General features: G+C 44.9%; 2 protein-coding genes and 1 long non-coding RNA gene across 5 annotated transcripts in view; all 3 read right to left on the minus strand.

Annotated features, from left to right (window-relative positions):
- Positions 1 to 18,633: 18,633 nt before the first annotated feature.
- LOC125759131 (luciferin 4-monooxygenase-like) lies at positions 18,634 to 25,493 on the minus strand. The gene is made up of 3 exons (XM_049417447.1): positions 25,301 to 25,493; positions 20,751 to 21,014; positions 18,634 to 20,018 (listed from the first exon to the last, which is right to left on the minus strand). Exons 1-3 carry the CDS (start codon positions 25,491 to 25,493, stop codon positions 19,879 to 19,881), a joined length of 597 nt encoding a protein of 198 aa, XP_049273404.1. The 3' UTR covers positions 18,634 to 19,878.
- A 316-nt stretch (positions 25,494 to 25,809) lies between these two features.
- Positions 25,810 to 55,519, minus strand: LOC119399608 (uncharacterized). Its single transcript, XM_049417448.1, has 10 exons — positions 55,400 to 55,519; positions 48,699 to 48,829; positions 46,241 to 46,369; positions 44,687 to 44,888; positions 42,142 to 42,245; positions 37,951 to 38,147; positions 33,325 to 33,493; positions 31,959 to 32,231; positions 30,498 to 30,642; positions 25,810 to 25,832 (listed from the first exon to the last, which is right to left on the minus strand). The coding sequence occupies exons 2-10, from the start codon at positions 48,816 to 48,818 to the stop codon at positions 25,810 to 25,812; spliced, it is 1,362 nt and encodes a 453-aa protein (XP_049273405.1). The 5' UTR covers positions 48,819 to 48,829; positions 55,400 to 55,519.
- Positions 55,520 to 67,733: 12,214 nt separating this feature from the next.
- LOC119400794 (uncharacterized) overlaps positions 67,734 to 72,089 on the minus strand; it is a 25,451-nt gene continuing 21,095 nt past the window's right edge. For 2 of the 3 annotated variants that reach the window (XR_005185231.2, XR_005185232.2), the window contains exons 4-5: positions 69,053 to 69,205; positions 67,734 to 67,927 (exon numbers count right to left, since the gene is read on the minus strand). This is a non-coding gene — a long non-coding RNA (uncharacterized LOC119400794). The remainder of the gene's footprint in view (positions 67,928 to 69,052; positions 69,206 to 72,089) is intronic. The other variant, XR_005185233.2, reaches the window with a different exon arrangement.

Genomic DNA, 72,089 nt, shown 5'->3' on the forward strand with positions numbered 1-72,089 from the left:
GCAAGCACGCGTTAGAACGCACGTCGACTAGGACCTTGTTGCATCATTTGCGAGCACGCCAGTTTGGAAGCGCGTGGCTGTCAAGTGAACAACTAGGACGACAAGTAGTTATCTTGAATAGTAGAACATGCAGTGGTAAAGAAAAAAATGAATGGGTGGTTGTTGCGACACACAATAGTCATATTCTCTCCGTACTGCGTACTATATACCAAATGACGACAATGTGCTTGCCGTTACGGTAGTCGTTCCGCAGCAGATTAGCGTTCTAAAGAGAACACAGAAAAAGTCGCCATATTTTTACTGCACATGTCTGAGATTACTCCATTCACAGCCATGGAGTGCATCTGTATAATAACAATAGAGAGTTCATAACATAGGGCGTTTGTGTCTAGAAAGTTAACAATGCCTTATCCACGAAAAAAAGCACGCAAAATAAAATGAACAGAATTATTTTCTTTTCCATTTCGCGTTTTGGCTATATAGCGAGCCGGTCCTGACTGCACATATAGGATCTAATTATTATAACAGTGATCGTCCGCATGCTGTTCGGAAATGCGATCCTAAGATAAAGTTCAGTGCTGTACAGAAATGAAAAGAAGCTGCGATAATCATAATATGAGGATCCTGCTTTGTCTGCTCCTTGGTATTATCTTTCTTGAAACTGTTTTCGCATGTGAGTACGTTCTTGCACTAGCACGCTTGGAAATGTTTTTGCTTGCATAGGAAGCCGCGTTTGCAGAACTGGCACATTCAAGACCTATTAGCCATAGAAGGCTAAGAAACAGCGACCGACAAAACTACGGCTTAAGTAAAGCAGGACGTGCTTTGTACTTGTTTTTCAACTCTATTTCTAGATGGTGAACACATATAAGAGTTGTTCAATACGGCTTCCTATATCTTATAGTGCTCAACTCTTTTACCAGTACAGTGTAAAGCAGCGGTGGTTACGGCGCATGCTACATTTCCTTTCGGAATTCTGACATGCATTTTATGAAAATAATTTTGTTGCCACTTGCAAAGGATACTCCGAATGTTGTAACCTTAGGCTAACGAATGAATTTGGTGAATTCCTGTTATCCCAGCATGGACAGGAATATCAATGTTTAAAAGAGTAACAAGGGCAGGAAAGATAATTTATTGCGTTCGTGACACCAGACTAACTCTTCTGTGATTTAACCGTTGGTGTGTGAGGGATAGCAGCTGGATCATGCGTTCAGTAGCATAATGCAAGGCTTCCCTACTGATAATAACAAAAACAAAAAATAAAAAAAAATAGGGGGGAGGGAGGCAGGGGCAAGAAGGAATATATTGTGCACAGTCAAGTTGAAGTTCAAGATTTATTTAACTGGAAATATCTGCATAGCGTTCAGGATTTAGAACTGTTCCCAGTGGCTTGACTGAACCCTGAACGCAGTCAACATTCCTGGAGCAAATATACAAAAATATAAGGCCGTAATTAGAGTTGATGTGATTAATTCTTGTAAGGACAAAATATCAGTAAGAACCGGAATGTTGGAAATAGGTTCGGTTTGGTTTCAGATAGAACACGCTCTGTTTCTTTGCGGTTCATTTCCAGAATAAGTTAAACATTCATTCGGGAACCGGTTCGGTGTTGCGAGCAGGTTGCCGAACTTATTCGCGACAGGAAATTTTATCTTCAATACATCCCTCAATGCTCCTGACTTAAATGGGCTAAGCTGAAAGATTAGAGACAACCCTTGAAGTGACTGCGCTCATAAGTGCACTAGTTCTTGTGTATGGTGATTTTTTTATTTTAATTTTCTTTTTTATTTCTAGCCACACGCTTTTCTGAGCGCATGTGACGTCGGCAGATTCTATGAGGACGAGTGGGAAATCAGCCCTTTGGCAGAGCGAAAACAGCAGTAGATGTTTTACAAGTATATCAGTGAGATTTATAGCGAGGATAGCAACAGCATACCAGCAATAGCATACTCCTAAATACGGCCATCTTAGTAGCACTGCCTCGCTTGACAAGCGTCTGCGGCCCGTCAATACGTCCACCACTGAACTCTTTCTTTCCCACGCGTTTCTTTCACTTACTAATCATTGCAAGAACGAATAAAACAGTTGCAATTTGCACGGATTTTCGAAAAGGGAAATTTTCGAGACGAGTAGAATGGCAGTGTTACAGAAGATTGACCGCCGAATATTGATTGAAATGAAGTAAAAGGCGAAGCTTAGAATAAGATCGGCAAAACTGCCTACATAATTTAATACGTGCACACCGCAAGTCATACGGCAGGATTACATCTGCTCACGATTATTTTGGAATTAATTACAAAAAGGAGAGCAATACATCACAGATGCATCTAGTGTACAATGCGGTGCTCGCTGAGTTAAAGATGTCAGCATCGTGCATTATTTTGCAGGAACTCAAACTTGATAAAAAATAAATGCTTTGAAAAAATAGAGACGGCGAAATTACACGCTACACAAGGACGACAGATGCTTACCCAACAGCGGGTAACTATTCTGCATAAGTGACCTCATTTATTTCGTCGGCCAAGAACCAAATTATCCGTTCAACAACAGCAATACACATAAGAATTGTTTAGATGGGCATCCATTTGAAGCAGTCTCTCTATGTAGATTGCAACAATTATTTTCGCTTACAACACCAGTCTAATAAGGTTTAGGTTCACGTTAGAGGACACCAGATGGTCGAAATATCCGAAACGTCACCCACAGTGAGCGCAGCTTCACCGAATGTGTCTACACAAGCGCCGTTATATCCGTCCGCAGTTGTTTCGTGACGCCACGTACCAGATGCGTCACCCATGGGTCGCCTGTCGTGCAAGCTCTAAAAAATGCTATTCGCATCTAAAAAATATCAGAAGTTTTCGTTCTAAAATCACAGCACATGGGTGCTATGCAGGATGGCCCGAGTTTGGCGAAACTCGGGATCTTTCAGAACTCTGGCGACACCCCCTTATGAACGAGCTAACAGTACGAGAAAGTGAAATCCATCCCTCAGCGCGCGCTCCGTTCCATTGGTTTCGATGGAACGCGGTGTCACGTCAATGGCGGTCGAGAAGGTTGGGTGGTGTCATCAAACTAGAGGCACCTTCTTTCATTTGTTTGTCGTTCCACTGAGTGCAGAAGTGCACCCATGCAAGAAAAGTGGCAGAAAGCTCTACTAACTATATTTTTTATGTGTTCGCGGGCCGTTTGAATCCATTTTCAAGCGTTTAATGTCTGCACTAAGTATCCTTTAGAATAATCAGCACCGTGGCCGCCGAGATTAGTTCCGACCGAGCGCCTTACAACACCGCGGCTATAGCGAATCGCCGAGCCACGTGTATAATCACCATGGTCGGCCTCTAGATTCTAGCGCGTTGCTCGCCCGGTGGCGTATTTGACAACTGCATGCTACAGAACGCAGGAGAGAGAGGGAGACCATGGGGACACGCCCATGTCGTCTGCTCTGGCGTTCATTGGCTGCCGGTGCCGCGAACGCCATTTCCGCTTTGGCTGAAATTTTTCGCACGGTTGCCACGGCAACGGCTGACGCCTCGCAGTAAATGGCGGGTGAGGAGCAACTGAGAGCCGCTGTTAAAGTGAGCTAGAATAGGGTAGTGGGCTCACTCGCCGGCCGGCGCTATGCATTGCGGTGACGCCGCCAATGTCACAAAAACGTGCTTCGGCGCGCCTCCGCGGCGCGGCGCCACCGTCGCACCAAATGTAGAGAGCGTTGGCGCTGGGGCAGTTGCTGGCTGTTTGGAGTGGCGGTCGGTGTGTGCGAGTTTTGTTTTTTTGAGAACTCTTCGCCCTTTGCATCCTCAATCTGCTAGGTCCTTCTGCGAACAGCGATGTGGCCTGACAAGCAGTGACCGTCTCACGAGGTTAAAATGCTTCCGCGGCGGCAAAACCACTGTTTTGCGGCAGGCTGTCGGACAGGTTACGTCCACGTTAAGGGCAGCACGAAGCCGTCTTTGTTAGGCGTTCCGAAGGATGCAGCCCTGAGGAAGCAATTGGGAAGCCCTGGGAAAGGAATTTTCATCGAGCGGACAAAGCACTGGACGACACATCTGCCGTGTGTCAACTTCATTTTGAGCCGAAGTATGTGCTACGGTACTACGTGCATATATAATTGAAGGGAACGAAGTACGCACACCGCGTGGAAAACCTTGCCTACGAGAAGACGCTGTGCCTACAATCCTGCCTAACTTGGCGTCGTATTTGACAAAGAAGACACCACGAGAAAGACCGACCCGAAAGAGAATTGGGAAGCATTCAAGGCGAGAAGAAGGTACGTTCTCGTGCCATTGGCGATACTGTTCAAGCAAGCAACTGTGCCCAATATATGATGAATAAATGTTCATGTACTTGTACCCCAGTACCTGAGGAGAGTGGCTTCCTGTTTTTCTTATCTGTGGATTTTTACAGTGTTTGCATAGGAATATTCAGTGCAGAAATGGCCAAATACAAAGCCAAGGTACTGGAGATCTGCAGAAAGAATGAGCAGCTCCAAGTTTTTAAATGCTGTGAAATGTATAACATTAAGAGCTCGTGGTAAACTCCCGAGTGTGTGTCAAGGTCAGCATCGGCAGTAATTTCACACGCTCGTAAAAGGCGTGCGTGACGAAAGTAGTGCCCAAGAAATGCAAAGAATCCAGTTTACAATTGATAGCCGCAAAACGCGTAAGCTTTGAAAAGTTCGCCATCGCTGCTTATCACTCGTAAGAGCAATTTATTGCATCTCAAATTTGCGCAGCATCCCTTTCATGCAGTTTAATCGCGCATTCGCGCGAGTTGCGGCGACAGAGTTTCAGAAAAGAATGTTTTCTGCAGCTTTACTCGCACGAGTACTAACGGTCTTCCGTGTGCTTCATTTAACATCAGATAAGTAGCTAACAGCAGAGCTGCATACACCATGCTACAGTGTTCTAGATGGTTACCATGCCTTACGCGCGCATGTAGGCCAACGCACCTAGCTCGCGCTAGTTTTTTTATTTTTTATTGTCTCAGCGACATCAGCATCACCGTTTACACTGCCGAAATTCGCGTACGTTTCCGTCCAGTGCATATGATAACAGCGCACAAAAAAGCATGGCATCAGTTGCGCACAAACGCCTCCGTCAGGCAGTGCCCTACATTTAAGTCGCTGGTGGCGCCACCACACATGTGACATACCCTGCGTCAAGCAGGGGACCCCAGCAAGCCCACTACCCTCTTCTAGCTCACTTTACCGCTGTTACAGCTGTTAGGGTAGCCACGCTACCGCTGTGTGTGGTGTTTTGTGAATACGCCGTTGATCAGATTGCGGTTCGAGCTGTTTCCAAACTACTGAAGCCGTAAGTAAACCGTGCGTAGATAGACGGCAGCTGCGCACGGATCGCGTAACGACGAGTAAGTAGATGTCCAAGACTTACGCGTTGGAGCGAGACGTACGGCCGAGGCCGAACATTTGTTTGCCTCTAGGGTTCCATAACGTCGCTAATGTCAGAGCTCGCTTTTTCCCGTAGTCTCCGCCGCATGTACTTCACGCGTGTTCAACGCATGTCAAGTTTTAATTCTCATAGTAGTATTCTGCTCTTGGCGAAACGATTCGTTCGGCTTATTTACCTATGTACGGCCGTACGTTGCCGTTCATCGAGACTAACAGACTGCTTGCTCATAAGATGCCGCCTGCGCGTTCGAAACGCTTATACTTGCGAGTTTAAACTATCATTACTGACTCGCCTTAATCCATACGCGAAGTGGGGGTCGGTACGATCGAGGCTCGAGTACGCGTACCGCTGCACGCTTGCTTGAAAAATGAAATACTCGATATGAGTTTCATATCAGCACTTTCGACGTCATCAAGCTGCGATAGTTATTAAATTTCACTATCCTGTATGGCCCCCTTCCGCATCTTGCGCAAAACACTCCAATCGCGATTAAGAAACGTGATTGAAAATTCATCCTGTGATATCCGTATAAAACTTCCAGGGCTAGCATAAATCATGCTGTGTAAAAATGTCCACGGGAGACGTACGTAACTCAATGTCGCGTTTGTCTCTTCATCATCGTCCCATTTTGAGCACTGCTTTCTTCACTTTCAGTAATGTACCATCCAGCCCAATTCAATGCGCTACTGTACTCTGTAATCATATTCCGTTTCTCAAGACACTATTTTTGCACTCAATCACAACGTACGTTATCAAGTCTAATATGTCAAGTTTATTGAAACTGTCATGGTGGAACTACATGATAAAAATGTCACAGTAGCAGGTTCCAGAATTTAGAAAAACTGCCAGGATGAACTGTTACGATTACATAAATACATGGTTACTGTGCAAAAATGTCAAATAAGTGTAGACATGTGAACAGCGAAAATGAAAATTAAGTAAGATGATTATATATATAAGAAGGAATTTGTACTAAATTTAACAGAAATACTGATTTAAACAAAAAACGTAAAATAATCAAAAGTGTTTCAACAAGCAAAAATACAAGAGAAAGTAACAAAAAAAATCAACCTGACATAACACTCCATTGCATTGTCAATATAAATTATACAAAACCAAAAGGTATACAGCAAAATGACATATAAATATTGTTACATGAAAAGAGAGGCATGGGAAAGACTATACACAGCTGTATTTACAAGTGCGTTTGCATGTACTACTGCACAAGACAAACAGCTTGCTCCAGTATTTCTCGTTCTGATCGTCTTTGTAATCATGAACGAAGTGTCTTCTATAACTGCTGCTATTAGGTAGCAATACTGAAAGTTAATTAGAAGATTTAAATGAGTTGGTTAATTTCTGGACTTAATATTTATTGCTTCATGTAGAGAAAGTGTGAACATTCTGTGATGATTCTATTTTGAGAGGTAATGAATGCCGTATTGCTATGCTAGAGAAGAGGATTGCGAATTTGCTGTAATTCCTCCCAACGGCAGGCATAAGACGATTATTGTGCTAGGAAAAACCAGGTACTGTTGTTATAAGTAATGTTCAGGATCAGTACTATGACAGTGAGTCAAAGCTAGTGAAGCAGTGGCAGCAATAACAACATAAACAGCAATGTACTGACGAGAACCAAGACATGCAGTACCGGCACACACTTGCCACCCGGCCCCTTCAAATAAACAATTTTTGGACGCCCTGTACCAGTACGTTCAATGCAAACGCCATCTGGGATGAGCCTATATGCAATGATGCACGAAACAAGCACTACGAGGTTTCGGGAATGATATCTCAACAATGCACATCGAATTAATATTTGCCTTTACTGGCTCTTTAAGGTTACACTAGAGCGTGGCTGCTGGATATCCTGGGTGTAACGATGGTTGTGTCGTCGGCATAATTATGCACTTGGTTGTAGCAAAATAGTAGATAGGTCACTAATATGCATCAAAAATAAAGGAAGGCCTGAAATTAAGCCCTGTGAGACTCCCACATGATTAGTTTGCAAAGATAGCTGTTAAGCTGCGTCATTTGAGACCGGTTAATTAATTTCTAATCAAGTTTTGTGGAGGACCAGAAACCTGGAGAATAAAAAATAAACGAAGACATTAAGGAGGTGCAGCTTGCAATGGAACGAAAAGTGATAGGTGTAATTCTGAGAAATAGGAAGATAGCAGACTGGATCAGAGAACAAACGTGGGTAGCCTTTACCCTAGGAGATATTAAGAGAAAAAAAAATGAACCTGAACTGGTTACTTCATGAGAAGCACAGATAATTGATGGTCAGCTAGAGCATCGAAATGGATATTGAGATGAGAAGAGCGACCGAGGGTGGTAGAGGGTTAGGTGGAGCGAAAATATGAACCGTTGCTCTATGTGGGCAGGACTTCTTAAAAGCATTCAGCAAGCACGTATTGGCGATGCTACGTTTTGACGAGCTTAGAGTGGGACGAGCTAAAAGGTAGCAGTGCTTTGTTTGCACGAGGCTCGTACTGTCAACATACATGGTCAGCTGCAAACAAAGCACTGTGCCTGCTCTGTTGTCGCGTGGAGCCACGATAAATGGGTAAGATTAATGACTGAGGTCAAGACAGCCATCGAAAGAGTAATAATATCTGGGGTTTAACGTCCCAAAACCACCATATGATTATGAGAGACGCCGTAGTGGAGGGCTCCGGAAATTTCGACCACCTGGGGTTGTTTAACGTGCACCTAAATCTAAGTACACGGGCCTCGAACATTTTCGCCTACATCGAAAATGCAGCCGCCGTGGCCGGGATTCGATCCCGCGACCTTCGGGTCAGCAGTCGAGTGCCATAACCACTAGACCACCGTGGCGGGGCCATCGAAACAGGCAATAAGTGTGTTAGCGGGGCTTCAATTTCACTATCACCAAAAGAGTTGTTTTACTTTAATGCAACTGCACATTGATGATTTGTGACAGCACGTGCTGTATATATACCCTGTGTTCATTTCGTAATAAACATTGCTGGAATTGGCGCTCCGTGCGTGTGTGTACTCTCCCGTTTGTCCGTTGTCGTCGACGCACCTTACATATCCAACATTGCAAGCAATACCAAAATAGCTGACGCCGTTTTGCACTCACTTTCATTATCATTCACAATGGAACTTCTTGAGAACTAGTGAGACAAGAAATTGCTTCCTTATGGCTCTAATCAACTTCAACCTAACCATGCAGACAAAAGATCAATGATAATTTCAACCTAGAGGTTTCACAACCTACAGCCTAGGGATTCCCTTCAAGTTTGCTTGTTGCTGTGGGCTCAACCCTTACAAGCCCACTGTAATGCCTATGACCCACTGTAATTCCTGTGAAGGTTCTGTGTGCACTTTGGTAAATAAATAAATTGCCAACAGCAACAGCTAGCTCAGCATACACAGACTCTGAAAACAGGCTTAGCCATAGGGGCCCAGGATGGCCAGGACTGAGGGCCCAACCTCTCCAGCAGGCATGAGCCAGAGATGATGGTTGCAGCTGATGTTCTTTTTTAATTAATTTTATTTGTCATGTTAACAATGTCTCTGTGATAACAGGACTTATTAACTTGTTATAGTGTGCACTGTACTTGCAGAGTGTTAGGCAAGAGTAATATTGGACAGTTTGTGTTCTTCAATAGACAACTGGTGGATAATTGTGTATGCAACTACCTGACTCACTACCACAAGACAGCAGCCCTAACCTCTGACACCTCAGCACAAGTTTATGCTGCATTCAGTAAACCTTCGACATGGGCTGCCTCTCATGATAAGTGACTGTGGTCACCAATTTCCAGCTGTTGTTGTGGAAGGAAGTATTGCCTTGTTTCTGTGGGTCAACTTCCAGCACTCAATGCCTTATCATCCACAAAGGAATGGCCTGATCGACCGCATAAACCAAACATTGATCAACATGTTATAAAACGGCACTTCATATCGCAAGAGCTGGCGATAAAGCATCATTTAATGTGGTGTACACTTTCAACACTGCAAATCACAAAACAACTAGCTATAGCTTTTTCTTTCTCCTTTTAGTTCACCCACCTCATTGGATACTATCTTTCACCATCCATGACAATTCGTCCATAGCGGAGACTTCGCGTTATGCAGAGGATGCCCTCCGAATTGCTCATGCTCATGTATGTGGGCTTCATGAGAAAGCTCCGAAACATGCCATGATAATTAGCTCAAATACATTACCTATGTTTTTGGTGACCTCGTGTGTCTGTGAACACCAATATGTAAATGTGGCTTGTGTCAAAAGCTACTTGCGGACGATGCCAGACTGCTGTTCATCCCTGATCGTCTTAGCTAAGTTAACTACAAATTTGCACTCCTTACTTAGAGTGGCCAGTGCCCATCAAAGACTGAGGTGATGCATGTTGCCTGTCTGAAGCCCTTCACACGAAGGCATTAAGAGTGACTCACCAGGAGGGCTTCGTGTGGGAGAGTAGAAATATTAAAGCATGTTGATCACAATAGAAAGCAAAAGAAGTGCTGAGACAGGAGGAAGGCAACGGCGTTGTTCCCATGATTGGTAGTCTTTGTATTTTAGTACTTGCTTACTTATTCTAAACACCTGAACCTCTCAGAAACATGTAACAATATACATAACGCTGTATAACCAGAAATTACTAATGCTTACTTTATTTGTGTGCTTTGAATTTTCTACTCCCTTCTGCGATGCCCTCGAGCCGTGAAGGTAATACGAATAAAACATTTGGCATAAATATACTCTTGCAGATATTTACTGTGACTAAAGTCACCCTTAACAGCATTTAGTCTTCTTTTTTTCTACCATCTGCTTGTGATATAATTTTTATCTTATTGATCATTCTTGTCACCTCACAAATGTGCCAAAACTAAGGTTACTGTATATGCAAGAGACTCATAGTCTTTATCACAACAACCCGGCCTGTGTGATAAAGACTAAACACACACACACACACACACACACACACACACACACACACACACACACACACACACACACACACACACACACACAAATATATATATATATATATATATATATATATATATATATATATATATATATATATATATATATATATATATATATATATATATATATATATATATATATATATATATATATATATATATATATACAGGGTGTTTCAAGAAATGTGTCCAACCTTCTCAAAAAATCAGGAAAATGCGATATTTGATTGCTGCCTTCAGAATTGGTTTTTCTGTAGTGGCCGGGATTTTAAGATGGTTAAATAAATTAGTTGGGGCTGTAATTAAGAAAGGTAAATTAATTAACTTTTTAATTAGTGGAGTTAGGTGGTTGTGTCAAATGGGGGAATTGAAGTTCTTCATGCCAGAATCTCAACCCAACTTTGGATATTTCAAAAAAGTGGCATCTTTTAATAATTACGAAGTAATGAAATTCAACCAAATTCAATGGCGAAACCTAAACAGAAACATCGAAGAACGCAGCTGCCATATTCTTCTGAGACCTCCAAAATGAGTGAATGAATTGTTATGTAGCGCTAGGCATCTTAAGATGGTTAGAGACATGACTTCAAACAGTAATTACGAAAGTTAGATTAATTAACTTTTTAATTAGTGGAGTTAGATGACTATGTCAAATTGGAGAATTGAAGTTCTTCGTGCCAGAAACTCATCCCAACATTGAGATTTCGAAAAAGCGGCCTCTAGTAATAATTACGAAGTAACGAAATTCAACCGAATTCGATGGCTTTCGCTGTTGAAAGCCATTGCATTTCGTTGAATTTCGTTACGCCACAACAATTACTAGAGGACACTTTTTCGAAATCTGAAAGCTCAGATGGGTTCCTCGCATGAAGGACTCCAATTCTCCCATTTGACACAATCATCTAACTCTACTAATTAAAAAGTTAATTAATGTAACTTTCTGAATTACCGTCCTAAATGATGTCCATAACTACCTTAAGATTCCTGCCGCTATAGAAAAAGCAATTCTGAAAGCCCCGAGCAACAATCGCATTTTCTTGATTTTTTGACAAGGTTGGACACATTTCTTGAAACACCCTGTATATATATATATATATATATATATATATATGTGTGTGTGTATGTATTTAGTCTTTATCACACAGGCCGGGTTGTTGTGATAAAGACTATGAGTCTCTTGCAAATACAGTAACCTTAGTTTTGGCACACTTGTGAGGTGACAAGATTGATCAATAAAATAAAAATTATATCACAAGCAGATGGTAGAAAAAAAGAAGACTAAATGCTGTTAAGGGTGACTTTAGTCACAGTAAATATCTGCAAGAGTATATTTATGCCAAATGTTTTATTCGTATTACCTCCACGGCGTGTGATAAAGACTAAATATACGTACACAGACACACACACACACAAACACACACACACACACACACACACACACACACACACACACACACACACACACACACACACACACACACACACATATATATATATATATATATATATATATATATATATATATATATATATATATATATATATATAGCATTAGTGTTTTCTCTTCGGTGTTTAGTCTATTTGGTGCTACAGTGCCTGCAAACAAATTGACTGATTGACTGTTTTTGTATCCCATGGTGCAACAGAAACTTTTGTTAACATTGTCAGCCGCTAGGTTGGTGGCTGATAATCTCTGCTCATCACGAACAATACTGCTTTTCATGCACTCTTCAGCTGTCATATAGTCTTAATCATGGTCCATCAGTGAGCTCTCACTTAATGTTCGTCATAATTTCGTATCTGATGCTGTATCGTCACACCGTGTTTAGTTGGAAGCCACTGTGTTCACAGCAGAGTACCATCACTTCAGCGATGCAGCTGTGTGAAAAGAGTCACCCACATGTTATCCCCTGTGTCTCGTATGTTGTCAAAACTAGCTTTTTATCCCTGGCTCAGATAACAACTACCTCATTTCTTATGTTACTTATGTTACCACGGTCACCTGCAAGTTATACAATCGCCGTATTACGTAGAATGATTGCTTCACAAAGTTAGCAAAACTACGGGAGATATCACGAATGGTCACAGCAATGCCAAGTTGCAAGGCAGTTTATTTAAAAACATGAAATACACAGTGACTGAACAACATTGTACGTTTTCGAACCGGTCTCGCTGCAGCTAAAAAGCTGAATTGGTGTTCCAATGAGCACCTAATTGTTAAAAAATATCAGGTGCAATCGCTATGCATCGAACGCGTAGCCGTCGGTAGCCTCGAAACTGCTCAAAACATGAACGGAAACGTAGGGCCGTACCTGCAACAGGTAAATAATAAGACGAACTAGCTAAAATTTGACATGCTTTAAACACGCGTGACGTATACATGCTGCGGAGGTTACGGGAAAAAGCGAGCTTTGATATTAGCGAAGCTGTGGAGCCCTATACGGCATATACATAGCGGCAAACAAACGTTCAGCCTCGGCGTACGTCTCGCTCCAACGCGCAAGTCTTGGACGTCTACTACTCGTCGTTACTCGATGCGTGCGCAGCTGCCGTCTATCTACGCAGTCAGCCCGACACTGTTTACTTACGGCTTCAGTAGTTTGGAAACAACTCAAACGCAATCTGATCATCGGCGTATTCACAAAAACACCACACAACAGCAGCTCTTCTACCACCAACGTCGGCATGCCCGCAATGCCCGCCGCCTCGGCCCTTGGCTGCTCGCAAAGCGGAAATGGCGGTCGCGGCACCGGCAGCCAATAAACGCCAGAGCAGACGACATGGGCGTCTCCCTCGGTCTCCCCTCTCTCTCCTGCGTTGCGTAGCATACGGTTGTCAAATACGCCGCCCGGTGCGCGCCCTCTTCGTCCTCTTATTAATCGTCTGCTCGCTCTCCGAGCAGGTGCGGCCGGCTGATTAGCTAATTGGCTGGGCGGTATACCTAGCTAAGTCGGGACATGCTATGACGAAGCTGATGAAGCCAAATCATGCTAAGGCCGAGCTAATTAGGCCACGCCTTACTAAAACCATACTAATGAACCGTGTAAAGCTAAGAACAAACTAATTAAGACCATGCTAATAACACGACGCTAATTAGGAGCGTGTAATTAAAACCAAGATAATCAAGACTTTACTCACCGAGATCATGTTAATTATTATAGTGCTAATTAGGATAATGCTAATTACATCTGTACCTTTCGGGGCCTTGTGAATTAAACCGTGGTAATTAAAACATCAACAATCAAGACAGGACTATTCAATATTATGTTAGTTGAGACCTAGCTAATTAGAGTCATGCTAATTAACGCGACGCTAATTAGGAGCACGCGAATTCAAACCAAGCTAATTAGGCACTTCCTCACCAAGTACGTGGTAAATATGCTCGCTCTAATTAGCATTATGTTCAGTACATTCGTGCTAATGAGGACCTTGGTAATGAAATGTGAGTAATTAATGTGAGTAGTCTTAATTGGTAATTAACATTACCAATTAAGACATAACTATTCACTGACATGTTAATTAGGCCTAGCTAATCAATAGCACGAATATTGATACCGAACTGACACGGTCATTACTCTGAAGCAGGCCAAGCATACTGGGTAGACGAGCCACGTAATAAGCTCGAAGAAGCTAGGTGACCACAAGATTCTCCTATGGCCCCAGCCTTGCACAAGTAGTGCAAGCTGACCAAATTATTTTATATGCAGAGAAGCTGCTGAGTAGCGTCCACTGCATGAAGCACTTGACAGGCACACCGGCACTATGACAGCCCCCAGTTGAACTGGGGCCTTTTCAGAATAAACGAGTTTGTGGCCGAGTTCGCACGTCAATCAATTTGACAGACGCCCGCGGGGAAGATCGGGTCCGCCCACCGCGTTTGCTCCTTGCGGAGGAGCGAGCAGCACGATTAATCTATCAGCTTAATCGCACAGACTATGCACACACACTCGAAGAACTAAAGGTTATATCATCACGTGGCTACGATGTCTCGCATTCAACTTCACCGCGCTCACGATGTACCACTCACAGCCACGAAGCAAGCGCCCCTTGTGGGATTTGTGGGGAGAAATGCTATTATTTACTTGTTTGTGTAGACATTGTTTCTAACGATTCGTTACTACAGAAAAATCTTCAGACGTGTAATGTAAGTATAGCAGTAACCTGTCCATTTATTTATCTGTAATATTCCAGAGAGGCAAAACGAGCTGCACCAGAGTGCTGCGTGTGCGCCCTTGTTGCCTTCGAGTGTGGAAATTTCCATGCTGCAGGTGGAACGAAAGAGTTCTCCGAAAGAGGACAGACGCCCACGAACACGCCCATGGGAGGCGCGATGATGAATTGGCAAAAAGATAGCGTGACAATCACGCTGACGTCGCTAGACTGTCAAAATGGTGTCTGAGTGGCGGCGCTGACGCGTTCGCACGCGTCGTTTTTTTGAAAACCGCCGCAGAAGCCGCACATGCGTATGTGACTCCATGCTCGTTCTTGTAGCCGTTTTTATGAACGCTACTATCGCGTGCTGCGCACTGCCTTCCTGTCATGACCGCCGTAATGCGAGCTCGGAGCAAACTCGTGTGCCCGAGAAGCTCGGGCCATCCTGCATAGCACCCTAGACAGCGCTGTAGCACAGATTGTTGTTTTGACATGCGTGACCTTGAAATGGGTCAGTAATCTCGACAGTTCACACTTTAGCCACGCCACAGTGTCGTACGATGCGCCCTGTACCAGAACTGCAAGCAGTGTCTGTGCTTGGATGAGAGCTGACGTCGTACTTTAAACCGAACGTGTTGGCAAGGAAGTATGTGGATTTCTGCTCAACGTGTACGCCGTAGTCGCCCACTGGGAGAAATGTTTATATTTTTACACAGCACCCTCTTATGCCACGCAATATATTTTGCAGACGCACAGCGGTGGGCTTTTCCGGACGACATTCATACGAGATAGGCGACGCTTATATCACCCGTTATTCTTCGTACTTTACAGTACCACGAATAGAGTCCTACTGGGTTTCGTCACCGATCCTAACACACTTTACGTTGCGCGTGGCACATGCCTCAGCCGCGCATCGTTCGTGCCTACGACATTTCTGCAGTGCAGACTGAGACGCGAAATTTGGCAGATAATGCCCTCGACTAAACTTGGACTATGCATAGCATGCAGAAGCGCTGTTTGACAAGTTGAGATCAGTGTATCCAGTGAAGTCGAGTTTTCATGCAATGACATGGAATATGAGAAATGTTTTATGCAACTTTGCGTAATGCAGATCATAAACCGCCGTGCCAACCACATGAGTTTTTCAAGACGGCCGCGAGCAGCAACTGCGGTGAGAACCGTTGTAATCGAAAGCCAAGAGACTGCAGAAGAGACTCAAGAAGTGGATGCTTCTGTATCTACCGTTACTACCGAGAGGGAGGGCCAAGCAGTCCGTGTGTAACTGAAGGACAGTGCAAGCCTAAAAAAAACAATGACGATGTCTAAGGAGCCACATTACTGTTTAATGAGGTAAGTTTGCACGTGTCTTAAGTTTATACTGTCATTGTGAAAACTCTTGCTTTGCGCGAAAGCAAGTTTGTTGCCACATGGACATAGGGGTGCGCACGGAGGGGGGGGGGGGTGCAAGGGGGGGCGCCCCGCCCCTAGTCACCCAAGAAGAGGGAGGTGCAAAGTCTGCCCCATGCACTGACTTAATAGGGGGGGGGGGGGCGCTGCGATGACCCTTCGCCTCCCCTGTAGGGAAACCCTGCGCACGCTTATGCACATGGATATGTAAAAAGCGGGAGTTTCTCGCTGGATTTCGTGGTAAACGGACGCCCGCGACGCCTTATGGACATTTCCTCGTGCCTCTCGCTGACCGGCGCGCCGTGACGGCTGCCTCGACCGCCATGCCGTGCGCCTCTCATCGGCGGGGCCTTCGCCGCCTCGTCACCGACGTGCATCGTGCCGCTGGCTGAATCGTGGTCCCGTCTCTCGAACTCCTGTGACCGGCTCCATCTTTCCTGTCTTCTTTTCTCTTCGTCGCGCCTGCCGACCCCCTATCACTTCTTTCTCTACTTCTTTCTACTTTTCTTTTATTCCCTCCTTACCCCCACCCCTATAAGGCGCTGAGCCGTGCTCCCTCAGGGCTGCAGAAAATAGTGCCTTCTTCCTTTCCTTCAACCACACATTCATGTAAAAAGCGCCTATACCCAGTGATTTCGTATTGTGTAGTGGCTGAAATAAGGGCGAGTTCGGACATATCCATTCTTGGGGAGCGCACAAGTCAACACACGAGAGAGAACACTGGCCCCAGCGCTTGTCCAGTGTTCTCTCTCGTGCGATGATGTGCGCTGCCCAAGAATGGATTCGCATTCCGATAGTTTTCCTGGAGTGACACTAACTGAGGCGTTGATCTTTGATAACTGGCTGGGGTTAGTCGTCTAGTTCGATCTCATCTAGCAGGGCTTTTAACAAGCGCTCCACGAACAAGGTGGAATTTAGACAACTACACTGCTGTTACATCATTGCGGTCACTTGTATGGAAAGCTGGCTCAGGAACCTCACAAGTACTCTTAAAAGACTTCAGTTCGGTATCGAATTTCTATTTTTTTAATTGTTCAAATACTGGCTAAGGACATATTAGTGTTTAGGTTTTTCTTCTGTCTACTTCTTCTTCGAGAAGAGGTTATTACCGTTCAGGTGTACAAGCCAGTGACGGCATCCCTAGAAGGAAGCCTACTGAATCTGAATATATGCGAAAGTAAGAAACACTTTTGCAAAGCATAACGCTGGCATCTTCGGATAGGTGAAGCCAGAGCAACTTCAGGTTAAACATAAATACACATTTTATAAAAGTGTATGCTAACACAGGTTAAATATGTATGTACAACAAGAAACTGAATTTGATAGAGAGACACGATCCCCGCGGAGAGGATAGTGTCTAGCTCTTCAAGCCTGAATAATGACTCTAGGTTGGGGCCCCGGGGCGGTGTTTTGTAGCCATTGATTCGCGGCGTTAAACACTTCCGGTCCACTCACTATGCGAGGAAACCGTTCGAGCACCAATATTAAAATTGGTGCCAGAGCCTTCGTGTCAGTGGCCCACTGGCCATTTAAACATGAAACGTAGTTTACGACCACTCTTTCGCAGCACAGCTAAAAGATCTGTATCGCTTCGTACTCACGGTTTCGCAGAGATGGCTTCTTTTGAAGGCGTTCGAGTCGACGCCGGCTTTTTGCTCAGGTCCACCTTTGCATGAGACACATAAGACTTTCGCCTTAAAAAAATACACTGGCACACAACAAAGGGGTGCCGGTTAGTTCGGAAAGTCCAACGTGTCACTAAAAACGCAGCCAGTGCTTGGACGGCTTTCTTCTGCGAATTTAAGGGCTGTTGAAATCGCGAGATTCTTTCTTCCTACAGAGCTCAACCAACTTGTTGAGCGCTTTTCAAAGTGATTGTCTTGGTGCACTGTACCGTATATAGTGTCACAGATTATGTCGAGTAGTTTCTCAATTTTCGGAGTAGTCACAAGCTGCGGTGTCAGCCATCCTAAGGCGGAACGCATATGTCTTGGTAAATGCGGTGTACATTCGTTCCCGACTGAGGTCCCGTACGGTCGCTTCTTTTAATCAAATAGCATCCTAGCAAAAATGATATAAGTAGCTCGAGGGCGATGCGTGATCGACTTCATAAGAATATTCAGCAACCTACTGGTGTTACAGAAAGGCATGCTTTTTGCATGTACAGCTCATCAATGGACATCGCAAGTTAAAAAGACTAATGATGAGAGCTGCTGGCGGTCAAGGCGTGTAGGTGGTTTTACCATGGCTATGTCTCATACACAAATCTACATTACTTCATGTGTTTAAGTAAATATTTGTGCACGAACTTCGAACCTTCAGTTTAGAAATGCATGTTGTCCATTATCGGTGAGACGAAATGACTCGGTAAAGGAACTTTATTAACGTAGAATTCGTTAAGTTACTTTCATGATAGGGATAAACAGAAAACTTTTTTTGGTGACAAATATGATGGCCATGGCCAACCAAATTATGTTTTTATTGGTGATATGCTTGCATGGAGAGAAGCTGCATATAATAAAAAGCCCGAACATTCTCAAGTGGCTCCATGTAAACATGTCGGCTATGGTTTAGGTTGGAGAAAGTTAATAAACTACACTTTAGTTGAGACCACGCTATTGTTATGAGCTGCGCACTTCACTGTAATTGTCTGCTTCTGTATGCTCTAATCCAAATTCGTTTTCTCTCTTTCAGTGCACTTCATTTGGTGAACGGACCGTGACGTTGTCAGTATATACGTAGTTTTCAAAAATGAAAAGTGGGCTTTTACACATGAATACCTCATTGTACGCTCGCTATATGTACACACGATTGTGATGCTTTCGTAAAAGCCCTTACTCTTACAACCTAGCTATCTATTTGTCGGCCAGCCACCACCACTTATCATGCGACAAGCATGGTGCAAATTTGTCTACTTCTTAAAATGTACTTTTCTTTGCGGAAAATCATCAATAACGGGATCACCAGCCTGCAGTTCGCAGCACCTAACGCACATTTATCACCTGGTGAAGCAAAGCGCGAGGTACTTATGACAGGGCGCCGGGCAGCTGCCAAGTGGAACGTCCGCACCTTCTGCACTTGCACTCATTCCTTGTGTCAGATGCATACGTTCACCTTTTGTCAAAAGAATGGGGGCAGCGCGACCCAGCATGCACGAACAGGGGTACGGTGACGAGAAGGAGGATTCAAACCGGACTAACTGTACATTGAGTGTCGTAAAAAAAATAAACCTATGACTGTCGTGATCAAATTCTTTTTTACGCAAGGTTCATTCCAGCTGTATACTACGTGTCTAGGACGAAATTTAGCTGCTAATTAGGACTGCTAAGGCAGTCTGGATGTGGCGAAGAGGGGGACGAGCTCGGGGTTGTGGGACAACGCAATCTTGTCCCTTTACGCCGCAACTCACGCCTCTGCCTTGAGGGCTAATAAACAGAAAGCTCCATTACCTCATCAGAAAGTACGTTTCCCACCAACGCCCATTTTAAAGATAGTATACATTGGATAACAGGGCACAACTGTGCCCCTTTTAGTGACAAACCGTGCCTCTTTATTTAGTGACACATAATAAAGTCTACAATAACACGACGAACGCTCATCCCCCGACATCTTCTGTGCCTGACTCGTGTCACTTGGTGGCTACAACTGCACTTTTTTTTAGTTCAGGTTTGGTTCACGTTGAGGCACGTTCCGAAAAATTCGCGTCGGTTGCAAGTTATGTTCTGACCAGAAAAGCTATTGAAATACGCTTACCGTTTCAGCTACGGGTTCCTTTCAACAACATGCTAGTTCCCGGTATATGTTTAACATAAATTATTTCAACGAACCTCTCAAATAAATACTCATAACATTTAATGAAGTTGCGATACTTCTGTGTTACATTAAGTCACCCTAGTAAGTACAGTTTATGAGAACAATCATCTTTGCATGCCTTCTACCGCGTTCAATAAAACGTTCCTGTTTTCTTAAGCTTTAAAAACTCATCCATCAGATAGCACTTCAGAACTTTGCCTCTTCTGTTCTTGGGCAGCTCTTCAGCGAAGACAATCCCACCATGTAGTCCCTTGTAAACAGCCAGCCTCTCTGCGAAGCAAACATGGAAGCATGCAAAGCACGATTTTATCTTGACTTCAATAATGTCAGTGGAAGAATGTCAACTTCAGTTTATTCGCACAGCGGAGATAAAATGAAATGTGACAAAATAATGAGTTTCTTATACAAATGTGGCTTATTTTACGAAGAGCATTCAATGGTACGACCAAGCGCAACGAAGATGCCTTTTTCGTTGTCGAAGAGTTACAGAAGCATTGCTCTATCAACCCTTACCGCCTAGTAGAGCAATGAGCGATAAAGCCACTTGTACGAATTCAGTGTTCACTGCAGACCTCTGATATTTCAAGGGACGCAAAAACCCTTATGCTTTCTTAGAAATGCTATTTCATTTACATTCTTTGTGGGCTAGGGAGGAAGAAAGCAAGGAAACCGAAAGACAGAAGGTAGGCGGGCTAATCAGAAAAGCATCTTGTTGGCAACCCTACGTTGAGGGAATGGGAAAAGGGAATAAAAACATGAGAGAGAAAGGAAGGAGGGGGGGGGGAGGAAATGAGCAGTGAACTCGCTGACGCGTGTGGGACTGCACCACTATGGCCAGAATTCGCACAAGCCCGTCGGGCTACATTTTAGGGGAAACCAATGTCCATTTCGCGGTGAGATTGGTTGACATTCTATGCTCAGACTGCGCACATATCGCTCTATAGCAATACACCGCGACTACAGGTAGCCTGTTATACTTCAGCACTGCTTGCTGAGCCGTACCTGCCACGTGGTCTTTGATTCGCTGTGCGATGTGGTCGTTCTTGTCCAGCTTCCATCCCTTTCTCAGGACAACAATGGCGGCTGGTGCCTCTCCGAGGACCGAGTGAGGCACTCCTAGAACGGCGACTTCGGCAACAAAGCGCAGCTCGAGAACGCATTGCTCCACCTCGAAGGGTTCCACCTTGGTGTCCAGACACTTGATGACGCTCTTCAGCCGCTCAGTAACAAAGAGTCGGCCCGAGGTATCATAGTAACCAACGTCCCCTGCATGCGCACGTAACCCCCCTCAGTGACCCCATTCCTACATTCAACAATAATAGATAATGGTAGTCAAAATTCACTGCGCACACACGCTCAGAAAGTGACGTAGCTTCAGACGCCAATAACAAGAACATTGATTGCTTTACTTTGATAGCGGATGTTGCAAAGGAAAAAGGGGGTTGCAAGAGGAAGATTATATTAGTAGAATTCTGATTTGTTTAAACCCGTAATGGTCAGAGGCTTACGCAGGAGCAGGAAAAAAAATCAGCTGCTGTGGCGCCAATACACAGGTTTCAACCTCAACATGCTGCTACATTTGTCCGCAACTAAATCAGCAGAAATTGAAAATACGTTAATAGGAGTACCGAAATGCTAATGACAAAAATACTTTCTCAGTTGCCCTTTTATTACAATGAGGCGGCGTCATTGCGCGCACGAAAGAAAAATAGATGCGGACAGCTTTCACTAGTGGTGCAAGGCTGGACTAACAGCGGTGCTTGTGGACGACTTAGGCTCTGTCGACTTCTACAAGCTCGACTAAGTCATTGCTAGGTTTGGTTAGGCATTGTAAGGCTTGGCTATGTGGAACGTCGATCTATATTGCTTGGCGAAGGGTCGTCGTGGATACGTGAAGTGAACAATTAATTAATATGTCCTCAGTTATCTCGGTCTTACTTAGCAAGGTATTAATGCGCAAGGTATTCATAAGAGGAGGAAGAGGACAAAGAGTGCGCGCGCCGGCTGAGCAACACGCGACAAGGCAGATGCCAATCAGGATAATGCGCTGCTAAAGAATGTGCCGACGTGGGAGATTCTTCTGGTGGTGATCTCAGATATGAGCACACGCTCAAAAAATACACCGATGCCTTCTAAAATGTTATCTGATATTTGCAAAACACAAAACGACATATTCGTCCACTTTAAGGAGTGGAGAGGGGTAGTGGAGAGGAGGTGTGTGGAGAGGGTTTGCTCATGCGCAGTAAGGGTGGTCACGCCGCACACCACCGGTTTGAACTCCGCCATAAGATGCTTTGCGTCTAAAAAACCGACAAAGGGAAACACACTTCGAATAAACGTTGGAATTACAACTAGGCGCGTGAAACACTGCAACATTAGGCACCTGAAACATAAACAAGACAGCATACAGAAACACCATGCAAGGTTTTACTGTATCCCCATTTCCATAAGTGATATAATAACCACACTTATTCTCGTATGTTTCTTGGCGGATGCTAAACGCCTCAAGAGATCACTCTTTCATATTCGATGTTGTGCGTATTTTTGTAGAACACGTGTAGCTCTAAGCTCCGGAGCGCACATTCGTCTTCGAAAACGATCGCCTCGGTATGCAATAACCACTACTGTGCGTTCGCAAATGAACAGTTATCGCTAAGCCTTCTAATGAGGTAGCGTGAAAGCCAGTCAGCTTTAAGCCATTGATCACAATAGCGGTGCCTACACATAGTGCTTCCATAAAAACAGGGACTTCATAGTAGACATTTTCTCGCAAAACTGTTATCTTTCTACGTTATTTATTTTCGGGTACATTTCGGCCAGCATGCGAACGGTGCAACACGTGGTACGCACACTGCATTTGGCTGTCTTTTTCAGTCGATGATGCACGTGCTGTTCATATAAAGAAAAAAAAAAACAAGTGACTTGTCTTTCCTGTCCCTTCTTTTTTTGTTTAGTTTTCTGCGCAGCAATATCAGGCTGCAAACATTAACTAACAAGCGCAATGTCGCATTCGGCTTAGAGGGCCGGTAAAGAGGCTTAGACATTTTTTTTTTCACCTCCCGAACAAGTTCGCTTATTCGTACAGAAGCCGCGGCGATCATAGTTTGTGAATATCGCAGCACTGTGCACCGCACGGACGCTCCATTTCGAAAAACAATTCCCGCGCCGCTCTCCTGCCCCTGTCCAGTCCTCTTCGCCCTCGAAGTGACTTAATGTTGCCTATGGACAACGTTAAGTAGCACTGACTTCGTTTCAAGTTCTGCTCGATTCACTTTTTTTTTCTCATTGTACGCGATAGCTGTTACGGACAACGGAGACGGCGGCGGACATCTACGTCACCAAAATCGACCGTTGTTGTTATCTCATAACAGTTTTCGCTGTAAAATCAACAAATAAGCTTGAGCAATAACTAAGAACTTGGAAAGTTTCAATGTGGCCTATACGCTCTAGGCAATGTTGGCTGTTAAGTCAGGTACCTCCGAACACCAAGCATCGTCACCGAATGTGCGCTCTTCTGCAGTTGATGCGCGCGTATGCTTTCCCAATCATGATGCCTAATTCCAACTATAGAACAATGGCCAAGAGACAGATATGATTACGAGGTGGCATGGAAAGAAAGCGTTAAATGATAACGATGACGATGATGTTCTCAGTGTGGGCACCTGCCCACTCATGGGGGTTGGGCGAAAAATTGGGTGCTTATATGTATGGCTTTTGGAATATCACGTTATCGAGGACGTAATGAAGTGCGTGAAGCCAAATCCTGGTTCTCTTCGTGCTGGCTCCACTGTCTTCTCATACTTCGAGAAACCGGGCGTCACAACTGACAAGTATTTAGAGGCCTGTAACATAAGCCCTACCACCAGAGCCATGATCGAGGGCACTGATCGCCCTTCATCGGCTTGGGAGGTGGCTGTGGGAGTGAAGCCACCGGTGGCATGCACGGCCCAGGTTGTCACCATCTCTTCGATTGGAGGCGATGGCCATAATTCGCCTCACTCCATTTGGATAGAGGTGATCAGGGAAAGAACCCAACTCGCCGGGTGAGCCGTACTAGTTTGGTTGATGATCGTATCGTTAATCAAAGACGGACGCTGGCGGGACCGGTTCGACAGCGGTGCCACTTTTTTTTTCCTTCGCGAGATTTTTTTGTTGCTTCGACGTGTTACTGCAGAACAGATGCGCGTGGACTACAGACGAGATAAAAAAGGAATAGCAGTGGCACGCCGCTCCACTCATAGCATATCTCGCGTGGTGGGTTTTTGCAGAATGTTGCGTTACTGGTGGTGGCAACTCTGAACTGTAGTTACACAGGATGAAAGACGGTGACACAGCCTGCATGCCAACAAATTCTGAGACGAGCGATGACTGCTCGCCGTGGTCTTCGTTCTACAGTCCTCTCGTCACTGCACTGCTTGGTCCTGGAAAGACGCCAATAGGCGGTGCCTTCTACAGCAGGTGACGCGGTAACCATTGTCGGGCGGACTTCTTTATTTTTATGCAGCCTTTCACCTAACCGGTAACCTTTCGGAAATAGTCGAACAAATCCAGCAGATCCTACGCATTGCGGGCATCGATTTCATGCGAAGCAGTCAGCGAGTAGCTGCCTATGCCGCGTTCAAGTTTCTTTTTTTTTTTGCTTCGAGGCAAACGTTACGATGCGGTTCGACGTTTTTGTGTAAATTGAGCAATTGCGCGCATATCGTGTGCTTTCTAAGCACATCGTCTACCCTGGCGCCTCACGTTAGAGCACATAAAGAAAGTTTGTCGAAACGAATGGCGTGGTACAGTGCAATGTTGTGCATATCATAAGCAGCGGCCGTTGCTATATTTACACGGGTTCTAGAGAGAAAGAAAGAGACAGATAATAAACGTCTTTATTTGAGAAGATAGGTCAGAGAGGCGTCCTTAGTCCATTATTCCTTGAGATCGAACAATGCTTTACTATAGGTTACTAAGTCATAGGAGTACTTATGCAATGTTTATTAAAGTGTCATAAAAGGGTATAGCCACCAATGAAGGAAAGGACATGACTCTTAAGGGCTCGTTTTTTTTCTTTGTTAGACACAATATTGATGAGAGTATTGTGTCTAACAAAGAAAAAAAACGAGCCCTTAAGAGTCATGTCCTTTGCTTCATTCACAGCGAGGGTCTCGTTCTGGCAGACTTGATGCCTTCAGGTAGTATGCGAGGGTTTATTGGTCAGCTTCCAGCTCACAAAAAAAGATCACGTGCTAGGTGATGCCAACAGGCAGAAAAAGAAGTGTTCCACACTCGCCGCCATGACTGCGATTGGCGCTGACTAACACTCCTAGGTTTAAATCACATATATATACCCCATAAAGTGGATGGAAGGATGACCACCGCCGTAGCTCAGTGGTAGAGCATCGAACGCGTTATTCGAAGGTTGCAGGTTCGGTCCCTGCTGGCGGGAAGTTATCTTTTGTCCACTTTTCTTTCTTCACATTTATATTCTCAATACTACAGATAACGACCCCTATATTTTCCTTGTCAGTTCTCATTAATATAGCCACCAATGCACCACAACTTACGTTGCCCTGACGTGGCCACTGTCTTCTCATACTTCGAGAAACCGGGCTTCACAACTGACAAGTATTTAGAGGCCTGTAACATAAGCCCTACCACCAGAGCCATGATCGAGGGCACTGATCGCCCTTCATCGGCTTGGGAGGTGGCTGTGGGAGTGGAGCCACCGGTGGCATGCACGGCCCAGGTTGTCACCATCTCTTCGATTGGAGGCGATGGCCATAATTCGCCTCACTCCATTTGGAAAGAGGTGATCAGGGCAAGAACCCAACTCGCCGGGTGAGCCGTACTAGTTTGGTTGATGATCGTATCGTTAATCAAAGACGGACGCTGGCGGGACCGGTTCGACAGCGGTGCCACCTCTTTTTTTCCTTCGCGAGATTTTTTTGTTGCTTCGACGTGTTACTGCAGAACAGATGCGCGTGGACTACAGACGAGATAAAAAAGGAATAGCAGTGGCACGCCGCTCTACTCGTAGCATATCTCGCGTGGTGGGTTTTTGCAGAATGTTGTGTTACTGGTGGTGGCAACTCTGAACTGTAGTTACACAGGATGAAAGACGGTGACACAGCCTGCATGCCAACAAATTCTGAGACGAGCGATGACTGCTCGCCGTGGTCTTCGTTCTACAGTCCTCTCGTCACTGCACTGCTTGGTCCTGGAAAGACGCCAATAGGCGGTGCCTTCTACAGCAGGTGACGCGGTAACCATTGTCGGGCGGACTTCTTTATTTTTATGCAGCCTTTCACCTAACCGGTAACCTTTCGGAAATAGTCGAACAAATCCAGCAGATCCTACGCATTGCGGGCATCGATTTCATGCGAAGCAGTCAGCGAGTAGCTGCCTATGCCGCGTTCAAGTTTCTTTTTTTTTTGCTTCGAGGCAAACGTTACGATGAGGTTCGACGTTTTTGTGTAAATTGAGCAATTGCGCGCATATCGTGTGCTTTCTAAGCACATCGTCTACCCTGGCGCCTCACGTTAGAGCACATAAAGAAAGTTTGTCGAAACGAATGGCGTGGTACAGTGCAATGTTGTGCATATCATAAGCAGCGGCCGTTGCTATATTTACACGGGTTCTAGAGAGAAAGAAAGAGACAGATAATAAACGTCTTTATTTGAGAAGATAGGTCAGAGAGGCGTCCTTAGTCCATTATTCCTTGAGATCGAACAATGCTTTACTATAGGTTACTAAGTCATAGGAGTACTTATGCAATGTTTATTAAAGTGTCATAAAAGGGTATAGCCACCAATGAAGGAAAGGACATGACTCTTAAGGGCTCGTTTTTTTTCTTTGTTAGACACAATATTGATGAGAGTATTGTGTCTAACAAAGAAAAAAAACGAGCCCTTAAGAGTCATGTCCTTTGCTTCATTCACAGCGAGGGTCTCGTTCTGGCAGACTTGATGCCTTCAGGTAGTATGCGAGGGTTTATTGGTCAGCTTCCAGCTCACAAAAAAAGATCACGTGCTAGGTGATGCCAACAGGCAGAAAAAGAAGTGTTCCACACTCGCCGCCATGACTGCGATTGGCGCTGACTAACACTCCTAGGTTTAAATCACATATATATACCCCATAAAGTGGATGGAAGGATGACCACCGCCGTAGCTCAGTGGTAGAGCATCGAACGCGTTATTCGAAGGTTGCAGGTTCGGTCCCTGCTGGCGGGAAGTTATCTTTTGTCCACTTTTCTTTCTTCACATTTATATTCTCAATACTACAGATAACGACCCCTATATTTTCCTTGTCAGTTCTCATTAATATAGCCACCAATGCACCACAACTTACGTTGCCCTGACGTGGCCACTGTCTTCTCATACTTCGAGAAACCGGGCGTCACAACTGACAAGTATTTAGAGGCCTGTAACATAAGCCCTACCACCAGAGCCATGATCGAGGGCACTGATCGCCCTTCATCGGCTTGGGAGGTGGCTGTGGGAGTGGAGCCACCGGTGGCATGCACGGCCCAGGTTGTCACCATCTCTTCGATTGGAGGCGATGGCCATAATTCGCCTCACTCCATTTGGAAAGAGGTGATCAGGGCAAGAACCCAACTCGCCGGGTGAGCCGTACTAGTTTGGTTGATGATCGTATCGTTAATCAAAGACGGACGCTGGCGGGACCGGTTCGACAGCGGTGCCACTTCTTTTTTTCCTTCGCGAGATTTTTTTGTTGCTTCGACGTGTTACTGCAGAACAGATGCGCGTGGACTACAGACGAGATAAAAAAGGAATAGCAGTGGCACGCCGCTCTACTCGTAGCATATCTCGCGTGGTGGGTTTTTGCAGAATGTTGTGTTACTGGTGGTGGCAACTCTGAACTGTAGTTACACAGGATGAAAGACGGTGACACAGCCTGCATGCCAACAAATTCTGAGACGAGCGATGACTGCTCGCCGTGGTCTTCGTTCTACAGTCCTCTCGTCACTGCACTGCTTGGTCCTGGAAAGACGCCGATAGGCGGTGCCTTCTACAGCAGGTGACGCGGTAACCATTGTCGGGCGGACTTCTTTATTTTTATGCAGCCTTTCACCTAACCGGTAACCTTTCGGAAATAGTCGAACAAATCCAGCAGATCCTACGCATTGCGGTAATCGATTTCATGCGAAGCAGTCAGCGAGTAGTTGCCTATGCCGCGTTCGTTTCTTTTTTTTTTTTGCTTCGGGGCAAACGTTACTATGTGGTTCGACGTCTTTGTGTAAATTGAGCAATTGTGCGCATATCGTGTGCTTTCTAAGCACATCGTCTACCCTGGCGCCTAACGTTAGAGCACATAAAGAAAGTTTGTCGAAACGAATGGCGTGGTACAGTGCAATGTTGTGCATATCATAAGCAGCAGCCGTTGCTATATTTACACGGGTTCTAGAGAGAAAGAAAGAGACAGATAATAAACGTCTTTATTTGAGAAGATAGGTCAGAGAGGCGTCCTTAGTCCATTATTCCTTGAGATCGAACAATGCTTTACTATAGGTTACGAAGTCATAGGAGTACTTATGCAATGTTTATTAAAGTGTCATAAAAGGGTATAGCCACCAATGAAGGAAAGGACATGACTCTTAAGGGCTCGTTTTTTTTCTTTGTTAGACACAATATTAATGAGAGTATTGTGTCTAACAATGAAAAAAACGAGCCCTTAAGAGTCATGTCCTTTGCTTCATTCACAGCGAGGGTCTCGTTCTGGCAGACTTGATGCCTTCAGGTAGTATGCGAGGGTTTATTGGTCAGCTTCCAGCTCACAAAAAAAGATCACGTGCTAGGTGACGCCAACAGGCAGAAAAAAAAGTGTTCCACACTCGCCGCCATGGCTGCGATTGGCGCTGACTAACACTCCTAGGTTTAAATCACATATATACCCCATAAAGTGGATGGAAGGATGACCACCGCCGTAGCTCAGTGGTAGAGCATCGGACGCGTTATTCGAAGGTTGCAGGTTCGGTCCCTGCTGGCGGGAAGTTATCTTTTCGTCCACTTTTCTTTCTTCACATTTATATTCTCAATACTACAGATAACAACCCCTATACTTTCCTTGTCAGTTCTCATTAATATAGCCACCAATGCACCACAACTGGCGTTGCCCTGACGTGACCTCTAAGGTCTTTTTTCCGAAGCAGTTTGAAGGGCTGGCGTGGTTGTGTGGTAGAATGCTTGACTGCCACACACCGTAACTGCAGGTCCGATTCCGGCTCGAACCGTGCTTTTTACTCTTTGCACATATCGGGATTTTTCGTCCACCGACAAAACCGCCGACACTGGCACCGGATTTCCGGCAACACGGGATCCACACCGCGGTCACGTTAAGATATGTGACGTCCATTCTCGCTGTTCGTGGGTTGATATAGAGTGCGAATCACGTGTTGCGCATACCCGCATTCCGCAGGCCGTGGTATGCGGGTATGGGCCCCACGTGACTGTGGGAAAGGGTTTTAAGACGAACTCGGCAGGCATGTCATGTTATTGCAGTCATGGTCTGTCAATCGTGTTCGTTGTACACTTATGTCCTCGTATGCCAATTTTGGCATATTACAAGTTAAGGAGACGACCATGAGAGTGCCAGACGTAGTCGACTGGATAGATAGATAGATAGATAGATAGATAGATAGATAGATAGATAGATAGATAGATAGATAGATAGATAGATAGATAGATAGATAGATAGAAACAATGGAAGCGCCTTTGGTTCGCAAAAAAATGCTTCGCATTAAAGGAAAAAGACGCCAGGCCTGCGCAGAACACAGTCGCAGCGTAAGCTGGCGAAGCGACCTTCATAGAGCCCGCTATACACTCTCTTAGGCCGCCTGCATGTACAATTGTTTGATACCCACAAAGCAATATATCATCGCATTTCATCATCGTCACATTTTACTAAGTAGCGAAGCACCGACTACGCGTTGCTAACGCAATATGCGCACCTGCGTAGCTGCACACTTCTGTTATAGTTCGAGTGGATGATGGTAGTGATGAATATGATGATGAATTATTGAGCACATTGTAATGGGTGGGAATGTTTAAACTAACGACTCGTTAAGCAATTCACATGGCGTGACGCCTGATGTGATTGTGGTCTTCTATCAGGCAATAGTAGATCTGTTAACGCGTTTCATCCTCATGTACATGATATTCAAGAGATCTAACAGACAATAATGCCAAGGAAAGTGTAGGGGATGTTATTTGTGGTACTTAGGATGCAAATGCGAAGAAAGTAAAGTGGGCGAAAAGATGACTTGCCACCGGCAGGGACCGAACCTACGACCTTCGAATAGCGCGTCCGATGCTCCACTGAGCTACGGCGGCGGTCATTCCTCCGTCCACTTTATGGGGTATATATGTGCATTTAGACCTAGGAGTGTCTACTAGGCAATAAGACCTAGGAGTGTTAGACCTAGTATTGTCTAACAAAGAAAATCGAGCCCTTAAAAGTCATCTTCTTCCCTTCATTCATGTACATGATAGGGTCTTCTTCCGAAAAGAAAAGGTTCAAGCACTAGCACGGCTCTGTGGTAGAGCACTTGCTCGCCACGCAAAAGGCTTGGGTTCGGAATCCTTTTCGAACTCAGTTTTTCTCCTAAATATGCGCGATAATTGCGACGGACACCGGCGGCGGCGGACAACTACGCCCCCAAAATCAGCCGTCGTTGTGAGCTCATAACAGCTTACGCCGTAAAAGGCACATAGCATAGCCGCCTGGTGTTTTTGCGAGACTCACCTGTGCGCAGCCAACCATGAGCGTCGATAGCGGCGGCAGTTGCCTCATGATGATTGTAGTAGCCTGTCATGATGCTCGGCGAACGCACCAATATTTCACCGCGCTGATGCGCTGACAACGTCCTCCCAGATTGCGGATCAATGACCTAGGGTGCAAGAACTCGAGCACTATATTGGCTGCTATACATACAACTTTTTCGCCCTTGTAACCACTTCGCAGAACTTTACGTGAGAGGCAGTGAGAACAAAACAAAAACAGCTCATAACGTGACACAACCCTCAGCAAATGAATAATCGTTTGCTCCAGATGACATGGCTGATACATAGAATGGCTGATCAATATATCGTTTACACACACTAGAAGCACAATGCGTTCACAGTACCAAGAGTCAGCTCGAGGAGGGGGTCATGTAATGTCTATGAGGGCATGCATTGCAGAAACGCTTTGCAAGCATTGACCCATAAGCAGTGTTTCAGGCGTAGCCAAAGGATAGTGCGAGAAGAATTTAGGACACACTTCAGAGCCATTTTCTTGTGGCACCAATCGCGCACAGATGCGCATATTATGGTGAAAATTATTGCCATTAAGAGCACATTGCGCCACGATGTAACTGTAGGCAGTATTGTGCACCTTTCAAATAAATTTTAGTTGGAAGAATGCGCTGCGTCTTTGTTCTCTCGCCTGTCCTATGTCTAGTGTTCGCGCTTAGCACCAATTATGAATGACTTGTTCCAACTTGCCCAACTAGGAACCCTGTAGATATTCAGGGCAGGAAATGTTGACCTATACCCGGCTCAAATGCGTCCTTGCACGTTTGAGGTCGCTCGGTATGACGCAGCAACAGTTTGAGTCAGTCTTACGAAAGAGTCTATACTACCGCTCCACGCTGAACCGAATGACAAGCTGACATTACCTTGTGACTGCACTCGGGCGATATTAATCCGAATTATTAGAGCATTCTTTGGAGATCAACTGCTAAACGCAGCCGTGTGTCGGTCCAACAGCACAGTAGTGAGACTACAGCAATGAGAGATTTGGTGAACAAACTGCAGAAGCAAAATTTTGTAGTGCTGACAGCCTCACTCAGGCCTGCAAAGCAAATCAGTATGTTCAACCTACAAAGCAAGTCGGTATGTTCAGGCAATCGGCTCTGTACAGAAGATGACCTGCGTAACGTTACATTTTGGATATTTCAGCTTCGGACAGGAAAGCGCTTTCTGAAGGAAGTGAATAACACAATTCAACTTCTCTTACGTGTTGATTCTTTGCTCGCTGAATGTTGCCCATCGAAAAGGCGCCCATTTAGGGCCCCATATGCATGGGCTATTAGTTAAAAAGCCAGTTTGACCTTTAATTGTGTTGTATCACGTTAGGTCTTACACGAATAGGAGAGACATGCATCAAAGTTAAAGAAAGAGAAATGTCTGTACAATGCGACGGCAGAGTATCACAGGGCATTACCTTCACCTGCGTATCGGCGACAGGAAAACCCACGCTGTCGAAGCAAGAATGACCAGCTGGAGGGCAGCAGACGACTCCACTCGCCTCAGACAGTCCATAGACATTCCTGAATTCCTTAGGCTTCAACGCTGAGAGCACGAGCCCAGCAGTGCTTTTCGGCAGTGTTGCACCTAGGCTGATCACCTTCTTCAGTGAAGGAAGCCTCGTGCCCGTGGTTGCGACTGCGCTCGCCAGCAGATACAACACCGACGGTGTCGTCATGAGGAGGGATACCTAGAATACCCGAGCCAACAGACAGTTATTTCTTGACAGAAGCTGCCACAAAATTTTAGCTAGTAATGTTATCTATTTGCTAGCAGTATATCCATCTGAAGGCTCTGTTGCCTAAAGGGTGTGCTATCTAAGTACTCTGGATAGGTAATAATCGCTACTGAGAGTCTGACGCAGGTCTGTCAAAATTAATCCATCGGCTGAGTTTCTTGAAAAACTATCACTTAGGGTTTGGCAGCCGCTGGACATCTTTTCATCTCCTGTGAAAATCACCTGTCGTGATGTGGGTGAAGAGATCATTTTGGACTGCGAAGCTGTGTAAATGTGTTATGTGAAGATTAGGTTTTGAAAATTTTTCTGCTGCCGTGGGAGGACCGAAAATGGGTGCAATTTCGTGCAACCAGAATATCGTTTGCTGAAAGTTTGAGGCGTGTAGCTTATTTAAATACTTTGGAAATATTTACTGAAAACGCGTTATTTTCTCTCTACGAGGCCGGGGCTGCTGAAAACATTGGTGCCGATGGCCGAAATGTACTCGCAGCATCCGCAGTTTTGGTGCTGTACTAAAACTAACAGCAGATTTTCTGAAAATCTGCGCTATGTGTGCTGGGGATATCCTGACATGTACCTTTCCCCACGATAAAACGCGATTTTCATTGGAATTATAAGCCTTTAATCAGTGTTCGGTCATCGCTTGAGTAGCAGTTGAAAAAGCAGGTATGAAAATTGTCAGGACTGTTCCAGCAGAAATGTTCTCAACATTGCATAGAATCGAATGTGTAGTTCTGCCACGGTGTTGTGATGGTTGCAATATAGAGTATTTTCCGCGATGTATACTACTAGCGCTCCTTTCTCTTGGTGGCAGTTCACCGATCGCTGCACTTCCGCATAATTTTGACATTATCTCAGTCTGAAAGATCCCCTTCCATTCGAGGCTAAAAGAGTACAGCAGCATTCGCATGCCTTTGGCACAGCAGGGGAGTATTTAGAGACAAACATTCTTCTTTGTAACTGCTGTATCACAGCAGACAAACGCCGTGAACAAGCGAAAAACAAGGAGTGCAGATGCTTGGTCGGGTTGTCGCGTGGCGGTTACCTTTTGATTTTTGGCCGTTGAAAGGAAGTCGTTCACCGACCAGTACTTATCGCTGATCACCAAGCGGGCGCCGGAGCATATGAACTTGAAGTTAAAGGAAAATGACAGGTATATGGTGAGGTATTCGCAAGCCAGACAGACATCGTTCTCACTGTAGAGACCGGTGGCTCTGTAAAGGAACAAACCACTCAAACGTTTCAGGGTAGTTTACTACACCGGCAGCTCTGAATTTCCACACGGTGAGACGTATTACAGTTATTTTGCGAATAAAAGCTTACGGAGATGCAATTCGCCCCGTTGGTTGGTTTATTGGTCAGTTGTTCCTCACTAACCTGGCGCAACCCACCCCGGAGGATCGGCTATGAAACAGGCGGTAACTTGTTTTTAGAAATAAGGTTGCTTTATATTCTAAACATGTTTAGAAATAGTTTACAAAATATCTCATTGATATAATCAAGGAAAAAAAGAAACAATAATAAACCATTATGGTTGAAAAAGAAATTGAACTTAGATAACTTTGGTATTCAATGCTTTTTCGCTCACGTAGAAAATCACATACGGCATTGCAAGCGTTCTTCTGGCTGACACCCAGAACGGTAGAAATCTAGATAGAGTGAAGCTCCTTTGCATCTTCGTCTTTCACCGAATGTTCAGATGAGCAGTGTGCGGCGTTTCTTCCTCTAATACCTACTTTGTGCAGGGGGGTACGATGACAACGATGTCGACGATCACGACTGGCAAAACATCTTAGAGAGGTCTTCCTCAGCTAGGTGGTGGTGTCACCTTTATTATACCCAGAAAGAGGGGACCAGTGCGAAGACTGGCTGCGCTGGCTTAGAGGAGGTCGGCGGGGATCCCTTGGGATACCGCAGACTCCACTGCGCGCTGGATGTCCCACACCCCCTCTTATATCAGCAGATTTTTTTCGGGAACAGATAGCGCCAAGGTGCCAGTATTGCTAATTTCCAGCCACACTCATACATATGGTGTGGACTTGCACGCACTACAACACAGACAACACAAACACCCCAAATAAGTGGGAGTCCCTCCTTAGCTAGGCTGTAATCAGAAGTGTAGAACGAAAGAACTTTGCAGGCTGGAACTGGTGACCAGAAGCGACATGAAGGCCGGAAGTCACTCGGCCAACCAGAAGCGGCATAACAGAACTTAGGAGCAATCACGTTTGCGTATCTGCTGAAATTCTTTTTATTTTTTAGTATGACCTTTTAGGTTGGACAGCAGGAGCCAGCAGTAGCCAGCCACGGTCAGCATCAGCCGGAGAGGTTTTGCTGACAGTGCTCAAAACGTGTTATACCAATTATGTGATTGCATGGATGTAAAACTCGGTGCTGACTTGCGATGGAGATTACAGGACGGGTTGTCACTCAAACGCTAGGTTTTATTTTGTGGCCTCAAAGCGACACATGCACAGCCACAACGCGGTCGGTCCTGCTCGCATTGAGAGCGGCATGCTGGCGACAAAAGTGTTAAATGACACGCTTTTGCCCTCTTTGTTAACTCGCTGCTTCATCGAAACGTAGCAGCTGTATACCTTATATCACAGCTGTTTTTCTCATGTATGGACTATACAGGACAGCTGCTCCAAGCTTAGCGCAGTAAAAAAAAAGATTTAACGATGGACGCATTTTACTAGAGCGAATGTGGTGAGAAACAGAAAAGTGTATTGTCATTTGCTTTTGGAAGTTAACATGGCGTTAACGCAGAGCTTCCAACCAACTCTCAAATAAAAACACTTTCAATTTTTTGCTGTGAAAAGCACCCCACATAATTACAAATTTTTTGAAAGTGCCGCAAAACAATATGATAAGAGAGCTCGTTTTGCTCCCGTTAGACTAGTGCGACTTTTTCACCTGAGCAATCGTTAAGACCATTCTGTGAAGTATCAAATATTTTGAATCTTCTTTACAAAAAGACAGGTATTTCTGATACCTCTGCGGAGTGCATCAGGGCACATATGAGTGCCTGCTTTAGTGAACCGATTTAATTAATAATTTGTTGATTTAGAATTTAGATGATGTGTTTCTAAAGAGTACCTACTACTTTTCTGCGCATTGCGGAACGCCGTAGTCCAATAATTTTTTGTGATAATATGATGCAAAGCAACGCATGCCGCATGTCTTCACTGTAAAGTTACCTGAGGCTGAATTATATTGTCATTACTTTTTATAAGAAAAACGTACGTGCAAATGACGAAGTGAGGTTTTTCTCAAGCACGAAAGATTTATGCGGTAGTAGAACGGCCAATATGTGATACATACTTGTATGCACTCGTTAGCAGAAACAAAGCTTACATTTGGTGTTACAGGGTGTTTCAAGAAATGTGTTCAACCTTCTCAAAAAATCAGGAAAATGCGATATTTGCTCGGGGCTTTCAGAATTGCTTTTTCTGTAGCGGCAGGAATCTTGAGGTAGTTAAGGACATCATTTAAGACAGTAATTAGAAAATACATGAATTAACTTTTTAATTAGTGGAGTTAGGTGATTGTGTCAAATGGGAGAATTGAAGTTCTTCACGCGAGGAACCCATCCGAGCTTTGAGATTTCGAAAAAGCGTCCTCTAGTAATTGTTGTGGCGTAATGAACTTCAACCAAATGCAAAGGCTTTCAACAGCGAAAGCCATCGAATTCGGTTGAATTTCATTACTTGTAATTATTACTAGAGGCCGGTTTTTCGAAATCTCAGTGTTAAGATGGGTTTCTGGCACGAAGAACTTCAATTCCCCAATTTGACACAGGCACCTAACTCCACTAATTAAAAAGTTAATTAACTTTCCTAATTACTGTCTCAAGTCATGTCTCTAACCATCTTAAGATGCCTAGCGCTACAGAAAACGCCATTCACTCATTTTGGACGCCTCACAAGAATATGGCAGTTGCATTCTTCCATGTTTCTGTTTATGTTTCGCCATTGAATTTGGTTGAATTTCATTACTTCGTAATTATAACTAGAAGCCACTTTTTCGAAATCTGCAAGTTGTGTTGTGTTTCTGGCATGAAGAACTTCAATTCTCCCATTTGACACAACCACCTAACTCCACTAAATAAAATGTTGATTAATTTAACTTTTTAAATTACAGTTCCAAATAATTTCTTCAACCATCTTAAAATCCCTGCCACTACGGAAAAACCAATTCTGAAGGCAGCAATCAAATATCGCATTTTCCTGATTTTTTGAGAAGGTTGCACACATTTCTTGAAACACCCTGTATATAAAGAGTTTACAGAACGAAATTCTGATGTGCATTCACAAATGAGGAAAGCGGAATACGCATGCAGAAATAATGAGTAAAGCCTACAAATCAGAAACAAATGCGGTCATATAAAACCACTACGGGCTACTGCAAAGCTCCCTCGTAAGCCGCCTTCATATGAGCTTTTAAATGAGGCATGCTTGACAGATAGATTAGCGATGCAAGCAATCTTCGGCTAGGTTTGTCATAACCGATCCACATTTGATGCTATATTCCTAAGAAATAAGATTCAACGCAAAGTGCGAACCCACCAAATCACGTTAGTAGGAGTCAGAAGTGCCTGTGCATTTTCGGGGAAGGATGAATGATACGGCGATGGGAAATCCATGAAACCTGAAATTGCGTAACTTTGCCAGGATGCGAATATATGTGGAATAAAAAATTGTTGACCATATTGATTAGTGCTAGAAGCTAAAATGGCCACAGCCAAGGTGTATTTGAAGAGATCCCAGCGTTTCGAGACCGGTTCGACAGCTTCCACAGTGGGCGACTATATATTGGTCGTGGAAGCTTCGTCGCTTCTTATCATCTTAGCTCCGCTTTGACTTCATCTTTCCATCATATCTCGAAGGCCGTGCACGTATACCGGAGGCATTGTCCCTAGCACGCGGTTAACGTTCGCAGGTGTGTTTTGAATGTGCCACGACTCAAGGAAGTGCCTCGTTTCAGTGTCGATAGCACAAGCGCCGTCAAAATAGATCTTATGGTCACGCTTCTCGCAGTGCGCTGCAAGAGCGCTACATTACACTTCCATTCTCCTCACATCGTTCCTGTGTTGGCGAATAGTATCACATCATCTAATACAAAGCGAGAACGTTTAGAATAACAGAGAACTGAGCTAGCTGGTAAGTATTCATTCTAAAAAGACGGCGTTTGTGGTGTCCTGACTTCTTTCTCGTGTCCGTGCTTGCATGCTCTTGTATTTTAGAAAGCGAGAATGATCGTTTATTAGATGCTTCTACGGAAAATTTCCTTCACTAATCGGTCGGAAAAATTTAATCTTCTCATAACGGAGTATGTGGGCGTGAGAGTGACACTGCGCGCTGACACTTGGACATTACTTGACAAGAACATCTTACGAGATGTAGGCATGACAACCTTGCGTACAAGGCTGTGGTGAGAAACCTTAAAGATATTTTAATTGAGCACAGTTTACATCGATCTGTGTTACCGGCTCCACAGACTATGATCGCTCTTCGAAGGATCAAATTTCATTATACCCGGTGTTCCAGAGAAGTCTTCTGGTACGTGGTATGATCATCATTCAGTGTACACCTCGGCAACTTCCAATGCTGACGCACGTGTTTTAGCCCCAAAATAGACCACATTTTCTGATCTCGACACTGCCACTTACTCCATTCCGCAGACTTTTCGGAGGAATCGCTCCTCCGTAATTTCAACGCTTTTAGATTGACCGGTTGTCCCAGAGGTGTAAGCCATGACGAGAATACGCCCTGGGTTCCTTGCTACTTCTTGGTAATCCTCTTCATTGTAAGCGTCATAGTTGGAAATGCAAGTGAATCCAGGCACGTCATCAACAGAAAAATAGGCCTGGAAAAGACGGTGTTCGTGTTCACATGGCACCTACAAATTGTGTCGTAAACGATGGCACGAGCCAAATACGACGTGCATCCATGTGAAAAATTCATGAGCCATTCCACTCCGTAAAGGTGAACGACTAGCGAAGCTGCGTAGTGCACCGATTTATTTATTTAATTTATTACTTTATTTATGCGTTGATGTATAACTTGTGAATTCAGCGTATGATCCATTTCAAAGCACTTCCACCTCGATTAGCGAGCCTGAGAAGTGTGTACCACGTAGGTTATTTATGTGTTTATGCATATGTTTATAAAATTAACTTATTTATATACTTATTTATTTGTTAATTAATTTATGTATTTACTATTCTCTGTGTATTTTTAGCGGGCTATTGGTGAGTGGTGGGGTTCGCCCTATTTATGTGGCACATGCGTGTCAAGGGTTTTCTGCTGAGTAGGTAATTGTTGACTCGGTAACTGTTCGCGGAGTTACGATATGATCAGAGTTCTTATTACTTCCAGGGTCGCAGTCACATCAAGCGATTCGCCCAGTTCGCCAGATGCCGTTTGAGCTTTGTATGGGTGGCAACAGCCGCTTTTTTTTTAATTTGAAGGAAAAGATGGTTTATGATGATGACAATCCGCCTCTTTCATTTTCCTGTGCTGCCCTCTGCCGTTTTGGTAGGGGTTTGGTAGGGGCCGGGAGTGCGGGTATTGCCAGAAGCAAAGCCTTCGAGATGACGAGACGTTTCGCGACTTTTCCGCTAGGGGACGGCGCATGCGCCGGGGCGTCGTGAATAAGGCGGATTTTATGCTGAGTAGGTAACTTTTCGCGGAATTACGAATGGCCTGGTGATATACAGATTCGTTGTAAAAAGAAACAAAAAGAATCAGACGGGTATTTCATTACGTCATAGTCGGCACAGATATAACGGCAACTACGTTCCCCTTAAAGCACGAACTTTTATACAAAACGTCGCCGAAAAAGTGCGCGAACAATTCATTCCTATTAACGCGATAGGCCGACGCTGCCACTTTCACAAAGTCAGCGCCAATAAGGCAGCTTTTAGCCATTTTGATAGAACAGATAAATTGATTACGCTTCAGTAAATGTTGACTGCATCATAGAGCGCCTCAATACGGTTACAAGCGTCGAAAAGGGGCTCTGTCAGCAAATAGGGGGACCAGGCATCTTAGGTCAATGTATGTGGTGTGTTCTATTTGGCACGTTCCGACCTTCACAAACCACTGTAAAAACACCGGTGTGAAAGTTTGTACTATTGTCGCAAACCATTTTCTTTTCAATTTGTTCTTAAATATGAACCACTCCTCGGCCAGCAAAGAAAAATATTCTGAGCGTAGCTACGCTAAGGCGAAGGGCACATTGCAAATGATGCTCGCTTTTGGAAAATCATCTTAAACGGACGATTTGATATCAGCCTGCACATTGCAGTCGGCACTGTCTAAGAAGCGATACCACATATGCTAGTACGCCGCAAAAAAAAAAAAAACCAAAATGGTAACAACCAAGCGTTCGTTTTATAATCACCAATTGAATTTGAACGTTAGACACTAAAATGACCTATGTAGCATAAAAAATGAAATAAAAACCTATCAGCACAATTGATTTACAAATGTATCTTCATTAAGTTTCAGAATATATTTATTGTCGTGTGTTGGAATGCTGTTAAATTGCCTTTTTAATGTCGACAGGTTAAAGATGCAGCGCCATGATATGATTTGTTGCGTTGCCACTGGTTTTGCAGTGTCACCATTACTCAATACCAGGTAATCCCTATAGGCTGTCTGTATGTCCATCTTTGCTCTAAGTGCCATTGCATCAGGAGGCACCTTCATGATACGCGCGACGTCATGCCATAAACGCGTAAGAGACGCCAAGTAAGAGCACTCGTGAGACCGATACTGAATGAATTTAAGGCTGACACATCCGCAGGAACATTTCACCCTATTCCTCAGGCAGTTGGCAAGAACTTCGGTAATAAAACAGTGGCAATGGCAGCATACCAGATAGAGAAAGGCAAAATGTTTTTATTTGTGTGTTATCCAGTCATTTGCGTTGTTTCACTTTTCTAGTATATTCTGTTAACTCGTGGGAGGACACAGGAACACTGCCGCAATTTCAATTGCCGAATACCTAACATTTCGAGAACGTCGCATCCTAACTCAGTTTACGTCGCAAAGCGACTAGAGAGTTCCAAGCTTCCGATGAGGTTTTTGCACAAGTTCAAACAGAGGTCTTGCACTTTGTGCAAAAACCAGAAACAAAATACCCTAAAAAAAGTCGGCTGATCTCATGCCTTGTGGGAACCGCTTTCATGCGAAGCAATCAGCGAGTAGTTGTCTATGCTGCACTTTTTGGCTTTGAGCTAAGCGTTACGAGGCGGATCGATGCATTTTTGTAAACGTAGCAGTTGTGTGCAAATCACGGCCTTACCAGGCACGTCGACTACACTGGCGTTTAACGAGTAACTTATGGTCTGACATACGTCAGCACTCACTTTAGAGCGCAGACGTCAGTATTATCGAAACGAAGTGCACTTTACGGTGGGAGGATATGAATATTATACGTAGCTTTCGTTAGCGCCTTCCTCCGGGGTCGAGCAACACTTGAACATAGCTTGCTGAATCATACGAATAGAAGTGTACTATTTATTAGACTTCTATGAAAGTGGAGCCAACACCGGAACCACAACTGACGTTAACCGTATCATAGGAGTACATATGTAATATTCATTGCTTTGTTATAAAATTAGATAGGCAGCACTGCAAGCACGATTGACGCTGCACCGACATTAATTTTTTAAAAAGCAGTTTCAAGACGTGACGCAGCTCTCTGGTAGAATACCTGACTGCCACGCGGAATGCTTGGGTTCAATTCCTGTTGAGATCCTGACTTTTATTATTTGAATTTGTCGAGTCAACGCTGCCGATGTTGGTTTTTCGTAACGTTCTCGCGTTTAATTTACCAATGTCTGTTCTTGCCGTTCCTTGGAAGATATAAACTGTCAATCACTTGTGGCGCATACCCGTATACCGCTGCCCGTGGTATACTGGTATGTGCCACACGTGTCTGGAGGAAAAGGTTTGACGACGTACGCGACAGGATTTTCACGTTATTTATATCATGACCAGACAGTCATAGTCATCAAACCATTTTGCCCTCCCATGCCAATTTTGGTCGATATCAAGCTAAGGAGGCGATCACAAGAGCACCCAGACGTAGGCGGCTAGATAGATCGATAGATTCGTAGATAGAAACGCTCAATGTGCCTTGGGTTCGCTAAGAAAGGCTTCGCATTTAAAAAAATTGCCTGCAGGCTGTCACGCATGTCATAGACGTCTTTATTTTACTGCAGCACACTCGTATAAAAGCTGCGCTAACATAAGAATATTGGCTAAATTGAATTGCTTGACCTATTTGATGGTCTCATCTGCTTACAGTACAGTGCATTTAAACTGTATGAACAGTGGTTGTTAGTCAGCGCCGGGGCTGTCCTGTTTACATAGTCATGTCTAAAGCACTGCCACGTCTCAAGCGATGAGCTAATACGCAAGTCTGGCGCACTTTTTAAAAGCGACTATACTGATACGGGAATATTTACAACAGGTACCTACACACTTAAGATGCGAGGCGTGGCCTTAGTGCACATAGCCAGGGCGATACCAATGATCGATGCTCCAGACACGTCAACCTCTTCTTCACCTCACCACATACTTGTGTACAGACGCACAAACTCAAATGTTACTATATCGACAATGCAGCTCATCCCTTTGCGGTACGGTATTGTCAAATAAGTCCAGTTGCCACTGTCACTGCCAAGAATTGACAACGCTGCCAGCAGATGGCCCTCTCCGTCCGGAGGGTCCACAGGGTGATGTTTGATATGTACTACGTGACAGCTCACTCATTTTTTTCGCAGGCACGTTACTTCAAACCAGCATGGGTAAATAATACAAAATACAGAAATGAGATGGTAATTTACCTTGATGCGGCTATTCTGGTCTCTAGAGCTGAACTTGAATGAATGGCGCAGGTCAGTCACTACGTGTGTAGCGTCACAGTTTTTCATGTGCCGTTGAACCTCTCCTTAGGTGGGAAAAAGTAAATAATCAGTTAACTTTCACATCAGCAAAATGAGTTTAGGAAACCCACAGACGCCACGTTGACTTTCCGCGACGTTTCAAGGTTTCTCACAGATTTAACAAATGCATATTAAGGAAGAAATGTAGTTTTCTCACTTTTTAGACAAGACATATTCAATATTTTATGGGTAGTAAATATTATTTATCAAAAAAATAAAATGGATAACGTTTATACAACACATCGCTGTTGCACCAGACACTTTGTGTGTGTTGGAAACCAGAGGAGGAGGAAGAGGACGAATAAACTTTTGTCAAAACCAGCAGTTTAGTTGCCTGGTCCTAGGCCTCCCACGTGGGGACGTCGAGGTTTTGCCTCTTCACCGTCTCGCGGGCCTGCTGGGTAGCCCAAAGTCGGTCGTCGAGGTGGGAGCTGCGCAGGGCGGCGTGCCATCTCGACGAGAGGGTCTCGGTGTTAATGGACGGGTATTGGGGTTTGCACTCCCACAGCATATGCGGGAGCGAAGCTACCTAGGTCTTACAGATCTTACAAGTGTGGTTAGGATAAATGTCTGGGTAGAACAAAGAAAATTTTATTTTAGAAAGTAAACAATTACCCAAGAAACGGTGGCACGCATAGATATTGATTTGAACTTCTTTTTAGGGACGTAGTGCTCTATCGGAGTTATTTGTGGCCGCTATTTGTTCTGAATCATTTCTTTTTTTAGAGATGTGCGTGACGTGTTCTGTTCTGGTTTGCTTCATTTTAGAAGTAATCCGCTTGGTAAGTGACCAATTGAGAGTACTTAGGAGTACTCACAGTGCCTACGGAATTTCTTCGAACATTAAGAAAACCTAGGAAAGGTGGCTTTTTTGTCCACGTGAGACACAAAACAAAGCCGCAAAGTAAAGGTTTGTATGTCGTGCGAAGTTAGGCAATGTGTCTTTCACTGTGGGCCCTTGTCGGTTTCACTGGATTTCAGACAAGTCAGATAATGTTCAAGCCAATGGACGTTATTTTCAGGTCATTGACTGTTTTTCTTCTCAGAACTGCAATTTCTTGTATCACCTGTTCTTATCCGGACTGCCGTTATAAATTTTGTGCTCTGCTTTTGAATTGAATTGAAGTTTATTTGTCCTGAATTCTTACAGGATCGGGAGCAGAGGCTAAAGGCTATATAGCCTGACATGGGGCCTCTGCTCCTAAATACAGTTTGGCACGCAGGCCGCTGAACATCTCACTCTGTCGCAGATATTTTCAGAAATAAAACAATAACACAACAATATTTAGCATGTTCTTGTTACGCAATTTCAGAGAAAACATAACAAAAGAACTTCATCACAAAAGCTTCATCTCAAAAGAAACTTCATCAATACACAATGTTAAATAAAGCATAAGAAAAGAAACTACAACACATAACTCAAATTGATATTACCCAAGAAACGGTGGCACGCATAGATATTGATTTGAACTTCTTTTTAGGGGTCCGCGTAATAAACTAGGATTGTTGAAAGACGTTGCATAGTTTGAAAATTTCAACGTATCAAATGCTGTCAGAACATTTGCAGTAAGTTTGTAAATTTTTTAACACTATTAGTTTCGACAATATAACCGACGTCGCTTTAGATATATCGGAACGATTGTCGTTCATTGTAAGACCGAATGAGATTATTACACATATGCCTAACGATTTTTATTTTCGCCTGCCCCTTTTGTTAGTCGCTGGAAGCATAACATGCACGTGTGCATCGCAGTAACTGTACAGCATTATGCACAGCTTAAATGAACGGGCTTAATAAAGTTTCATTATTTTTAGTCAGTGTTAGCATCTTTTGTGCACAATACATCGTTCTTTTCTTGGGAAATAGGAATTTTCCACTTATTGCTTTTACATTTTTCTTGCAGATTTTTCTTTCATGTTTCATCTGAATCACCTAGAGTAAATTCAGAGGAGTATGCAGGTGTTCTGCTCAGATAGAATTTTTAATTTTCTTGAAGGAGTTCATGCATCACGTTAGGCATTATTGGGATAGCAAGCATACAGTTTAAATTGTGGCACTTATCCCTGAAACCTTGAGAAAATCGGTGATAAGTAATTAGCCATAAATATTTACTGATTGGAAGACATCTTAGCATGTTTACTTAACGGGTACAAATTCGGTTATCTCTCGTAGTATTCTTTCAGACCTATGGACTATCCTGCATCAACAGATCTACTAGTCCTATTCACTCTTGTATGCTTGCCCATGCGCATTTCTATGTCAAACATTTTCACTGTCAAATCTTTGTCATTTAACAAACTCAACCTTTGTGACGGTTTTAGTCTTACGCACCCGCCTAACTTAGCCAGACTCTTTGTGAACAGTTGGCATGTAGAAAAGAAGCTTGTATAGCAAGATGGTGTTTATTGACTGCATTCCTGTGTCAGTTACGTGATTTCTGCATACCTTCCTTGTATTCCGGATCACTCAGTACGATGGTTGCTCCGGCAGCGCCAATGCTATAGAGCGCCACAAAGGCTTCGATGCTGTTTCCAAAATGACAATAGACCTTGTCGCCAGGACCAACGTTGTGCGCCTGAAACATTGCGGCGCAGCAGCGAAGTTTCTTCAGAAGTTCTCTGTAGGTTACCGTCTTCTGTTCATCGGTCTGTGGTGGATATGCACGAAAGAAATCACAGGAGTGCTGGAAATTTCAGAAACGACACTAGCGAAGTGCAAATAAATACTACAGTTTGGTCTAGTACATCTGCAGTTGTGGCTACAATGTGCACGGTTCTGATGAATGGGAATGGTAATTCTACATGGCAGATATGTTGAAGACGCACGAACTATTGGTTTCTCACATAATTCAGACAGCACTGTTCAGAGTCGACTGTCGTGGTAAATGTATAAGATTTATCTGAAGTAAATGCGTATACAGATGACACAAATCCATTCTTCGCATCGAAAGAGCTAGATTAAGCTAATTTTAATAATTTTCAGTCATTCTTTTCATTCTGAATGCTGCACAAGAGAAAACCCGATGCACATTAAAAGAAGTCTATCTACATTTCAATCTGTCCAATGCCTGAAACGCTTGCGAATGACTTGGTATATAATTGGAAGTCGAGCCTAATCTTGAACTTACTTGGCAAGAATTTTTTTGGCGCACGCTTTAAAGAGCAACTGTGTTGAAACGCTCACATCTACAGTCTCGCAGCAGACCCTGTGAAGTGTGTGGGACATTTGTAGAAAGTAACAACCTTGATCAGGAAGTGCGTAATGAAGGCGAAACATGACGCGCCATATTACTTAAATATTGCTACGAAATCTTCGGATGAGTAACGGAATTAGAATACAGTTTTAATAAATAGTAACTCCGAGTTGCACATGAAGGGCGAGACACTAACAACAATAACAATGTCATTCGTTGCTCTTGTACTCTTCGGACGCTGTTGAAGTTACACACAAGCGTGACATATTGGCGTGACGCAGCATGCAAGGCAACTATTGCTCTGTAGAAGGAATGACGCTCTAGGACAAGCGACAACTGTCACAGAACTGGCGGGATCAACACCGCTACCAGTTATGCTGCCGGCGTCACATCTCGTGGGCGAACACACCAGGTAAGACCGACGGTAAAGAGTCAGAGTTGTGCACAACGAGCCAAGCATGTCAACACATTTGCTTACACGCGGAGTATTCCCAAAAAACCCTTATTTCGTGTGATGAGGTACCCTGCTGTTCTTGGCATGGGTTGCAGAAAATAGCGCAGCTTTAATTTATGTACAATGACCTGACGACGACCTGGGGCTAATATATAGATTAGAAATATGAAAAAAAATAATACTATCGGGTGTACTGTATCTGTACGCCTTCAAAAAATACAGAATCCTCCTCCCCCCTTTCCCGCTTTTGGCTATCCCTGACTTCTAAATGTAAGGTAGCTCCATACGCCAGCAACTCCCTTTTCTAGAAGCATGATCTATACTAGAATTTTAAAAGCATGGAAATTCTTACCAGTGCGATTTTGTTTCCGTGTGTTCGAAGGCTTTTTGCAAGGAAGTCAAAAAATGAAAGCTCGACTGTCTTCGGTTTCTTGTAGGGAGAGTACACGATGCCTTCATGTATTGCTGCTTGTATTGTCTCCTTTAAAGAAAAAAAAAGCAATAAAGATATAGTGACAAGAACAGCGCAGCTCTGAAAGTTCGAAGATATTTTCCTCATTATTTTTGTCACTTATCCATTTGCAACTTGAAATTCGCCAACGGAAACCATAACGCTTGAGGAGCCACTGATGAGGGGTGCTTAAATATGTCCATTGAAGCGGCAGCTCATTCGTATACAATCACATATGACTTGTTATTTTGACTAATGTAAACAAAATTAGAAGTGGTAAAGATGACACAGTAGGTGATGCCGATGTAGCTCTAGTAAATGCATGATGCAGCTAGCGCTAGCCCTTTCGGCCCTGGCGGTGTCAGTTGACACCATCACACAACATTTCCCCTAGCACCTCGGAAATGAAACCAAAACTGCTAATTCTTGGGGCAGTACTTCTTCAATGATCCCCACTGCGATTGACACCAAAATTGTGGCATGCTTGTGGAGCTGTGAGCCGCAAAGAAGAAGAAGCTTGACCGAAGTCATGGGTGACGCCGAGGCGGGTCAGCTGAGGCGGGTAGGCACCATTTTCGGGTCGACGTACCGAAGCTGTTTCAATGAGTATCACACTGAAAAATTACACGTGGTTCACATTTTGTGTACTCTAGTGAATAGCAGGAAAAATATGCCATTTTTCTCATTTCACAACCGCTGCGCCGTTATGACGTAATTTGATGCCATGCGTGTAAATCCATTAATACTTGCACCACTGGCTCAATTTTTCGTTTGTAGTCTTCTGAAGTCATAACTATTAGGAAAACACGCATCAAAAATGTCCCCAACCAAAATAAAAAATCCAGGGCTGAAAGGGCTAGAAATCTGTATAAAGTGGTCGTTCTATTTTGCCAACACAGCGATGAAGGCGCAGAAAATGAAGTTCCATGGGCATTGCCGAATCGAACGCCTTATAACCATGAACTACTGATAAGCCAAAACACATGTAATATATTGTTTCATGTTTTAAGTTTTGAATAACAATCCAGTGCATGTTTACTACTTTCATTGGAACACAAAATTTAGATTGGAGAGTTCTAATTTCTAAACAAGCTGACGATTTTCCGGAAACAAAAAGCAGCCAGATAAGCCAATAGTTTGGGACTTCACACATTCGCCGGTCGGAACGCTAAGTCATCTGTGTATATGTGAATAACTTTCGTGTAATGGCAGTCACTTCGTCAAGACTGATTATTGTGTCCCACTAGAAACATCACTTCGTGAAATACTTCCATAAGGGGGCCCTTCCTTGAACTGGTATAACCATCCTCAGCATTTCGGGAGCGTTTTAAATTGCTAAATACCTACAACAAACCTTGCGTCTGTAAGTAATAATACTGCAATACGGTTTGGTCATCGTGCTGCCTTAAAGCAAATAAGCAAATATAGCGGACGAAGTAGCTCGAAGAGTTGGGACTGTCAATGGCATTCCAGATCTTCACCTTTGCTTTTGCGCATATACTTCAGGCCCGATAGAATACATCATTAAACAACCAGCTTGACCAAGACCAGTGCTTAATTCGATTAAAAGAACATTTGCATTGCCAATGTTCTTCGTAGCGCCAATTGTCCAAAAGCTGCAAGCAACGACAAATCTATTATCTTGACTAGAGCATACAATTTCGGCATAAGAAAAAAGAAATCTAGCCAAAAAAATGCCTCATAATTTATTTATTTATCTGATTGGCAGACATAGATACACAAGGACACAGAGAAAAGAGGGAGAGAGCAAGCTGGCAACTGCCACCAGGAGGGGCACAACGCCCGCCTACTCTTTCGGGAGGAGGGAGGAGACAGAGGAAAGGAAGTTAGTAGGAGAGAAAGAGGAAAGAAGATAGGAAAGTAAACGAAAAGTGACGAAGACTTGGATAAAAATAGGTACACACACACACACACGCACACACACACACACACACACACACACACACACACACACACACACACACACACACACACACACACACGCACGCACACACATGCACACACACATACACACACGCCCACGCACGCACACACGCGCACACGCGCGTGCACACACACGCACACATACACACGCACGCACAAAGAAACGCTTATAAACGGGTGGCCAGATCTGTTTGGTCCATAAAGGTCAGCGAACTCGATGGGCCTGGCCGCGTCGAGATACACAACCTCTCGGAAAGAGGTAATCGTCCATTGTCGCGCACTTGAATCCGGGGAATTTATATTCCTTAATCAGCAAAGCCCGCTGCGTAACAAACGCGAGACAGTGTAGTATAAGATGCTCAAGTGTTTCACAGGAGCCACAAGCTGCACAGCAAACCTTAGTTTGGTCTCGTACCGTTTGGCATTCGTAGAAGTCATCTGCTTTGCTGAGATGGGTCGATTCCTTGAACTTTATTGGAGGTGGCACTGGAAGGAGCTCCAGCTTCAACAGTTCCGATCGAATGAGCTCCTCCATCAGTGAGTCAGCTGACAAAGATGAAAGGGAAACGCGGTTAGTGCCTCCTAGAAAGTATATCTATATATGCTTAAGTCCAGACGCTGCACGGCTCTTTATGAATGAGGTCGTAGTGGAACGCTCTGAAATGACCTTAACCATCAACAACCTAAGATTCTTTAACGGTTAAGTCCAGACGCTGCACGGCTCTTTATGAATGAGGTCCTAGTGGAATGCTCTGAAATGACATTAACCATCAACCACCTAAGATTCTTTAACGGCAAACAAAAGCAAGGTTCGCGAGCACTTTTGGCTGCTCAGCCATTGAAATTTGAGCTGTTATCGAACCCGGGACTCTGCGCACCAGTATCGCCCAAGCTTTGAGCCAGCACGCGGTGTGTAGCACATCTGTATAAATGCAATGACAAACTAAAACAATGTTTTTCTAACAGGCGAGCAAAGTAATATACAAAGTGAATTCCAAAGAACAGGTTACATAATTATGTGTTCTTACACCGCCAAATTACGGAGCCTTTTAATTTAAAGTGCGAGCAACTTATCTTTACCTAACGCTTAATACACAGCGCTATGTTTCTAGGGTGTCTTTTAAATACTGAAATTTTGATGTTGCCTGCTACCGACAGAATTTTGTAGTCCATCCGCTCGATTACTTGACTCGGGGATATATTAATGGCACTAAACATCGAAACACAAAGTAAAATAATAGCTAAAATGATCCTGTATGCTGGTAATTAAGTAATACCGTACACACTGCAATTGAAGAATTGTATCCAATGAACTTGCAAGTGACGTTCACTTGAAATAAAATCCAAGCGTGGGGCGGTGATCTCTGAATGTGCTGTCAGGCAAGCTGTTAAAATTCACTGTTCAAATAGTTTTTAAAGAAACCGCGGTCTTGTCAATAAAGGCAGGAAAGGAACTGGAATAACCACGTATATCATCCCACTCTTTGGGAATGAACCTTGATAATGCTTTGTATATGTATACACCCTGCGATCTCACCGGCTGCAATTTATGAATTGAAATATGCGCCAAGAAGTATTTATAGAAATTAAAAATGCAAGAAAGAAGTGCTATATGATTACAAGGCACGCTGTCGTGGAGCACAAAGCATCAATTTTGATCACCTGGGGTTCTTTAACGTCCATTTAGGTATGGAATGGGCGAGTGTACACTTCCACTTAATTAGAAGCTATTGATTTCAAAATGTGATTCGAGAGCGTTTTTCAGTCGGCAACGTGCTTGCTTTCTTGCGAGAGTAAGCCTGCCTCTTGGTGTATAATTGAGCTCAATGAGTACAAATATGCTCTATACCAAAGGGAATTGCTAAAAAATTCGATGTATTTAAAAATCTGCCGGTACACATGCTGGAGCACTCTTGAGTACGCGACCAAATCTCATAATGCGGCTTGCGTCGCACAACGCCCAATGGCAGTTATGAAGCCCGCCTAATTTACCCGCCTCGGAAGCTCAATAGCTATGGCGTTGGAATGCTGAGCTGGAGGTCGCAAGTTGGCTCCCAACCGCGATGCTGAATTTTAATAAAGGCTGATGCGAAGCCGCTCGTGTACGTGGATTAAGGTTGACTTTAAAGGATCCCCAGGCTGTCAAAACCAGGAGCCTCTCCACTACGAAGTTCTTTACAGTAGGATATCGGCTTTTCGGCGGGGACGTCGAAAAACGGCAATCTGGTAGCGTCCTCTTATAACAATCTCGTACTGCTTTAATTCTTGGCTAAAGGTGGTGGCTGGCACCCATCACTGTTCCGTAACACTCGAGAATTTATTTTCAAATACTGCCTCATTGATAGGATCGTGAAAAATAATTCAGCCTGCTTTAAGCTCGTTCAGCCCGTTCAGTCAGGTTTTGTTCTTTGTTTTTGTCACCGTTATTTCAACGAGCAAACAATGTTTACATGAAAACGACAGGCTAAGAAAGTTCTGTATTAGATTCTTCCTAGAAGGTTGCGCACTTCCTTCTTCGAAATTCTGTTCCAAAGTTAATTTCTTTGACCTTGCCTGTGTAAATACTCATGACAAGATATGAGGATCAGCTGAATATAAATGACCTGATTCCTCCGAACAATAGGCGTTCGCAAGTATGAGGTAGTGTCCTCTTATAAAACATTGGTATTGCTTTAATTCTTGACTAAAGGTGGCTGCCGCACACTGTGTATGAAGCTCGTAGGACACACTGGTATGACTTCAGTATGAACGAGCTGGAATTGATGTCTCCACAGGGCATTGACCTTGTCTTTCTGACAGCGACTACGTTGCATATCCTGTACTTGATATTCCCCTACCTCGCCACAACACTCTGCCCTAGAACGTCTTTTAGATCGAATATGTAGAACATTGCTTTCATCTCGATTGCGAGTCAAGGACGAAAGTACTTTTGTCGACTATATTGCTAGCCATGCTGTCTTTTTTACAATACCACATGGTTTCAACTTTATCCACTCGTACTTGGCTTCATGCTACTACCGAATCCTCGTTTTCACTCTCTCAACGTGAAGACCCATAACACCGAATAACAGCCCCAGGGGTGCTACCTGAATATTCATACTTTGTTGTAGCACTAGCGCGGCAAAGGGCAAGGGCACACAGGAAAGAAGACACAGCACTGTGTGTCGTCAGATGTTCGTGTTCCTGCGTATTCTTATCCTCGCAGCACTGCAACAAAGCAAAGGGTTCTAAATCAACAAGCCCATCTACTCACACTTATGGACCTGAATACAAGAATTCCCCCACTCCTTCGGCTTTCCATCAAGGTGTCTTTCATTTTTGACGATAATCCGTTGGGTCAGCTAGACCACCGAAGTTTCGCATGACATCAACACAAATGACGTTGCAGTTCACAGGCGATCCTACAGTGTGACAGCACCTGAGGGCTCTTCAGACAAACAGATGTCGACAACATATTAGAGTGTTACCCAAGTTCTTGGGCCTCACCATTCGCGTTGACGATGAAGGACAACAATCGAATTTTGTGCATTGTTCATGTTGATTACTATTAGTTCACTGAGAAATGTGGTAGCCCTTTCCAAGCGTCGATGACGTAATAGACAGTTTGCATGACGCCAGTTACTGCTATTCCCATTTACGTCCGCTCCGGGTACTGGACAGTTGCTGTTCACGAAAATAACCGCTAAGAATGGCATTCGCTACCCCTGGTAGCGCCTGTCATCTTTATGTCGTCTGGGTTTTCGTACGGCCGTGCTGTCATCTAACCCAGGATGAACTCTCTTCTATGAGTTCTGAAGTGGCCCATATGTCCCGGCTGTCTGGATAATATTGTTTTTTAATGTCCACTGTAGAAATCCATCTCGAAAGGCTCTAGGCCATTCTTTCTGACTTTCCAAAATATTCTTCAAAGCTAAGCTCTGCTAAGTGTGGTTTCAGGCGCCGTCACAATAGCATTCGACAACCTCGGCTATGCTGATGAAATACAGACTTATTCCGAGAATGCCGACTTTCTTAAAGGATTCTCGCTCCAACGTTCAGCTAACGACGTCCGAAACGACGTTTTAGAATGTGTGCGTACTTTTTCCGCTCCATTGAGGACCTTCCAGACATCGCTCCCCCGTACCGTCTTAAGGGCATTCATTTTTGTTTAGACCTGAACAGGTCGCCGAGTTTTCAGAACTTACTGCGAAACTCACGAGGACGCCTTTTTTGGATTAGTATGACTCGGCTAGCCACATCGAAGTTCCATCTTATGAGAGTGGCCACGGTATTGGCGCTACTCTTGCCCAGCTACAGGAGAGCCTCTGTGGTATTCATTACGTTACCTGAATCCTCTATCCATGGGAGAGCAATTAGCTGATGCCGGAACCCTTACGTACTTGCTTTCCCTCGGGTTACTGCAAAATTACGCTCGGGTGCCGGGCATTGCACAATGAAGACTACTTGTTGTCTGTGCTATAGAAACTCTGACAGTTACACCAGGAAGCCGACTGCCAGTATATCCATCCGGACCGCCATCCTGATTACGTCAACGACAACACTGATGCTGGCCTAGTGTCCAACACGCACTTTCACAACGTTACCGTTGAACAGCGTGGTGACCCTTCCATTTTGTGTAAGTTCAGCTGCCTCCTCGTTTTGGAATGCGGTGCATTGTACATGATACGCTACAAGAATAGAAAAGAACGCCCGACTGGGTACCGAATCCTGTGAATATTTAGTCCAGTGCATCTTTCATCCATAATAATATATAACGCGAACTTTGGATAGAGACACGAAGAAAAGAAAATCTACTGCCCATCCACTCCGTGAAAATGGTCGCACCACGAAGCTGTCCATGATTCATGATCCCCCTTGGGGCATTCCTTGCAGGGGCCCTTGGTGCCCTCAGTAGTGGCGGCGATCCTTCGTTGCCGTGTTGCATCGGCTTCGTGAGGTCGCACTTAGGATACGTCGGCTCTCCGCTGGCGCTTGGCCTCCGCTTCTTGAGCGCACAACGCTGCGTCTTCGCCATGGCGATGTCTATACGCGTGAGTTTATACGATTGGCAAGCGAGATCATGTGTGGTTATGAAAGCACGCGGGTCTATAGAATTGGCTAGCGAGATCACGTGCTGTTGTGAATCCGATCGCTTGTTTTGAAATGCACGTGCTTACACCTAATTGGTCTATGCTAGATCACGTGACCTGCAGGCTCAGCCAATAGACCAGCTGAAAGTTTTCTGCCGACGCCGACTACTACTGCTACTGCTTCTACAAATACTACTGCAACTACTGCTACTGCTACTACTACTGCTATTACTACTACTATTATGGCAGAGTTCGGCCTAAGATGGCTTCGCTGTAGAAACGATCGGCCATACGCTCTTGCGTGACAACTAGTGCCATAAATATGTCTTCGCTAAAGATATCGGCCCTTTGACAAAACAAAATGAAATTATAGGAAAATATACCGGTTTTACAAGCGTTGCCTATAATGTGTAATGTTTTATTGCTTCCACAGAGTGTTTTCCAACCATCCATCCATACATCCATACATTCATACATCCACAGATTGTAAGCCTATGACCTGCTCTCCGAGGTTCATGTCCTATTTCCTGTGGTCTCCAAACTGGAGTTCATCGTCCTCGCTGTGCTGTTTCGCTCATGCACTTCCGCACAGCGACACCGTTCGCTCACAGTCAGTGCAGCGCATTGCACCGGTAATATCCTCTAGTTCCTATGGGACACCGTTCAGCGTTGTTTTTATGTTGGAAACGCGTGCACCTGTGAAAATGCAGTGCATCCCCTCACAGAATAACGTATAATAGCAGCCTCATTACGCTGTGACGCGTTTATATTGTGCGCAATAATGAGGCGATAACGAAAACACATCTGTCGAGCGGTCAACAGGGCTTCACGTAAACGCGTTAGGAAAGAAACCTGCGCGCCCGTCATGTTGGATAAATCAGATTGATGACGCAAGACAAGAGCGCCTGCAACAGCACACTTAGAGTACTGACAAATGCTACGTTAAAGTTGTCTGTCACCCGCACGAGGTAAATGTTTTATTAAGGCGAAAGCTTAGATGCCTGATCTAAGGGGCCGTCGACATTGGCGGCGTCGGCGTGAACACGAGTGATGCAAAAAATCATAATGTGAGTACGTCACTCTATGACGTCATCATACGACATCGTCGCTTGGTCAAAGGTGCGCCAGTTCTGGAGACACTGCAAAACCACGTTAGGTGCAGAAAGCTGCCAATGTTCGAAACAACATTAGGCGCAAGAAGTTCTTTTTCTTGGGGGGAGGGGGGAGCAATACAATCGACAGAAAAGAAAAAGAAGATGTCTGTTGCTTTCGAGTCGTCTTAGGAAAATGCATAAGAAGCCGTCTGATATTTATTTTCGTAAAGCCCCACTAGAAAACATGTTCAAGTGCGTCTGTGTAACAAATACGGGATATTATTGGATATTCAAAGCTTGCGCTAGGCACATAACAATGATTTCGTAAATGCTCACGTGTATACTGTTCGGGCAAGTATAGGTGCGCCCGAGAGCATTCTTCCCGTTATGCATACGCAGGAGTACTAAAGAATGTAGAGTACTCGCGGATTCAAACACGACATCAAATTTTTTAGTATAAGGACGGGTACTCGCAATGGCTCGAGATAACCACGTCATGTCGCTACGAATCCGGTCTCTAAAGATAATGTTGGCTCCGATCCACGTATTCGAGTTAAAATTACACCCATATGACCATAACTGAAGACGGTGGAAAGGAAAATGTGTGCGTTACTTAGCCCTAAATTGTCCTGTTTCAGTCGGTGAGTGCTGTACAAGTTGTACAGAAGAAATAGCATGTCAAAGCGCTGTCGCGACTTCTTGCCACTTAATAAAAAATGGTCGCTTCTAGATCACAACAGAGAGCACACGAAGCGTTCTTTGGCTATGAGCCTCCCAGCATCGAGCATTAAAGAGAAGCTCTTACTTGCACAGCACCAGGTGACCGTTGTCGCAAGTACAGTAAAAAATGTCGTTTATACAGGGACGGTCGCCTACGAATCAAACGAAAACAGGCACCGAAAGAAACGGGAAAATAAAGCGGTACCTAAATCCGACAAAATGTCGCACAATACCTTCAAAATGAACTGCAGGACTGGACTGAACGAACTGTCGTTGTTGCGAAAAACGTCCTTGTCTTCTGCGCACGCGACAGCCTGGAAAACACTCGATTCACGTCCGTCAAAGTGACAAAAGTAATAGGAGCGCCAGTGGCGCACATTATTTCAATAAATAGAGTACAGGTGCGCGCCTGAGTTTCGCACGTGCGTACGTCGTAACGCTAAGTCGAAACGACCGAGGTCCAATTTGAAAAAAAAAAAAACAGTAACAGCTAGGCTTCCACGTGTTCGAAAAATAGCTCAGCTATATTTCCGCCACTGACGCATCGGGCTCTAGCATTTAGGAGCGCAATATTTATTTCAAGGAGGAGGAATAAACTTTATTATCAACCAGAAATTTAAGTTCCTTGGCCTAGGCCTCCCACGTGAGGACGTCGAGGTCTTGCCTCTTCGCCGCCTCGCGGGCTTGCTGGATGGCCCATAGCTGATCGTCGAGGTGCGAGCTAAAACAATTGTTTTTGAAATCGAATCTTGAGAGAGATGATGCGCACTATGATCAGGTGCGAAATGACATTTGTTGATGGAAAGGTACATTTAAGAATGTGCGGAACATAAAGAAATGCTCCTTCGTCCTGTTACTGAAAACCAAAACATCCTTTTTTTTTTGTCAAAACTAATGTGTCTGCTTATAACTAAACCTGGTCATCCAGAGGCTGCATGGAGACGCAGCTCAGACACCGGTGCAGGCGCCTTTAGAGGCTTGGCGGGACATGCCCGATCTAAGGGGACACGACACAATAACCGCGAGCTAATCGCTCGGTGAAGGCGGTAGCGCACAGAGCTATCGTGAAAGATTAGAATGTAATCCCGCGCAGCGAATGCCGCAGCGGAGCTTGTCTCGTGTAACGCGTACTCCCGGACCGTAGATGCTCCGTTTAAGCTCCCCACTGCTAATAACACAGTAGCCATGCAGGTTCCAAGTGCTGCGGCGACAGTTGCATATTCGCAGCTTTCTCTCTCTTCACCCCCTTAGCCTCATCCACTCCTGTCTCCGCCACTCCTCCGTCTGCAACTTTTACTCCAAAGCCAAGACTTCATGTGAGGATCATCTAAGTCATCCTCTCCCCTCCCATGCCCCTCGGTGAACTAATGGCAGTGAGGAGCCGTGGAAGATGGCCTTGCGGAGCTGCAGGCCCGACATCCAGGACGCCATGCTGGGATGCGCAGGACTACACCGATGGAACAACATACCCACCATCTATGCCTATGTCCCTTTCGTACAAGACGATTAATACAGTGTTAACCACCACCATTCCGTTTGCCATTGATCGCGAATGTCCGTCGTTCGTTTGGAGAGCTGACGAAGTCGAAAAGATACTTACTCAGCGGCCCGCGGCAGCCCCACTTGTAACGAGGTTTCACGTATTCAATTTTACATGTTTGCAGCCAGAGAGTACGAAGAGAATGCAGCATTAACGGGCGATCGCACACGTCCAAATATAGTTGCGTGAAACGATCATGTGTTTCGCCTGTATTGCCGTCCACGCCAATGTGAATGTATGCGATTTTTTGGCCACAGCAGTCGTAGCTGTAATTGGACTTTCAGAGCCGTACCTTAGGGTACGCAGCAGGTGCACTGCGGAAAACGCCACGTTGAACAGTGAATGACATCCGGCGTATTATCCATCAATCATTCCTGTTCGATACAGGTCCACACCGGCAACTCATTCTCACGAACGCTGTACGTAGAAGACAGTTTCTTGTCAATTACAGCATGCATGTCACAAGGCGCTATCATGACCGCGTGTGAATGAGGTAGCCAGCCACAGGAGTAGGAATTATGTGAATTTGCCGTATGGTGCTGGCGCCATTTTAATGCCATAGCATTAGAGAGCCCATGTCGACATAAACCCGGTGTCGGCGTCGGCGGTGTTGTCAGTGAGCGAAAACTCCCGATTGATGCAAACAATAAAAATCAGTGTTGGACCCGGAATCTAACCCAGGAATTCCGCTTGGCAGTCAAGTATTCTGCCACAGTGTCACTCCAGCCTTTTTTTTTTTCAATCTTTCACGGTATTTATCCGAAAGAAAAAAATCACAGCATATCCACGGGGTGAATGATGATGAGTGGGGCGAAGCTACGGAGGGAATCATCTGTAAACCGTGAAACTCTTCCGTGAAATGCGCCCAGTACATAATATAAAGTGTGTGAAACATCGTGTATATATTAAACATCAAACTTTTATTGTACTGTTGCTTTACGTGGTCCCTTCATTATCACTTGTGGATCGGTGAAATGCAAGGAAGAAGTCCGCTCCCGAGCGAAAGAGCGCCAAGAGCGACCGCATTCCCCGCTCGCCCTGTGCGAATTAAAGGCAAGGCTAGAGGGAAGACAGGACGCGCGTTTCCACGACGCGAGGTCGGTAGCATGCCCAACGAAAGCCAACGGAACGCGATCGTGCAAGTGCTCCGGCTTCGCATCGCCTCATGGTTCCATTTAGCGTCCCAAACCAACATATTGCTCAAGGTGTGCCTTGCGTTTTTCGTAGAAATAATTTCTTTATCATGTACATTAAGACGAAAAGTTGAAAGCTCACTAGAGTGTATCGCCCGCAAAGTATGTCTTTTAGTGTGATTTAACTCTCGTACGGCAGGGTCTTCGCGCCGTTGCCGGTCCACCTCGCCCGTTGACGATCGGGCGAGGTGGCTACATGCAACTACTACTACTACACTTTAAGAAAAACATCTGGCGTTCTTTCGTTCTGCTTTTACAAAACATCTGGCGTCTTTCGTTGGTTTATTTCATCAATCAACGGCGTTTTGAACAAAATTTTTATTGTTTAATCACGCACAGGAGAAATCTCACCAGGCACTACCTTGGAGGTAAACAATGGCTGCTAATGGCAATGAGAGACAGAAGAAGTCGGCTTTTAGCTAACACTTACACTTCTACTTCTACTAACGTTTCCTACTGGAACATGCCAATGGCTGCTAATGGGGAATGAGAGACAGAAGAATTCGGCTTTTAGTTAACGCGCACGCTGCGAATTTTTTATTGTTCAACAACGCACAAGAGAAATCTTCCACCGGCACCACCTTGGAGGTCAAAGCGTAAGACTTGTTACTCACTACTACGACCACGACGACTACGAGGGACGAACGGGTGCCGCCTTAAGGAGCTTCGCCCCTAAAATGGCGCTTGCATGAAATTTGAATGCAGACAGAAAACTAATGTGTCCATTCGGGCTCCACGGAGACACAATCACAAATCACTAAATAATTAAACCACTTTAAGCTGCTTCTGAAAAAAAAAAATCACAGCATACCCACGGAGTGAATGATGATGAGTGGGCGAAGCTGCGGAGGTTCATCGGTAAACCGTGAATCTTCCGTGAATTCTGCCCAGTACATCATCACCGACGTGAGATCGGGCGCGTTTATACTAAAGGTTCGATGAGTTATGACGACTTGCAGCTCACTTTAATTTTACATGTACGCTGTGAATTTTCATTGTTTAGAAAACCATTGCTTTAGAAAACATCTGGCGTCTTTCGTTAAGCAGCTGGCGTCTTTTCGTTTTGCTTTAGAAACATCTGGCGTTCTTTCGTTTTGCTTTTAGAAAACATCTGGCGTCTTTCGTTGGTTTATTTCATCAATCAACGTCGTTTTGAACAAAATTTTTATTGTTTAATCACGCACAGGAGAAATCTCACCAAGCACTACCTTGGAGGTAAACAATGGCTGCTAATGGGAATGAGAGACAGAAGAAGTCGGCGTTGAGCTAACACTTACACTTCTACTTCTACTAACGTTTCCTACTGGAACATGCCAATGGCTGCTAATAGGGAATGAGAGACAGAAGAATTCGGCTTTTAGTTAACGCGCACGCTGCGAATTTTTTTTTTGAACAACGCACAGGAAAAATCTCCCACCGGCACCACCTTGGAGGTCAAGATCTGGTACTAGCGTTACGACTGGTTACGCACTTCGACTACGAGGGACGAACGGGTGCCGCCTTAAGGAGCTTCGCCCCTAAAAGAAACCGTACAGGCGTCATAGTGGGCGACGAGTCAGGTTCCCATCTGTCATGTTGCATGGTAGAAGCGTAGGATCGCTCCAGGCGTCATACCCGTTTATTTCGTAACGAGTGGGAAATTTAAAGCTGCCCACCTATTACCAAGTGCGTAGCCACAAATAATTATCATCGTCATCGAGCACAATATAAACAAAACGTGAAGCTTACGTAGGCTCTCGTATTGCCTTAGAGGTGCGTAGTGGGTACGTGGCTACCTCGAAAAAAAATGCGGGAATTTTGCACTAAGTCGCGCAAAGCTTGGCACAGCGTAGCACGGGTCCGTCGCCGCTCTTTCTCTTTAGTTTTAGATGCGAAGTATTTTAAGGCGGAGCTCAATCCGGTGGTGGTAGTGGTGGTGGTGGTGGTGTTGTGCGGCGTGACCACCCTTACTGCGCATGCGCATACTCTCCCCACACACCTCTCCCCTCCCCCTCCCCATTCCCCCTGTCCTCTCCCCCTGTCCCCTTTCCTCTCTCCACTCCCCCTCTCCCCTTCCCATCTCCTCTTCCCCTCTCCCGTTTCACTCTCTCATACCCCTCTCCGCTCTCCCTCTCCACCCCCTCTTTCCACTCTTCCTCTGAAACACGGGCTAGACATGCCGAAATTCTCTCCTGCGCAACGCCGCGATGAGCTCGAGCACATGCGCGTCCCCTCCCCTTCTCCCTTCTCTCCTACGCTGCCCCCCTCTCGCCCGCCTGTCGATCGCGTTCCCCGCTCGCCCTGTGAGAATTAACGGCCAGGCTAGATGGAAGATACGACGCGCGTAGCGTCCTTCGCGTTCCACGACGCGAGGTCGTAGCATGCCCAACGAACGCCAACGGAACGCGATCGCGCAAGTGCTCCGGCTTCGCATCGGCTCATGGTCCCCTTTAGCGGGAGATGGTGTAATTTTTCTTCTTCTTCTCCCTCTTTCTTTTTTCTGTGTTTTTCGGTATTTTTTGTGTCTATTTGTTTATATTTCTCTGTCTCTCTCTCTCTCTCTATTTTCTATTTCTTTCTCTTTTCTTCCTATCTTTGTCTTACTCTGTCTACATTTCTTGCTTCCTCTTTCTTTCTTTCTTTCTCTTTCTTTCTTTCTTTCTTTCTTTCTTTCTTTCTTTCTTTCTTTCTTTCTTTCTTTCTTTCTTTCTTCTTCCTTTCTTTCTTTCTTTCTTTCTTTCTTTCTTTCTTTCTATTTCTCTTTTTGACATTCTTTATATGCTGCGCTTTACTCTCTCCCTCCTCCTTTCCCTCTTCCTCACCCTCACGTCTATCTTCCTTATCCTCACTTCACTTTTCTATACGACACTATACGGTACTGTACAAGGCTATGCTACGTTCTGTCAGAGCGCCTGGATAGCCGAGTGGTTAGGACGCTCGCCTTCGGATCGTGTGTATGCGGGTTCGAATCCCGCCTCATCGCGAGCATTATTTTTTCGTCAAGATTTTCTCTTTGGTTATATGTTTCTTTCTTTCTGTCTCACTGTTTCTTTCTCTCTCTTTCTTCGCCCTCCTCCTCGCCCTCACATCTCTCCTTCGCTTGGTGATTCCCCCTTGCTATACACCGCACAAATCGGCGCACGTGTTCTGGGAGCGAAGCAGGAGATGAAGAAGAGGACAAGGAGGAGGAAGAAAACGAAGAGAGCGCGTGCCGGTTCATGACGGTGATAACTTTGGGTCACGACGCATTACGCCGAGCTAGAACAGCTTCGATGTCAAAAGATAGTGAACTATGGCGTAGTGAGCGCTTGGGAACTGTGCTATCAGTGGGCGGGGAGAATTACGAACGGCCACTGTCATGCATGGTTGAGGGGGTCTCACGGCATGGTTGAGGGGTCTGTCGAGATGTGATGTGTGGCAAGCGAACAAGAAAGCACTGCAAACTTTGCATGGCAACGCTATGGCGTTTCATTCTTAAAGGCGATGCTGAAGCGTCCTCCATGTTTTGTTGCAGCAGGAAGTGAGGAGCCGAAAACCGCATTGGAGAGCCACGTTGGAGCTGATCAAATTTAGCAGCGTAGGCAACGTGTGAATTTCAGGAAGGGGCATAGGAGACGTGAACAGAGACATATCTATAGGTTCGGCAAGGATGACATCGGAATAGTAAAGATTATCTCGTTATTGTTTATGCTTTCACGCATTGAGTTTTGCATATATTTAGCGCTGCGCAGTGATGAGATTCAGTATTATAATTGCTATAATATATTGTTTCATTCAGGTACATGTCAAGTTCAAATTGGAGCATTTATTTACATGAAGATAATCATATCAGATCCCATAATTAGGATGAACAACTAGCCGCAAATATAAAAAATGACATCATTATTCATAGTAGATCAGAGAATGCTCGCAGAAACGTTGAATGTTAGTAACTAAAACAATGCTATCTGGAAGATCGTTCAAAAGGAGCTCGTGACAGCTCGGTAGATTTTCATTCAAGCTTAAAGCGCCCCTCACCAGGCCACATAGCAAATTTTAGTTAGACGCTGGAAGTTGTTGTGTGCCGAATGAAGAGCAGTACCCCGCAAGAACTTTTCAAATCGGTTCTTTACGAGCTGAGAAAAACAATAATTTGTGGCGGCGCGAAGCCATGATGCGAGAAGGCGAGTTTCAAACCCTTGCCACTCGCCGCATGTAGCCTTCGCAAGCCTAATCTCTTCCCTGCCCCCTTCACTTGACACATACGCATGAACACGTCATGCGCATGCATGGTCACGTGCGCATGACGTGCCCGAGCCAGCCCGACCCAGCGCCCTCTAGAATATTTTTTTTCTAGGTGGCATTGCCCGAGCACGCGAGCGGCGTTGCACGGCCGCTACCTTTTTTTTTTATGTAGCGGCCACGGGCGTTTTGTCGGCGTTCTCTGTGGTGTACTGCCTGTTTCTGCAGGACGGGCATGAAAGTTGGGACATTTGTACGGGCACGAGAGTGGCGGTATCATGAGCCAATGCCGCATTAACGTTTACTTGGACGCGGTAGAATAAACGAGCATAATGAGTGCTCGAACGGGCTAGAACATTACTTTTGTTTCAAGGGCTGGCGTCTACTCGATGCGCTAACCGCGGGAACACGAACTCATGGGAAAAGGAGGCACATTAGCCCCGCATCTCGCTGCAATTAACGAAAAAAAAAATGAATCCCTTTGTCTGTCTCATTATTTCTCTCAAGTTTTATTAATCCATTCAAGCAACAAATTACACAAACTACACATGTCGTGTCAAATAATTATCGCAGCGTCACGTGCTACTATTGGCGACGTCAGAGCACCGTCGTCTACGTAGAGGAGCGACGTCACAGCACTACCACCTACGTAGGGCCATTTTCTCATGTACGTCATCCCCTCTTTCTCTAAAGCGCGCGCCCGCGAGAGGAAGGGCAAGCCGCGTTCACCTTGAAATTTGACCCATTTCCGCGGCGCGTAGCATTGCAAATTTTGGCAGACGTTATCGTGAACGCCCAGTGTATGCATTGCGCTTTTTAGCTCAAAATTGTCAAACCTGGTGAGGGGCCTTTTAAGGAAATCATTCATTATCCACACCGTAGTGCAATTCAAATCTTTAACGTCGAACGCGTGTGACGTACAGCATGTAGTTTTACTGTGTTTTGTTTGCTCAGCAGGGCAGCCGCAACAACGGTGTTCGAATGGTGAACATCTTTGCTTTCTAGAGAAATGGAATGTCACTGTAGGTTTTACAGGCTTCCGACATGGTATACAGATCCCAAACATCTTGTTAGGTTCTACAACAAGCTTCTACAAGAACGCCCCTGCAAGGTGTGGCGTTCTTGTTGAAGCTTGTTCTCTTCAGCGACATTTGAATTTTAGGCACGAAATACATTTAGATCCCGTTGTCGTCGTCCCTGAAGTGACCAGAGCTGTTATCAGCGAAGTGAAGCAAGAAAATCCGGGCATTGTGGCGAGAACAATACGATATTATCCGGGCAACCAATTAGAAGTTAAGAAAATGTGTTCTCTAGGCCCCCACGTCTTTGTACAGCACTGCATTACATGCGCTAGTTACTGACCAAACAAATTAAAAAAGAATGACTCAGAGTTCTTAGTGTTTCCTCACACTGCTACTGAAGCTATAACTTCTAGTACTCTGAAATTATATTTGTCATTTCCAATAGCGACGTTGCAAGGGCAGATACAGGACACCAAACACTTGACTGTCATCTTTTGGCGCTCAGACAGAGTTTCCTGTGCTCTTTGCAACGTCAGCGGTCCGTGAGTTTCCCGGCGCGGGTTTTGCGTGGCTTCGATCGATAAATGGCACCTCATTGCGTGACCGCGCTGGCAGCGCCCGGCGCGTCGCAGATGGTGTTTGACAGATACGAGATTTGCAACGAGGTTCAGTTGAAAAAAAAAAAAAAACATGGCTGATCCCTCTGTCATAGGAATCGGTATAACACGAAAGTAAAACGTGTCTTCACAGACGTAGTTGAGCGTTTGTTGTGCATTGTTTTGCCCCGAGGGCGAAGGAATGACTGCTATGGCAACAACTTGTAATGTCACGCGAAGAACGGCAAGCAGCTCGAAACTTGCAACGCGCTGCTCAAGCAGAAAGGACGCACGGAACGAACATACACAGGATGAGCGCGAACAAACAACTGTCACAGCTCGACAGTTAAGGCGCACTGGTCAAATACAAAGGAGGACGCACGAAACAAATGCACAAGTACACAGGATGAGCGCGAACTGTCACAGTTGTAACTTATTGTGAGCAGCGCGCTCGTTTCGCAAAAGCGGCCGCTGCAGTGAGCGAAGTGACATTTGTGCTCTCGTAACTTCAACGCAAACTTGCGGTGAGGGCGCAAGACGTTCAAGATAAGCGCGGGCGCACGAGCGACCACGCCCTGTAGAGGCGCACGCTCATCTCAACGCGCGGGGCGACGACGTTTAAAGCGCGCCATTCGAGCCATTCGCGCCATCTCGCTAGTGATAACGAAAACACGCTGTGTACCCCGATCTCTCAGTACCGCCACTGGCAAGTGGTGTATATAAATAGCACGCCGTTAGTACGATGAGTAACGTGCCGTCTGTGGCGGAGTCGTTTCGCGCTGCGCCCTGGGGATCGTGGGGTCGTAAGTTCGACTCCGGCTGGCGGAACTTTTTCTTCTAGTTTTTTTTCTTTGCCATACGTTAGTCTTTATATTTTACAGCGTCATATCCGTGACGGAAATGCGTCAGTGGAGCCGTGGTGGACCCCGGCATAAAACACTTTCATGTTAAAAAATTGGCCGCGTATCTGCGTGCGCCGCTGCAAATGTCGTCTAAAGACGATAGAAGAGGCGCTGCGTGAGATATGGACGCCATCTGGCAATACGTCGGGAAACATGAGTGCTGTGTTGCGGGCTGGTGGTCCCGGCGCAGCAGCAGGCGAAGACCGGCGGGGACGCCAGCCAGCCCGAACACGCGGTTTGGCGGGAAGAGAAGGAACGTCCGCACTCAACGAGTGCACTCCACGCACTCTTTTATTTACACGTCGCCTGAGTAAAACAGGAATGCCAGAGCGGCACCCCATGGCATTCATACAGTGCAATACGGAACCGAAACCGAAACACAACAATGAGCTCGTGCAGAGGGCACGGAGGAAGACAAGTTTCTGCGCAGTCGCATTTTCAGCGCAGCGTAAGAAACTAGGGTCTCTAGAATTACGTATCTATGTGTTTTCTATTAAAGGAACACAGCACCTAATACTTACCTAGCGATGTTGCGCCTCAGATATGCGTAATGTTGGCTTTTTGATCAACAATGTACACAAGTATGAACCTAGTCATCCGTTCAAGGTGGCTGGCCCTTGGGCAAGTGGTTCAACTTTGGCCGGGTGACTGAATCGAGGGACGTGCCGACAAACAGAAAGACAGACCAAAATTTAGGCGTTTAAGTTCCCCAAGAAAGACTATCGTCTTTAAAAAGCCAGGCCTGCGCTGAAACCGCAGCACAGTCACAGTGAAAGCTGGAAGAGCGGCGTTTCTAGAGCCCGTTAAGCTCTCTTGGGGCTACAATACAAGTACACTCGCAAGGTACCCACTACGCCACGAATCATAATTTTTGTGAAGTTGGGAAGCACCCACCATGACATTATTCGTCATTCTGCGGAGAAGCGAGGTACCATCTGTAAGGAATCATGTTCACTTTGTTGATGCGACAGTTGATGACGAAGAACTATGGCTGAGCCCTTGTAATGGGTTGGAAGCTTTAAAAGACCCACTAGTTAAGTAATTTGCATTGTGTGACACCCGGTCGTTATTGAACTCTCCCACCACGCTTTATAACATACGTTGACGTGGGAGAGAGACGGGGGGAGGGCGAAGAACTTTACTGAGACCCCAAGGAAATTGATCACGCGCTTATGGGCTTCCTTGGCAACCAATACAAGTGCACTTGCGAGGAACCCAATACGCTATAAATCATTGTGATTTTACTGAGACCCCGAGGAAGTGGATCATGCGTTTATGGGCTTCCTTGGCAACCAATACAAGTGCACTTGCGAGGAACCCACTAGGCTATAAATCACTAATTTTTGAGAAGTAGGGCAGCAGGCACTGTGCCATTTTTCGTCATTCTACGGAGAGCGTTGGTACCTGCTAAACGCATGTAAGGCATTATGTGCACTTTGTTGATGCTGTGCCTGATGACGATGAAGAATTATGGCAGAGTCCTTTGTAATGGGTTGGAAGCATTCAACAACCTACTCGTTGCGCAATTCGCATTGGGTGACGCCTGGTTACAGAATTCGCGTTGTGCGACGCTTGGTGCTTATTTTACTCTTCTACCACGCTATATTGCATATGCTAATGTGGTTCCTTCCCGACATGAAGCCTGTATAGAACCTTTTTGAAAAGCAGTTTCAAGCACCGGCATGGCTCCGAGGTTGAAAACTGGGCTCCCACGCAGAGGGCCCAGGTTCGAACCTCGTTCCATCCTGGAATTTTTTTCTTATTTCGTTTTTTTTTTCTTATTTCGAGCGATACTGGTTACGGACACCGGCGGCTGCAGCGGCGGCGGACAACTACGGCGCCAAAAACGGCCGGTGAAGTGATCTCATAACAGCCTTCGCTGTAAAACAGGTTTATTCCGGTTTAGGAAACCTTCAAGCCTGCGTCGCTTCGTGGTCGCATGCTAGGATTGTAGTCAGTGTCACCTTAAACCAATGTGCTAAGCCGGTAGCCATTTGATTCTTATATCTACTCTCGATTACGGGACAGCCAACCATTTTTCTTCGTCATGTTCGATGCCGCAACCTAGATGCGATACGGAAGTATGTGCTGCCTTGTTTTTTTACAGCGAAAGCTGTTATGAGATCATTTCACCGGCCGTTTTTGGCGCCGTAGTTGTCCGCCGCCGACGCCGCCGCCGGTGTCCGTAACCAGTATCGCTCGAAATGAGAAAAAAAAACGAAATAAGAAAAAAATTCCAGGATGGAACGAGGTTCGAACCTGGGCCCTCTGCGTGGGAGCCCAGAATTTAACCTCTGAGTCATGCCGGTGCTTGAAACTGCTTTGCAAAAGGTCCTATACAGGCTTCATGTCGGGAAGGAACCATATTAGCATATGCAATATAGCGTGGTAGAAGAGTAAAATAAGCACCAAGCGTCGCACAACGCGAATTTTGTAACCAGGCGTCACCCAATGAGAATTGCGCAACGAGTAGGTTGTTGAATGCTTCCAACCCATTACAAAGGGCTGAGCCATAATTCTTCATCGTCATCAGTCGTCGCGCCAACAAAGTGCACAAAATGCCTTACAGACGTGTAGCTGGTGCCTCGCTTCTCTGCAGAATGACGAATAATGGCTTAGTAGGTGCTTCCCAACTTAACAAAAATTGTGATTTATGGCGTAGTGGGTACCTTTCTAGTGCACTTGTATTGTAGCCCCAAGAGAGCTTAACGGGCTCTAGAAACGCCGCTCTTCCAGCTTTCGCTGTGACTGTGCTGCGGTTTCAGCGCAGGCCTGGCTTTTTTTTTATTTTCACAGAGTCACTGCGTTATGAGGGGAAAGGGGTATCAGTCTATGGGTCAATAGATCGGTGCCGACAAAAGTAAAACTTACCAGTGTTACTAGCCAGTTATTTTTCAGACAGAAGAGTGGCTTTAACAATATTCCTCATTCGCAAATTTCTGAGCACTTGAAGCCTCCGTCATCTCCTGAAACTGTGTCTTGTTTGGGGTATCAAGTTCAGAGGCAATTAAGTGATGGCAACCCAAAATTTAAATGAGTTGCAAAGAGGGAAAAGATGTAAACACCTCTCACTGTACACATTACTGTTTTATAGAAGTACAGTAGCTATGCAAAACACCGATTTTATTAATATATTCAATGCGGAGCTGCACTAACGAAATTCGGGCAACTGCGATGAAGTTGTACCAAGAAAGAGGCGTTGCTGCAGTGCGTTCTGTATTCGCTGTGACAGTCAGTATAGTTTTGTTGCTGTTCATAAACTTGTCGTATTCTTCTATTCCACACAAGGAGTTCGCAGTGTTTTTGGCCTATGGAATAAAAATAGATCGTTATAAGATTAGTATGAAACATTTCTTACGCAAGCTTGCAAAGCAGTACCTTTGAATTTGTGCCAGTGAAATGGTTTAAACACTTGCAACACTGCTACATTCTAGCGGCATTCACGCCACATGTAAGGGTTACCTACCCACAACACAGTTGTGATAATTTAGAGATTTCGATGGAGGCGACAATGTTTGAGGCTCGTGTACGTAGATTTAGGTGCACGTTAAAGAATCCCAGGTGGTCAAAATTTCCTGAGACCTCCACTACGGCGTCTCTCATAATCATATCGTGGTTTTGGGACGTTAAACCGCAGATATTATTGTTATAATATATTATAATTTAGAGAGGCATATGCCTACAAATAGGGGATGATAGACTATTATAAACAACAGATACAATCTCGCCTCATTTTCATATATTACCATAGGAACGCAGTGAAATACTATGGGAGCGTACAATATGCGACCTATCTAATTTTATGCAATGATTCACGGAAACACATTACACGCCAAATGCAAAAACGTATAAGCATAATTATCGCACAATGATAGGGCTGGTTTCGCTTTGCGAACAAGTTATTACACCTAACCAACTAAAAAACATTAGAATATCAGATAGCTGAGCCAGTTGCTACGTATTCATTCTAAAAAGACAGGGCGTGCAAACACGGACACAAGAAAGAAGTCAGGACACCACAAACGCCGACTAACAACTGAATAGATGCACAACGGCGGAAAAGAAAGAAGGCACGAAAACTTATCTGCGCATGCCTATGGAATAGGCGAACCTATCAATCCGGCACTCGTGGGGGCCTACGCGAAAGATAACTGTTAAGGCATTTGATTTCATCTTTATGAAATCAAATGCCTGACTTCTTTCTTGTGTCCGTGTTTGCACGCCCTGTCTTTTTAGAATGAATGCAGAACATTGTCTCGAAGATGGCTTATGAAGTGCGTAAAACCATTTTATCTTTGTCAAAAAACATTCAATCATACTTAAACAAAGCAACATCATCGGCTTACACTGTTGATTGAACATGATTAGCATAGGCTCGTGCTTATCAAGAGGCTGAAAGAGTTCGAGTTTTGGCGCTAGACACCACCGCTTACCAAGAAGTTGAAGCGTGAGTATTCCACAACGTTTAACGTTGTCCCAGTGTTTAAGTGTCTTCGTAAATGGTCCCCGATCTGCGCAACAATAATTTGTTCACGATAGCTTGAATGTGGAGCCAGCTTTGAACGTTATATACTTCGTATTATGTTCTGAAATGAAATTAAGACACAAAAGGAGGGACAGTGGGCTCAGAGAATGACGAGTTCTACAGTAAAAAGCGTCCTAGCGATAGGAGCCAGAAAAGCTTGCATTTCTTGCAGTAAAGGAATATTTTCAAGAGGCTGGTTTATCAAAGTAATTCTTTTCAAAAAAAGTCCGCTTGTACATGAAGCTAAAAATATAAGTTGCGTCAGGAATTTAGGCTAAGCACTCTCTCGAGAATTTGCGATAACTGAAGGAAAATCAATTTTTTATGATTGAATACATGTTCAAGTCGATCTTCATGCGCCCACTTTTTGTGAAGGGTTGGCTTTTTTACTCTGTAATATACTCCACTCAGTTGGGAAGACAATGCAATTTATCATCGTAGAATCGCTGGTTGCATGCGTCAAAAGAGACCAGAGCCATTCACGCAATCCAGGTTGCCACAAGAAACTGAAGGTGTCACCTTACGCCGACGTGTACGTTTACCGCATCCAAGCATCATTTCGCACATAGTGAAGTCTTATTTATTGAAGTAATACAATTTGTTGAGCTGATGTCCTTAAAAGTTTCTCGAGTTTACGAGTTTGTCCAACGCAGTGTTGTAGCGGTTACGGTGCTCGGCTGCTGGCCAGAAGGTCACGGGTTTGATCGAGGCCGCGGCGGACGCATTTTGATGGAGGCGAAATGATAGAAGCCCGTGAGATGTCAGTGCGCGTTAAACAACACAAGATGGTCGAAATTTCCGGAGCACTTCACTACGGCTTCCCTCATAATCACATCGCGGTTTTGGGACGTAAAACCCCAGATATTATTATATCGCGTTTACAAGTTCAAAAAAATTAAACAAAACTGAAATAGGTCACCTTTTTTATCATGAAGCTAATTACGTACATTATTCGTCATGTTTGCCATGTCACGCGAGCATCGACCGCAGGTTACGTCAGCGACCTGCTACGGTGATAATCTCCAAGGCCGGCAGTAACATGCGCATGAGCATAGTGGAATTGCCAGCGAAAGCATCGCCTGCACACTAAAAAAATCACAGCATATCCACGGAGTGAATGATGATGAGTGGGCGAAGCTGCGGAGGTTCATCGGTAAACCGTGAATCTTCCGTGAATTCTGCCCAGTACATCATCACCGACGTGAGATCGGGCGCGTTTATACTGAAGGTTCGATGAGTTATGACGACTTGCAGCTCACCTTAATTTTACATGTACGCTGTGAATTTTCATTGTTTAGAAAACCATTGCTTTAGAAAACATCTGGCGTCTTTCGTTAAGCAGCTGGCGTCTTTTCGTTTTGCTTTAGAAACATATGGCGTTCTTTCGTTTTGCATTTACAAAACATCTGGCGTCTTTCGTTGGTTTATTTCATCAATCAACGGCGTTTCGAACAAAATTTTTATTGTTTAATCACGCACAGGAGAAATCTCACCAGGCACTACCTTGGAGGTAAACAATGGCTGCTAATGGGAATGAGAGATAGAAGAAGTCGGCTTTTAGCTAACACTTACACTTCTACATCTACTAACGTTTCCTACTGGAACATGCCAATGGCTGCTAATGGGGAATGAGAGACAGAAGAATTCGGCTTTTAGTTAACGCGCACGCTGCGAATTTTTTATTGTTCAACAACGCACAGGAAAAATCTCCCACCGGCACCACCTTGGAGGTCAAAGCGTAAGACTGGTTACGCACTACGACTACTACGACTACGACTACGAGGGACGAACGGGTGCCGCCTTAAGGAGCTTCGCCCCTAAAAAAAAGTCAGAAGAGGGTCACGGCAGCATCACGCTCTTCGGGTATCCATTTGACCCCTTTTGGAAGGTACAAGCAGAAAAATAGAGTCAGCACTTGTGCAGGAGTCATGACACTCTCGTGAAGCGCGCTTCGGTTGGCCTCCGTGAAGAAGGCGCCGCCTTGTACGCCGTACATTTCGCGCGTTTGCCGTTCGGCGCCGTCATGCCGCCATGGCTCGCCGAAGGGGCCGGACTGGCGCGGCGGCTCGGCCTCCTCTCTCAGTCTCTTCGGTCTTTTGGAATGCATTGCGTGGGTTGCGTCAGTTGCCTGTCTTGTAGTTTTGTATTAGAGCGAAGATGCGTATCTTCGGTGGCAGTGACACCAGGTTCCGTGCTCGAAGTGACGCGTGGAGGGCGGAACATTCATCGAGCTGCGAACATGGACAACCTGCGCCTGTTAACGGTGAGTGTACTGTTTTCGTAGGTACTAATTATACAGCTTTAGCTGTGCGTAACCAGCAGCTCTGCGGAAGTAGGCTGCCAGCAATTTCAAACAGCAGCCTGCGTCCGCGGGGCTGCTGCGGATGCCCAACTAAACTAAAACTGCCAGTTAACGAGTTGACCCCGTTATTCGCGTTGGTGTACGAGCTCACATAAAATGAGCGATGCAAACAATTATCAAGGGTCATTGTTTGCTGATCGCTCATTGTGTCTGCACTGATGAAAGTGCAAGATGTCGTTTTGAAGTGCGCATTAGTCTACTTCATAATGACAGTTCCATCGACATTGAATGTGCAGCATTCTTCCGCGCTTGGGAACGTGAAAAAAAAAAAAAAAAACCATCTGTGTACAGCTGGCTTAAAGGCGGTAGTTTAAGATGCAGATATAGTACGATGTTTCCAGCGTCTAGGCGGTAGTCACTTATTATGAGAGAGTCAGAGTCGTCTGACTCTCATAAGTAGTAATGTGATCCTTCGGATAAGAGTCCTTCCACTCTTCCTAGAGGGTCAGGGTACTCTCCTAGAGCGTGCCGACTCTGACCCACCAAGAGAGTCACCGTGACTCTTTAAAGAGAGTCTTATACGTGGCAAGTCAGAACTCTCCGAAATGAGTCACCTATACTCTTTTTTTTCTTAGAGTGTGAT

The sequence above is a fragment of the Rhipicephalus sanguineus genome, chromosome 7, assembly GCF_013339695.2.
Source record: "Rhipicephalus sanguineus isolate Rsan-2018 chromosome 7, BIME_Rsan_1.4, whole genome shotgun sequence".
NCBI classification, from domain to species: Eukaryota; Metazoa; Arthropoda; class Arachnida; order Ixodida; family Ixodidae; genus Rhipicephalus; species Rhipicephalus sanguineus.

Coding starts and splice junctions, on each gene's coding strand:
- LOC125759131 (XM_049417447.1), bottom strand. CDS start 25,493: ATGGTGACAACCTGGGCCGTGCATGCCACCGGTGGCTCCACTCCCACA. Junction 21,015..25,300: donor AGTGGCCACGTCAGGGCAAC/GTAAGTTGTGGT, acceptor GTGCGCATGCAG/GGGACGTTGGTTACTATGAT. Junction 20,019..20,750: donor AATCAAAGACCACGTGGCAG/GTACGGCTCAGC, acceptor TTTGCTTCGCAG/AGAGGCTGGCTGTTTACAAG.
- LOC119399608 (XM_049417448.1), bottom strand. CDS start 48,818: ATGGAGGAGCTCATTCGATCGGAACTGTTGAAGCTGGAGCTCCTTCCA. Junction 46,370..48,698: donor ACTTCTACGAATGCCAAACG/GTACGAGACCAA, acceptor TTTTCTTTAAAG/GAGACAATACAAGCAGCAAT. Junction 44,889..46,240: donor ACGGAAACAAAATCGCACTG/GTAAGAATTTCC, acceptor TATCCACCACAG/ACCGATGAACAGAAGACGGT.